This window comes from Centroberyx affinis, unplaced genomic scaffold (genome assembly GCF_046629955.1).
Source record: "Centroberyx affinis isolate AG114_WGS23_722 - 3 ecotype Tasmania unplaced genomic scaffold, CSIRO-AGI_Caff_v1 ptg006730l_1, whole genome shotgun sequence".
Taxonomy (NCBI): domain Eukaryota; kingdom Metazoa; phylum Chordata; class Actinopteri; order Beryciformes; family Berycidae; genus Centroberyx; species Centroberyx affinis.
Genome location: NW_027283414.1, coordinates 1 through 70,000, shown reverse-complemented (window position 1 = coordinate 70,000; position 70,000 = coordinate 1). Strand labels below are relative to the sequence as shown.

At 41.7% G+C, this 70,000-nt stretch overlaps 4 protein-coding genes across 4 annotated transcripts in view; 2 read left to right on the top strand and 2 right to left on the bottom strand.

Moving 5' to 3' along the window:
• Nucleotides 1-2,381, top strand: part of phyh (phytanoyl-CoA 2-hydroxylase) — an 11,520-nt gene extending 9,139 nt beyond the window's left edge. Inside the window, exons 8-9 of the mRNA XM_071513052.1 lie at nucleotides 626-760; nucleotides 2,015-2,381. Coding sequence (XP_071369153.1) covers nucleotides 626-760; nucleotides 2,015-2,068 — 189 coding nt within the window. The 3' untranslated portion in view covers nucleotides 2,069-2,381. The remainder of the gene's footprint in view (nucleotides 1-625; nucleotides 761-2,014) is intronic.
• A 16,860-nt stretch (nucleotides 2,382-19,241) lies between these two features.
• On the top strand, nucleotides 19,242-27,420 carry ucmaa (upper zone of growth plate and cartilage matrix associated a). Its single transcript, XM_071513049.1, has 5 exons — nucleotides 19,242-19,364; nucleotides 20,524-20,595; nucleotides 20,697-20,792; nucleotides 26,395-26,493; nucleotides 26,766-27,420. The coding sequence occupies exons 1-5, from the start codon at nucleotides 19,307-19,309 to the stop codon at nucleotides 26,852-26,854; spliced, it is 414 nt and encodes a 137-aa protein (XP_071369150.1). The 5' UTR covers nucleotides 19,242-19,306; the 3' UTR covers nucleotides 26,855-27,420.
• Nucleotides 27,421-30,134: 2,714 nt separating this feature from the next.
• Nucleotides 30,135-51,154, bottom strand: mcm10 (minichromosome maintenance 10 replication initiation factor). The gene is made up of 17 exons (XM_071513050.1): nucleotides 51,148-51,154; nucleotides 50,751-51,065; nucleotides 49,645-49,866; nucleotides 48,672-48,821; nucleotides 47,479-47,683; nucleotides 47,215-47,380; nucleotides 45,601-45,768; nucleotides 42,006-42,122; nucleotides 41,060-41,259; nucleotides 39,387-39,481; nucleotides 36,966-37,079; nucleotides 35,848-36,366; nucleotides 34,594-34,724; nucleotides 32,112-32,225; nucleotides 31,668-31,813; nucleotides 30,450-30,492; nucleotides 30,135-30,306 (listed from the first exon to the last, which is right to left on the bottom strand). The coding sequence occupies exons 1-17, from the start codon at nucleotides 51,152-51,154 to the stop codon at nucleotides 30,223-30,225; spliced, it is 2,796 nt and encodes a 931-aa protein (XP_071369151.1). The 3' UTR covers nucleotides 30,135-30,222.
• A 2,410-nt stretch (nucleotides 51,155-53,564) lies between these two features.
• optn (optineurin) lies at nucleotides 53,565-69,814 on the bottom strand (the record flags this gene model as incomplete). The annotated part of the gene is given in 11 exon segments (XM_071513048.1): nucleotides 53,565-54,724; nucleotides 56,552-56,634; nucleotides 57,201-57,343; nucleotides 58,859-59,017; nucleotides 59,815-59,899; nucleotides 60,016-60,165; nucleotides 62,138-62,253; nucleotides 63,183-63,285; nucleotides 67,882-68,005; nucleotides 68,008-68,071; nucleotides 69,644-69,814. Coding segments are annotated over 11 exon segments (1,314 nt in total), but the record flags the coding sequence as incomplete, so codon positions are not given.
• Nucleotides 69,815-70,000: the final 186 nt, after the last annotated feature.

The following is a 70,000-nucleotide window of genomic DNA, read 5'->3' as shown; positions in this document are numbered from 1 at the left end:
ACATTATGCTGCTATTAATGCTTTTATTTATTTGTTTTATTTTAACTACACCGAGAGAAGCCACGCGAAATTTCATTGTACCTGAGTATAATGACAACAAAGATCATTCTTCTTCTAATAATAATAATAATAATACTAATAAACAACTTTATTTATACAGCACTTTTCAAAATAAAAGTTACAAAGTGCTTTGCAGTGGAAAGAAAAGAAAATAAATAAATAAAACACAAGTTACAAAACATAGAGTAACATCAGAATCATATATACAAGAAAACAGAGACGATAAAAACAGGCTGCATACCAAGAAATGTATAAATGTAAATATATATGTAAATATATATATATTGAAATATTCTTAGTCCAATTAAGTCTTTACTCCTGCCTTACTGTGGTAATCAAAAATTCCTGTTTACCTGGTCGTGTCTTATTCTCTTACAAGGATTAAAGGTGTGTGTGTAAACAAAGTCATTGATAACATCCTATCAAATCCTACTCTGTTTATCTCTCTTTCTGTGTGTGTGTGTGTGTGTGTGTGTGTGTGTGTGTATGTGTGTGTGTGTGTGTGTGTGTGTGTGTGTGTTGTGTGTGTGTGTGTGTGTGTGTGTGTGTGTGTGTGTGTGTGCAGGCCATCTCCTGCCACTACGCCAGCTCTGACTGTTATTACATCGATGTGAAGGGAACCTCACAGGAAAACATCGAGCAGGAGGTGAAGGAGATCGCCGCCAAGAAGTACGGACTGGACGACTCCATCACCTTCAAGGTCAGTTCAGCTTTACGTTTATATTCATATTCATATTTCTAATAATGCAGCATTATAACTGCCATCGTTATGTAGCGGGCTGGGGGAGCTCAACCCAAAAACTAAAGATGAATGAGGTGCAGAAGGCTTGAAAACTGCAATACAGGTTTCTCCAGGCCGATACCAACAGATATTTTAGGATAAAATAAGCTGCTGATAGCTGATATTCAATATTTTTAAATTTGACCATTTTCATGGAAAATAATTCCAAAAAAATTCAAAGTTTTCAGTGTTTTCCCCTCAGAATGTTCTTCTCACCAAGGTGGAAAAGCCTCTGAAATATTTAGAGCAGTGGTTCTCAACGTGGGGTCCGGGGACCACCAGGGGGTCCTTGAGGGGGTTCCAGGGGGTCCCCAGCAAACTGATGAATTGTTAAACTTCAGAATTATTTCAATTACAAGAAGTTAGAGAATGTAGAAGAAAGACTGTTCTGATCATAGTTTCTCTGTTATCTCTCTACCTACAATACAGATAGTCATGGAGTTCTGGACAAAATCAGATCTGACAATAAAAATATTCTCAGATTTGGGTCTGAGAGACAAAATCTCATCAAATGGGGGTCAATTTCCCTAATGTTTATTAAATTAGAGGTCCTTGATATGAAAAAGGTTGAGAATCACTGATTTAGAGCATCGTGGGACACTAAAACTCTCAAAATGTGGATTCCCATAGACAACCACTGTAGTATTGATCAGTTCTACGATAAATATGTAATCAATCAGACTGCATCATATCAGCGCTGGACGACACTGGCTGGACCACATCTGACTTTTAAATAAAAGGCCAATATCAGTACATATATATACTGTATATATTCTGTGGCAATCAACACCACAGAAGAAGAAGAAGAAGAAGAAGCTGGCTAACTGCTGCTACTCTGTTAACCTGTACACACACACACACACACACACACACACACACATTTACGCACACAAAAACACATGCTCACAAATGCACAAAGCATGGAAACACACAGATAGACACACACACACACACACACAAGGCCAATATCGGCCCCATGTATCGCAGACTGAGATATCAGTTTAACTCTACTTGTTTCCCAAATGATTGGTTCTGGGGAAAAATGAGGTTCGATGTAGTGAATGAAGTGTGTGTGGAGGAAAAATGACTTTGACTACTGCAGAATAAAACTTCACTTCATTGATTTTGAGTTTGTTTTTGGTGAACTGACCCTTTAACTGTGTTCTGCTGCAGGACACCTGGGCTGTGAGAGGACGCCTGGTGCAGGGAGAGAGAACCTCACTGTGAAGGAAACACCTCACTACCAACACACACACACACACACACACACACACACACACACACACACACACACTTACCTCAGCACCTGCCAATGAGCTGTGAACAGATCGACATAGTGACAGGATGAGATGCAGCAGGTTCACACTACTCCACTTTTACTTTTAGCAAAAAGCCACTTCCTTGAAAGGTTATTATCGTTAACGAAAACTAACGAAATAACGAAAACTAGGTGTGAAAAAACATTTTCGTTAACTGAAATAAAAATAAAAACGAGGCTTTACAAAAAGACTAACTAAAACTGTATTGTGTGTTTACAAAACTAACTAAAATAAACTAAAATTATAGAGAAAATGTCTTTAGTTTTCGTCTTTGTCAATTTATTTCATACATAAGCCTAGTATTTTGAATTTTTGAATCTCGCCCCTGACAAATACCCCATATTACAAAAAAAGACTAAAACTAACACTGACACTAATAAAAACTAAACTAAATCTAAGCATTTTCAAAAAATACAAACTAAACTGAACTAGCAAACCCGCTTTAAAAACTAATTAAAACTAAACTGAAATTGAAAACAAAAAGTCAAAACGAAATAAAAAATAAAAACTGATGAAAAATGCAAAACTATAATAACCTTGCTTCCTTGTTTACGTTAGAGTCTAGTCTTGTTTATTTATATCGCTCACACAGCATCATATACAGGACATATACATACATACACACTACATATACACATCTATGTCATATAGGCTATACTCTTTATATACATCATTAACTACATCACACTACACAAACACACATTTAGAGACTTCAGTCCACTGAGCTGCATGTGTCTGGACTGTGGAGAGGCTAAGATAAGAGATAAGATAAGATAAAAGATAAGATAAGATAAGATAAAAGATAAGATAAGATAAGATAAGATAAGACAAGATAAGATAAGATAAAATAAAATAAAATAAGATAGCACTTTATTGATCCCTTTGGGGAAATTCAGGTGTCACAGCAGATAATAAAAGAAATAGGTACTAAATAAAATAAAAGTAACGTAAAAGTAATATACAACAATAGAGTCAGTGGAAATAAATGTAAATAATAAATGCAAATAAATTCAGATTCGGTACGTAATATCTGTGTTTTTGGACGGAGTCGTTTTTAAAGTTGAAATGAAAAATTACTTTTATTACCTCGTCAGCTGATTCTGCATATCCTAACACAGTGGTTCTCAACGTGGGGTCCGGGGACCACCAGGGGTCCTTGAGGGGGATCCAGGGGGTCCCAAGCAAATTGATGAAATCTTCATCTTCAGCATTATTTCATTTACAAGAAGTTAACACAGTTAGAGAATGTAGAGGAATGACTGTTCTGATCATAGTTTCTCTGTTATATTCTCAGATTTGGGTTTGAGAGACAAAATCTCATCAAATGGGGGTCCGTGGCCCTAATGTGGACTGAATTTGGGGTCCTTGATATGAAAAAGGTTGAGAATCACTGTCCTAACATACACCTATTTTAACAATGAATGGCAAAAAATTTATACAATTTTTATCTTGTATTTTTATATCAAAATGCCCTTTTCCTTCCTGGAGGAGGGTGAGTTTTGTATTCTGAGGTCGGGGGGGGCGGAGAGATTTACCTTCAGCTCCGACGACCCGGGTTCACCTTCCAACTCATGACAACAAGTTTTCTACTGGGAGGGAATTTTTCATATTCAGAGGAAGGTTTCCTCATTTAACTTGTTCAATTCGTGTTACGGTCACATAATCAGAACGTAATCTTTAATTTCATGTAGTTTTGTGAGACTGTTGAGATGAAACTGTGATGCAGCAAGTGAAACATCAGAGGGAAGAGGATGGGAAAGACTGGCTGTGGATTTAGAGGCAAGTGGTGTTTTTGGAAAAGAAATCTAGGGAGAGAAGGATCTGAACGCTCCAGAAGCAGAGGTGGGGAGTCGAGTCACATGACTTGGACTCGAGTCACAGTTTGAATTGCTTGAGACTTGACTCTGACTTGGGTTCTGGTGACTTGGGACTTGACTCTGACTTGTACTCTGATGACTTGAAAAGGTTTCTAAAGTCTTGACTTGAGATCTTGTGTTTGTGTAAATGACTTAGATTGAAAGTGATGAGATTTGTTCCAGCAGACGACTGAATTTAAATTCTGTTTTCTGAATTTGTATGGAATGATTGAATTTATTGAAGTTGAAACTGATTATAGAAATCAAACTCATGATGCTCTTACCAAGTTTTTATCCTATTAAAACCATATTGCATTGAAAAGTCCTAGATATTTAGTTTTCTTTAAGATATTAAATTGATACTGGACTCTTGATTTGTTCTGACTTGACTTGCTGTTCTACATTTAGACTTGAGACTTGACATTAATGACTTGAGACTTGACTTGGTGATCTACATTTAGACTTGGGACTTGACATTAATGACTTGAGACTCGACTTGCTGTTCTACATTTAGACTTGAGACTTGACTTTAATAACATGGACTTGACTTGATAATCTACATTTAGACTTGGGACTTGACTTGAGACTTGTGCCTCAAGACTTGAGACTGACTCGGGACTCGAGCAAAGCTGACTTGACTCACACCTCTGTCAGTAGGTAATGAACTGACAATCTCATCTCTAACAGTCAGTTCTGTGAATGAAGTCTGTCAGAAAGTTAGCGGTGAATGTAGAGCTGAGTACAGGGTTTGTTTTTTTGTTTTTGTTTTGAGTAATTTTTGCTACCATGTTGATTATGAACTTATGGTTATCTCTGTTAGCGTTAATTAACTCTGAGACATAGAAGGCCGCACATTTGTAATTCTTTAATGTGGAATTAATGTGTTAATGTTATTTTTTTAGTGCTAAAATTTAACAAATGCCTTGACTGCTGAAGCATCTGAATTGCCTTACTATAAATGTATCTACATGTAAATGAGTTGTTTTTGTTTTAATGGTTCTGTGATTAGCAGATTTGTTGTTTTTGTTGTTTTCAATGATCTTTCTATGATGAATCTGATGTAATACGATTAATAATAAACTCAGAACTGACTACTATGATAACAAGGAGCCTTTCTTTTGATTACTTCCCAAGTTTCTATTGTTAAAACACACACACACACAGGTCACCAAAACTCTGTCCAATAAACAAGATGCTTGTGAGTCATGTGACAAACAAACAAAGTCAACTTTTCCACTCTGGTTCAGACCAAAGAAAATGAACAGTCAGTGTGATCGCAGCCTAAGAATGACTCGAGTCACATGACTTGGACTCAAGTCACAATTTTAAATAGCTTGAGACTTGACCTGATGCATGAAGAGAAGACTTGAGACTTGACTTGACTTGGGTTCTGGTGACTTGGGACTTGACTCTGACTTGTACTCTGATGACTTGAAAAGGTTTCTAAAGTCTTGACTTGAGATCTTGTGTTTGTGTAAATGACTTAGATTGAAAGTGATGAGATTTGTTCCAGCAGACGACTGAATTTAAATTCTGTTTTCTGAATTTGTATGGAATGATTGAATTTATTGAAGTTGAAACTGATTATAGAAATCAAACTCATGATGCTCTTACCAAGTTTTTATCCTATTAAAACCATATTGCATTGAAAAGTCCTAGATATTTAGTTTTCTTTAAGATATTAAATTGATACTGGACTCTTGATTTGTTCTGACTTGACTTGCTGTTCTACATTTAGACTTGAGACTTGACATTAATGACATGGACTTGACATGGACTTGATTTGGTAATCTACATTTAGACTTGAGACTTGACAGAAATGTTGACTCGGCTTTCTCCCTGACCAGACGCTCTCTGCTTTGCTCCTTGCCAGCTTATCTATTTTCAGCCATATTTTCCTGTTTTTTCCTGTTTTTCACCGCTGACCAACTATTTTTAAGTATTTTTCTTTCTGTTGCTGTTCTTTTTTATCTTTTATTTATTTATTTTTTATTGTTACTGTGGGAAAATGCCGACGGTTAAAGTCAGTGACTCTTCCTCCTGCTCTGACTGTGCCGGCTGCCTTCGGTTATCACAGCAAATTACTGAACTGGAAGGAAGGATTCTTACTCTTTACCAAATCAGCCAGGATGAGCAGCTCATTGACACGCTGTTTGAGTCTTCAGCCCGCATTCCTCATGTAAAAACATCTGGTAAAAGTACAGACTCCAACAATACGACCCATACTACGGACCTAGCTGACACTCTCCCCTGGGTTGACCCAACTGCAAATGAACACGCTGCAAATGGACCAGCCGTGGAGGCATCCCCTCCGCCACTCGCTACAGACACCATCTCCGAGCCGCAAGGTGGACTGGCCCCGGAGGCATCCCCACAGCTACTCGCCACAGATATGGGCTATTGGCACAGCAAGGGTGCTAGACCAAAAGTCTCTACTCCTGGTGAGCTGTGGTCGGACGTTGTCCGCTGTAGGGGCAGCGGAGGAAACAACAACAAAAACAAGAGGAAACCCCAATACTCTCCCCAATACACTCCCCGGCCAGGACTGCAACTGGAGAACAGGTACAAAATACTCAGTGAGCCGGATCCAGTGACTGCTAATGCTAATGACGGCACTTCCATGATGCAGCCCAGTACTAGCCGCAGAGCTAATGCTAATGCTAATGCCAGCACTGGTCCCAGTGCTAACAGTAATGCTACCCCCAGGCACTCAACACCACCGGCTACCTCCAGGCGGAAAATGCGGCCTGCTAATCAACATGCTAGGCCGAGGGCCAGAAGAAATGTTGCTAATTCCTCAGCTGATAAGTCAGACACTATTCTGATTGGGGACTCTATAACCAAGCATGTAAGAATGGCAAAGACTGAAAATCTAACTATGGATGACACATCTGTCAGAGAGCTAACAGGGCTGTTGCCAGTCATCCTCTCTACACATCCAAGTAACATGAGGATTATTATTCACACTGGATCTTTTGACATTCTGCGAGGGAAAACTGGCTCTGAGATCCTGAAAAAAGACTTTTGCCTGCTACTGGAGAAGCTGAGTGACTGTCAATCGCAACATGTATTCATTTCAGGCCCCATTCCAACCCTGAGGAAAGGAATCGAATCCTTCAGCAGACTCCTTGCCCTGAATACATGGCTGACATCGGCGTGCCTCACCCATGGGATAAAGTTTATTGACAATTTCAATATCTTTTGGAACTGTAAAGACCGCTTTATGCCTGATGGGATTCATCCGAACAGCACCGGTTCCAGATTACTCGGCGCCAATCTACGTCATGCTCTTGGGATGCTACACCAAAACAAGAATGCACAGATAACCACGAAGGACAAGGACTGCACACACAGGCAGACAGCCTGTACCTCTCCCCCCTCACCTGACCCTCGGCTTCACATCACCCAAGGCATTCAGAGGAGGTCTCTGTCCCAATCAGGGATCCAACGCCCCCCCTCCCCCCGTCCACCACACTCACCAATCAAGGAGTTAGTCAAAGCTGCCACGCTGAAGCTCAGCCAAATTGACTCTCCAGCATCCACTCCCTCCCCTGTCTCTCCTCTTAGGTTCACAAGCCAGATGGAGGACTTGGTGAAGTCTGGGATCAAAATGATCCCACTCACCCCCAGCTTGGCCAGGTCACGGGTATTGCCATCACCTATATGCCGCCCACCAACGCCCCCCCGGCGCATCTGTCCCCCCCCCAACGCCCCCCCCGGCGCACCGCTATCAGTGTCGGCAGCAACTAGGACACACTGGGCCTCTGCTGTTCAAGAACTGTTATTCATAAATTATCTGATAGCAAGCTGAGGTCCTGGGAGAGAACAACCTTCCCAAATACAATAGCCACAGTGTCAAGACAAAGATTACATAAGCGGGTCACAGTAAAATCTTCCAATCCTACAAATTTGATTCACATTCCCTGTAAGCCAAGTATCTCAGGCCCTGCTCCAACAAACCTAAAATTAGCCCTATTTAAAGGGTAACTTCGGTATTTTTCAACCTGGACCCTATTTTCCCAACTGCGGGTGTCTAAGAAACTAATGGGGACAACAATTTTTGAAATTGGTCCAGTATTGAGCGAGATCGCTTCAGCCGGCAGCCGCGAAACGGGCTGCAGTGTAATCCGACGGGGCAAATGCGCACCGTCAATGTACGTCCACTAAAAGAGCTTGTTTTTGCCACTGACTGGCTCAGATTGTTATTATAAGAGTCTGACACAATATGGAAAGGACCCTATACAGAAATGAAACGTACTTCCTTACCTTTAGCTTGATCCCGTCTGTGTGTAACCAAGTCTCGCCCAAGTCCCGCGAGAGCTTAGTTGTTGCAGGAAGTCACCTGTGGAAACGTGAGTGAGAGTTGGAGAGAGGACTGCCACCGGGAGGAGTTTGTTGTGTTGGAGTACAGAGATCGTAGCTCAGTGTTATCTTAAAGATTTTCTAAGTCATGGCTGAATATTTACCTGATTTCGACAACCTGGAAGAGGCCTTTGAATTCGATGGCGGCCCGTATTTATTTGAGCCAGAGTATACGGATGAAGAGCTCCTACTCATTGAAGAGCTACTATCATCATTCATTGCCAGTAAGTATCTCTATGATAGCCTATCTGCTAATGTATAGGATATACAAATGTAGGCATAAAAGTGGTCTTATAGGTCGTATAATAGATAAGCATAAATATGAAATTTTTACACCACGCACACACACTTTGGCAACAATATTACACAGATCATTTCAGCTTGTTGATATCACTTATTGTATTATTATGAATGTCAACTGCTGAAAAGGGGAAATTAATCTATATACATATTTTATAATCAATCATGACTCAGTTGATATTTTACACATACTACTGGCTAGCTCCGCCAAGGAGGTTATGTTATCGGTGCCGTTTGTTTGTTTGTCTGTCAGCAGGATTACGGAAAAAATACTGGCCCGATTTTCATGAAACTTGGTGGAAGGGTGTAGCATGGGCCAAGGAAGAACCCATTAAATTTTGGAGCGGATCTGGATCCGACTCACGAACAAACAATAATAGCATGAACCTTGGCGGAGGTCTGCGCTCTCCGAGTGCCTTTCTAGTTTAGTGATTGTTTTTGCCGTGTGTACTGATGCCAGGACAACACAATAACTTTAGCTAATAACATTACCTCCACTCTGTCTGCAGCAGGTCTCTCCACTCTCGGGACAGCATTTTTCTTTAGGAAAAAGTGCTTTGGGATAGGATTTCGTCTCCTCTTTGGCTGGCTGTAGTCATCCCGGTCAAAATGGTCACTGCAGACCCGATGGTCTGCAAGGCGCAGCGTATGGACAGGAGTGTTGGCATCCATTTGTAGCACAACTAGCCACAACTTCAGCGGGTCACTATCCAACAAAGGCAGTCTGTGAAAGCTGCGCGAAGTGTTGCGCGACATTTTGTTGGCACAATTCGGAAATGCGCAAACACGAACCATTGTTTTTTTGTTTTTTTTTTGTTTTTTAGATCTTTTAGATAACGCCAAGCTACGATCTCTGTACTCCAACACAACAAACTCCTCCCGGTGGCACTCCTCTCTCCAACTCTCACTCACGTTTCCACAGGTGACTTCCTGCAACAACTAAGCTCTCGCGGGACTTGGGCGAGACTTGGTTACACACAGACGGGATCAAGCTAAAGGTAAGGAAGTATGTTGCATTTCTGTATAGGGTCCTTTCCATACTGTGTCAGACACTTATAATAACAATCTGAGCCAGTCAGTGGCAAAAACAAGCACTTTTAGTGGACGTACATTGACGGTGCGCATTTGCCCCGTCGGATTACCTTGCAGCCCGTTTCGCGGCTGCCGGCTGAAGCGATCTCGCTCAATACTGGACCAATTTCAAAAATTGTTGTCCCCATTAGTTTCTTAGACACCCGCAGTTGGGAAAATAGGGTCCAGGTTGAAAAATACCGAAGTTACCCTTTAATATCAGGTCCCTGTGTAACAAGTCACTTTTAATCAATGATTTTATAACCTCTTACAAGCTTGATTTTATGTTTTTAACAGAGATCTGGCTGGACACCAAGAATGGGAATGCTATCCTTATTGAATCCACCCCACCAAATTTCATATTTGAGTTTGAAGCACGACAGAACAAAAAAGGAGGGGGTGTTTGTGCCTTTTTTAGGGATAGGTTCCTTTGTAAGAAGTTATCATTTGGAGAATTCTCATCCTTTGAATATGTGTCGTTTAAAATGGAAATGAAATTCTCTCCATGTATTCTATATTTAGTTATATATAGGCCACCAAAATACTCCCCACATTTCCTTGATGATTTTACTGAGATGCTTTCAATTATCTGCACTGAATTTGACTGTGTAGTCATTACGGGTGATTTTAATGTACACATAGATAATGTCAGTGACAAAAATGCCAAAGAACTTTCAGCCATACTTGACACGTTTGATCTGTCTCAACATGTGAAAGGGCCGACCCATACTAGAGGACACACTCTAGATCTGGTTATTACTAAGGGTGTTAACATTTCAAATGTCACTGTGCTTGATGTTGCTCTATCAGATAATTTCTGTGTATCCTTTGATCTGTCTATTACACCAAAAATCAACATTAGATCTGAAACTGTTAAAAAAAGGTACATTAATGAGAATACCACAACACTTTTTATGGAAGCCTTCAAATCTGAAACTGCCCCAGCTTCAAATCATGTTGATGATCTACTGAATGCCTTCAATTCTAAAATTTCAAATGTAATTGATGCAATTGCTCCTGCTAAGGTTAAAATGATTGCTAATAAGCAAAAGGCACCATGGAGAAACACTCCTTCTATAAGGGCACAGAAAAGGGAGTGCCGGAAAGCAGAGCGAAAATGGCGTAAATCAAGCCTCCAGATTCACTTTGAAATCTATAAAGAAAAATTACATATTTACAGTCTGAACTTGAAAAGTGCTAGGCAATCATTTTTCGCTGAGATCATCAACAAGAACTGTAACAATTCACACATCTTATTTGCTACCGTTGACAGGTTAACTAACCCTCCAGTTCCAATATCCCCAGAACTAGTTTCTACCAGCAAATGAAGTGAGTTTGCATCCTTTTTTAATGACAAGATTCAAGGCATCAGACATGCGATTAACTCCTCAATGCCAAACAAAAAAGCATCATCACTGCAGTCTCCCAGATGTAACATGGTAGGTATGACACAATTTAATCCCATTGACGATAAAACACTTGAAGAAACTGTGTCAAATCTCAAATCATCCACCTGTTGCCTTGATGTTTTACCCACTAGCTTCCTTAAAACAGTTTTGAGCAGCCTGGCAAAAGAACTAATACTTGTAGTTAACAATTCTCTCCAATCTGCCATTTTTCCAAAGGCTTTGAAAACTGCAGTTGGCACGGCAACGGCACTTGCTGCTAAATGTGTTTTAGGTAAAGTTATTGAAAAAGTTGTTCACCAACAACTTAGTAACTTTTTAATGCTGAACAATTGCTTCGATAACTTTCAATCAGGATTTCGGCCCCATCACAGCACTGAGACTGCACTCATAAAGGTACTAAATGACATTCGCCTGAACAATGACTCAGGTAAAGTCTCTGTTTTAGTACTGTTGGATCTTAGTGCTGCCTTTGACACTGTGGACCATACAATTCTATTACAAAGATTAGAAAACTGGGTGGGACTCTCTGGAACTGTCCTGAAGTGGTTCAAGTCATATCTTCATGACAGAAAGTACTTTGTCTCCATTGGAAACCGTGTGTCCGAGCAGATGGCCATGACCTGCGGGGTTCCACAGGGGTCCATTTTGGGACCTCTCCTGTTCAATCTCTATATGCTTCCGTTAGGCCAAATCCTACAAAATAATAAAGTAGCCTACCATAATTATGCAGATGACACGCAAATCTACATATCACTTTCACCAGGTGACTATGGACCTGTTGAAACTCTGTGTCACTGCGTCGAACAAATCAATGACTGGATGCGGCAAAATGTTCTCCAACTAAACGGAGATAAGACCGAGATAATTGTCTTTGGAGCACAGAAAGAAAGACAGAATGTCTGCTCTCACCTTGACTCCCTGTCCCTCATAACTAAGAGTCAAGCCAGAAATCTTGGCGTTATCCTGGACTCAGATTTAAATTTCAATAGCCACATCAAATCGGTAACTTCGTCAGCTTACTACCATCTAAAAAATATTGCAAGAGTCAGAGGACTAATGTCCAAACAAGACTTAGAAAGGCTTACCCACGCCTTTATTTCCAGTAGATTGGATTACTGCAATGGTCTGTTCACAGGGCTTTCAAAAAAAGCTCTTCGGCAACTCCAACTTATTCAGAACGCCGCTGCCAGGGTCCTGACCAAAACTAAGAAATACGACCACATTACACCAGTTCTAAAATCCTTACACTGGCTACCAGTCACTCAGAGAATTGATTTCAAAATCTTGCTGCTTGTCTACAAATCACTCTGTGGCTCTGGGCCCAAATACATCTCTGACATGCTTGTGCCATATGAACCTTCTAGGAACCTTAGGACATCTGGGGCTGGCCTACTGGCTGTCCCAAGAGTTAGAACAAAACACGGTGAAGCAGCGTTTTGTTATCATGCAACACAGACCTGGAATAACCTCCCAGATGATATTAGACAGGCCCCGACTCTGACCGCTTTTAAGTCAAAGCTAAAAACTTTCTTATTTTACATTGCCTACTCTACCCTGTAATGGCTAAAAACGTATCTTTTCAGCTCAGCTTTTAAATAACCTTAATTTTAACTCTTTCTGTTCAGGATCCCAACAGAGCTGACACGGGCAAGTACGAATTTTCATTCGTCTTGTCCAGGTAAAGCTTACTGCACAGTGAACACTATATGTGGGGGGGACAGAGCTTTACTCTGTATGATTCTCATCCATCTGTGGATGGTGAGGTTTTTGACCAAGAGGAGAATCTATGATTCTCGTCTGCCTTAGGCAGTGAGATCTGACGTAAATATCAGATCAAGAGTAGAATCAGGAAGGACAGGGGAAAAGAAAATTACAGAAAAACATATGGGTTCACTCACAATGTGCATCTAAAAGTGGAAGTATTTGCTGTATTTGTTGTGTTCTTTCATCTTTCTATCTCATTTGATTTGAACTGCACTAGTTTACTTTTAAGTCTTTTATCTTTTGTATCTCTTGTCTGTATTTTTGCACTTTTTACCTTTACTGTATTTTTATCACCCTGTAAAGCACTTTGAATTGCCCCAGTGTATGAAATGTGCTATACAAATAAAGCTGCCTTGCCTTGCCTTGCCTTGACTTGAGACTTGTGCCTCGAGACTTGAGACTGACTTGGGACTCGAGCAAAGTTGACTTGGTCCAGTTGGATCCTAGAGTAACTTTGTTAAACTCTCTCCAGACTGACTGACAGTCTGACAGATTCAGAGTCAGATTGAGTTTCTCTGAGAGTTTTTGTCTGTTTCCTGGCTGAAGCTCCTCGCTCCACGCTGGAACCCCCAAAAAAACACCTGATCCAGCAGAGCCCTGTGTGTGTGTGTGTGTGTGTGTGTGTGTGTGTGTGTGGGTGTGTGTGTGTGTGTGTGAACGGCGTCTTTGTTCAAACCCGTGGGGAGCCTCTCTGCTCTCAGCTCAGTGCAGGAACACAGGAAATCCGTCCACATGCAGTGAAAACACACAGTGGAGTTGGAATACAGAGACTCGTGGCAATCGACACCACAGAAGAAGAAGAAGGAGAAGCTGGTTAACTACTCTGCTAACCTGTATACACACACATTTACGCACACAAAAACACATGCTCACAAATGCAAACGCATGGAAACACACAAATAGACACACTAATGTACACTTATCACACATAAAGACACACACACCACACACACACAGGCACAAGCACTCACACACTCACACACACAAACATACACACAAATGCCCAAACAAAAAACACACAAACACACATACACAAGCACAGCCACATAAACACATAAATAAGCAGACATGCACAAACACACACATATTCAGTGGTGGAAAGTAACTAAGTACATTTACTCAAGTACTGTACTTAAGCACAATTTTGAGATACTTGTACTTTACTTGAGTATTTCCATTTGATGCTACTTTATACTTCCACTCCACTACATTTCAGAGGGAAATATTGTACTTTCTACTCCACTACATTTATTTGACAGCTTTAGTTACTTTTCAGATGGAGATTTGACACAATGGATAATATAACAAGCTTTTAAAATACAACACATTGTTAAAGATGAAACCAGTGGTTTCCAACCTTTTTGGCTTTTGACGTCTTACAAAAAGCAGTGTGTAGTCGGGTCACATTTCAGATGTCTATGAGTTGTTAACAGCTCCACCAAATAGTGATTTTTCCCTCTAAACCTCACATGGTTTCATTTCAATAAATGTTCAAATGATCCAATATTTCAGCAAAAATCAAAGATTAGAGAAAAAGTCCAAAAACTGAAAACAGATTTGTGTATCAGAACTTTGTTTTTTCTTCTTTCCTCTCCCATTAATCATCTCAGGACCCCTCAGATTTATCCGGTGACCCTTTGGAGGGGCCCGACCCCTAGGTTGGGAACCACTGGACTAAACTTGCTAACTGTATATAAAGTAGTTCAAACTAGCTCCACCTCCAGCAGCTACAACAGTAACATGCTGCTTACACACTGATGCTTCAGTATTAATAATCTAATGATGTCATATATAATAAAGTATCAGTCAGAGGGACCAAACCACTACTTTTACTTTAATACTTTAAATACTTTATACATTTTGCTGCTAATACTTATGTACTTTTACTTAAGTAGGATTTTTCATGGGACACAGGACTTTTACTTGTAATGTTGGAGTATTTTTACATTGCTGTATTGGTACTTTTACTTAAGTAAAGGATCAGAGTACTTCTTCCACCACTGCACATATGCACATATTTACTCATGCACACACACACAGACACACACACACACACACACACACACACACACACACACACACGCTCTCCCAGGTCTAACTGCAGGCACTTGCTGCTAAATGTTTCCCAGACTGCAGATCTCAGCTGCCAGTCGTCACTCTGCCCAGTTTCCTTCAGAGGAAACTGGATTCTCTTCCACAGCAGAAACTCTCAACATTTCTACTATACTGTCACACTGGATCACATGCTTTGAAGGAGAGAGACCAATTTCTCCACCCACAGGAGCAGGAGAGAGACCAGACGGCACTGCAGCAGAGAGACAGGTTTTCAGCAGGATCTTCTAAATCTAAAACGTTTCTGATAACCGATTGGCCGGTGGGAGAGACGTGTCCTCGTTCAGCTTCATGACCTCACATCCCTCATTATCCATCTGTGCATGTTTACAGTCTGAGGCAGGCCTGTGTGTGTGTGTGTGTGTGTGATTTTAACTAAATTTCGGTGAATGATGTCATCGCTCCGTTCCGGTATTTTCAAAATTATGCCCACTTGCCTCAGGGGGGTGCTGCAATGTTTGTTTACTTGTTTACTGATTGGACCACAGGGTGCCTGCACCATTCGTGGGGGACGACTTGTTTATGTATTTATTTATTATTTTTCTTTGTGCTGTGAGCTTTTAAATTGCGTTGTTTCTTTTTACTTTTATTCCATTGTTATTGTTTTATTTCTCATTTGTTTTGTTCCTGTAAAGCACTTTGTACCTTGTGTTAAGAGAGTGCTCTATCAATATTAAGTTTATTATTTATTATTTCTCTTTCTCTCCTTCAGTCCCTTCTTCTCTCTTTAATGAAGTTTTTTTTATGCTCGGTCGTCTCTGCCTGCTGGTGTGTTTATGTCTTTTTAAATGTGTTGCAGTAATGAGCGGCAGACAGACCGGCCTCTCTGTGTCTGCAGGTTACAGTATGTTCCACACCGCCTCTCTCGCCCTCCCTCTCTCTCTCTCTCTCTCCCTCTCCCTCCCTCTCTCTCTCTCTCTCTCTCCCTCCCTCCCTCCCTCTCTCTCTCTCTCTGTCTCTCTCTGAATCAGAAACAGGTCAGGAAGTCTTCATTAGGTTGACGAAGCTACTTGCCCAAAGCTGCCAAAGCCGCTTTCACCAGTTGCATGAAGCACGAGTTGCACTAATTCACCTCCATTTTTCACACATTCATCAAGTTTTCACCCTTATATCATGTTTTTTATGCGTATAATAATCCCTTAATAAATCTTTATTTTCATCCGCATCTCTACAACAGTGGCCAAAAAAATCATTTTGCTTAATAGGAAAGACCGAACAAAATTATCAATAAAACACTGGTACAACTTACTAACTGAACACTCAAATTTGGAGAAACTTACATTTACCATGAAAGATAATATCAACTATTACAACAACATCTGGTCCCCATTCTTGCAATTTATCCAGAGCTGATCCCTCCATAATTTTTTTATTTTTTATTTATTTATCTATTTTCTTTTCTTTCCCCTCAACAAATTCAATATCCTTCAACATGCCTGCTCAATACCCCTTATTACAATGACACCCCCTGTCCGTTGTCCTGTCTTGTCTTGTCTTAGGTTGTTTGCTTTGTAACTGCCCCTTATTGCATACAGTTCTGTAATTGTCAAACTACCATGTCCCATACTGTCCTGTACTTGTTTAATGTTTGTTTAATGTGTGCATAAATAAAAAAAATAAAAAAATTAAAAAATTAAAAAAAGGGAAAAAAAAATAAAAAAATCTTTATTTATATTTACTCTAATACAATTTACTCTTCTTGCAAAATACAAGAAATATCTGCTCGTCCCGTCCCCCATCCCGTTCTTCTACTTCTTTCAAAATCTTAGGTCTGTGTTCCGTTACCTTGGCAACTATGGAAGATTCATAGTGTATATATATAAGTGTGACTCTGACAAACGGCTTTGTGTTTGTTCATACTTTACTTTGGCGTTTGTCTCCGCTAACCTCAGGCAAATTCATGGTTCTTTGTCTTTGCAAAGACAATCTGTCGGTTAAGGAGGTGATTTCAACAAATCTATTCTGCTGAAGTCCCGCCCACAAAGGCTCCGATTGGCTCGATTGTTTCTCCGAGCGAGAACAAGCCGTTGACGAGGGAAACACCAGACTCTCTGTTACCCTTTTTCCACCAACATGGGACGGGTTCCGTTCTGGTTCGCGCACCTAATTTTGAACCGTTCGGAGCATTTCGACCAAAAATAAATTGGTTCGGAACCCGAAAAGTCGGTTCCCAGCTGGAACCAAAAAATAGCAGGTTTTCAAGTGCGAACCGTGACGACATCAGTGGGCGTAACAAAAGCTTGCAGGTAATCAATGCGTTCCGCCATCTTGCTACTACTGTTTACTTCTGGTGTGCATTGTGTAACGCCCTCTGTTGATGACACATCCTTGATTACAATGGTTCCGCTCAAAACTGGTGGAAACGCGGGCCGGTTCGCTAGATAGCACCAAGGTTCCAAGAATCCTGAACGGAACCGGTTCAAGAACCAGAGCTAATTTGGTGGAAAAGGGGTGAATGAGGAGTCTGGAACCAGGCTAGGTTCCTACGGTCAAAGCATCTCAAAGAACTGAGTGCGCGTTCTGTCACCATAGCAACAATCAGTCTCAGATGTTTGTTGCACCTTTCTAGCTAATTTCCTAAAAGTAGGAAAAATAAAACCTTAAGTGAAATCCTTTTGAATGTTTTGTGCCGTCGTCCACTAGATGTTGAAGCTGCACCAGGCAAGATTTTTCCGTCACAATACACTTATCAGCCAAAGAGAAGAGCGTCCCATCCCTACTGATTGAGACTCCCTGTTTAAATTCTAGTGCCAATATGAACACTGGTGGGGAATTCTCTCCACACGAGAAGTGATGAATCCAAACTTCAGAGATAGAAAACTGTCCAGACTGTCTCCTGAACAGCAGCAGAGAAAGCCGGACTCACCAGTGTTCAATCTCTGAACCCATCGTCTATCGGTCTGATGATGATTAGACTCTGGGGACTCTTAGATCTTCTCCTCTCTTGTCTCTTTGGTTTCCTTTGGTATAAAGCAGCGGTTCCCAAACTTTTTAGGCGACGCACCCCCTTCTACATCCTGACCGGGTTAATGCACCCCCGATCCCCCACACCTGCAAAAAAACAACAAAAACAAAACGCAACATATCCTATTTATAGCCACATTAAAGGCATCAAATTTAATCATGCACAAATAATCAGAACACACGGAACAAAATGTTCAAGAGATCTCAACAATTTGCTCTCACATTCAAATGAAACTGAAACTGCAACAAAGTTTCAATAAATTGCAACAAAGTTACGCACAAGCGTCACTTTTAAAGAGCGAAGAGGACGAGGACACACACAGGCTCAGAGGCAGAGAGGCCCATCATGAGAGAAGATTGGGGAAAATGCTGCCATATTTTCAGCCGCATTAAAGAAAAATTGCATCAAGTTTAAATTACAATTAACCACACATAACATAGCGGTTACGGAAATTAGAAGACCAGTAATTTGAATCAAATTGCAGTAAAGTTACGCACGATCCACCAAGTATGGAACAAAGAGAATGACACATGCATAGGCTCAGAAACAGATAACATGGACAAAAAGAGGATCCCACAAAGAAAATCCCACTTGAAAAAATTACAGTGTAATGGTGTAATTATTACACCATTACACCACCATTACATTTTTCCTCTCGCGCCCCCTAGAGGCAGCTCGAGCACTCTGGTATAAAGCATCACAGACAGTTTACTGACCTCACTGCACAGGATTTCTGGGTAGTGAAGTCCTCCAACTTCAAACAGTTACCTTCTGCTGCCATGTGGGGCCGCCATCGTGCGAAGTCACCTGATGCAGCTTTAAATACAGAAAATTGTCTGTTGTGTGGCTCTCTTCACTTGATATAGTGTGTTTGGACTTGGAAGCTCTTGATTGGAAAACCTCGGGAAGTCTCTGATAGGAAGATATTTAGTGGAAATGCATCTCATCTTCAATCTCATTTTGTTTCCAGAGTAAACAGAAATGTCTTTTTTTGACCTGATTTATTTTGTTTTTCAAAGTTGTGGTCTCTGTTTCTCTCTCTTCTTCTTCTTCTTCTTTTCTTTCACCTCACCCCTATCACTCCTCCTCCTCCTCCTTCTTCTTCTTCTCCCTTGGGCGATTGAAATTCCAGCTGGCCTCCCCCTCCTCCCTGAGAGACTCTCTTCCTCTCTCTCTCCTCCCATTCCCTCCCTCCCTCCCTCCCTCCCTCCCTCCCTCATCTCTCTCGCCTCTCTCGGTTCAGTTCAGTTCAGTTCATTTAGTGCAGTGCAGTGAAATCCAGCAGGGTTCTTGTTTTGCTCTCCAAGATGTCCTGGACCCGAGTCTTCGTCCTCGCTCTGCTCGCCACCCTCCTCATCCTCACCAGTGAGTACCTGAGCTGGGCTGGAGACTAGCATGGGGGTGTGATGGGTGGGTGGGGGTGGGGGGTTAAAGAAGGATGGGGTATCGGGTTATAAAGCCTCAGGTAATAAGGAGGAGGGCAGATTTGTGGTCATACAGCCTCAAGATGTGCCATTCTCCTTTTATATGGAAGATAATATCATGTCAGACATTGATAATATGGAAGTTTAAAGTTTTCTTGCTTATTGGCAAACATGACCTAAGACCTTTTCTGAAATTGGATCCACTGGTAAATTCAGCATTTATCTGACCAATCAAGCAGAATTAATTTCAGTATTTGAAAAAAACTGAAAATGTAAACTTGTATAACTGGTTGACCTGTTATTCCTTCAATCCTCTTCCACCAAAAGACACCATGGGGGTGGGGGGGCAGCAGATTGAAGAAGTTGATATATTAATTAAATAAATGCTGCTTGGTGGATCACATGTATGCCGAATTTACCAGTGGAACCTCATGACTGTGTAATGGTTTGAAGTTTTGTTTTCTGAGGTTTGTACGTTTGCAGATGAGCGAAGAAACATTTAACAGAGCTATTCTCTCCCATACAAAGAGAGAAACAGAAGCTGTATTCGCATGTGGCTAACGTTACCTGGGGGACATCCAGTGATTTGTAAAAATTGTGGAGATTGCAGTGATTTTAATCCTGTGCCAATCGGCCACAGCAGTAATTTGTAAAGTTAGAAATTCCAGCCCAGATATTGGCTTGCGAATTATTTTTCTTCTTCTGCCATGACAGCTGCAGGCAGCGGTGGAATCTATAGACGAAGGTTTTGGTTGCGTTTTTTGGCACAAACTTCAAATGCCATGAGAAATGTCTTGATTAAAGTCTTGTCCGGAAACGTCGCTAGGCAATAAAACACAGAGCAGAGGTGAATTTTGTATGGGTGATTTGATGGGGATCTGGATCCTTGTGGTGTGCATGGTCCATTTTGATGATTTGATCGCATTCTTGGGACAAACCTCAAGTTTTGCTTTGCTAAATCAAGAAGTAATGGACTGTAAAAGGTTTCGCGAAAGGCAGAAATTGTTGGGTAACTCATTAATACTATTTCTGTGCGAATACGGCTAAAGATAGAACGGCATGTACTGAGACAGCCAATCATCTCTCCTTTCCCACTTTAGTCTCCAGTGGGGCGGAGAGCGCTGCGGTCCGGGACGACGCCGACACCGACGCCAAAGCAGACGAGCCAAAAGGTGAGAGACTTGCCCGACGCCGTCTTAACGTTTCCTTCCCGAGACTTTTGCTCCGCATGTCCTCCTTATGTCTCCTTCACCCTCTGACCTCTGACCTCTAGGGGCGGCGCGGCGGGTCTTCATGCCCGAGTCGGACGCCTCCAACTTCTTCAAACGGCGCAGTCGTCGCTCGGTCCGATACCAGGCGGAGATCCAAGGTGGGTTTTGTTGGTCATCCTTGTGTCCGATTGGTCGTTTAACACTCGAGAGGCCGAGCCGAGGTCAGACTGTGCACGTTTTCACCCGTCTGCTTGTAGTAACGGATGGATTTAGCTGAAATTTGAGGAACTACGATGCTTCGTTCAAGTGCTGGCGGGAAAGTCCGACATCTGGGACTTCCAAGTCAGCTGCTGCATTCATGTGCTATCGTGTTAGAAAGCCAAACTTGGAAGACAAACGATAAACAAACATAAACCTTTACGGAGGCTGCAGGTTTGCAAGTTGGGGATTTGCATTGGGAGAGGTTTGAGCTCCTGGTTTTTATATTTTAGAATCTGAATATCTCAGCGTTCAAAATGTCGCTCCATGGTCTTTTCTTGGACCTTACTTTCTGGACAAACCGGCGCTCTTAGATTTTCAAAATAATGCAAGGAAAGAGTCTTTGTGATTTATGATTCGCTCCCTTCAACTGACGGCTTGTTGGCCTTCTCTTAGACCTCTAAAATACACAACAACAGTGAGGACACGTTCACGCGGTGTCTCTTCTAAAACAGACACAACATTTGCGGCATTTTTGGCCTCAGTGCAAAAACGATTTGTCCGTCTTAGAAGAAATACTGGGAGATCCAAGGAAGTGCTGTCTATCATCTCTGTGGCTACAGAGAGGTGTGTGTGTGTGTGTGTATGGTGGGGGGGGGGGGTGTTTTAAAGTGGTTGGTTTGGAGGTTGGAGGAGGATTGGAGGGTTATTTATGTTTATTTATGTTTGGTGTTATGTGCTGGCCGATGTGCCGTGCCTGTGTGGTTGATGTGGCCACAATGTGGAGAGTTTGAAATACAGCAGGGTTTGGCCTCCTGGAGAGGACTGGGGGTGCTGGAGTAAGTGTGTGAGTGTGTGTGTGTGTGGGAGTGTTGGTTTATTGGTTTGTAGTTGGATGATGAGGGCGATATGATTAGCTTGTGACTGAAAACTGTGAAAGTTCAGGAGAGGGAGAGAGAGAGAGAGAGAGAGCAGACTGGAAACTCAACCAGGTGTCCTACTATACAGGAGCAGCTCTTAAATCTAACTCCGACACACACACACACTCACACACACACACACACACACTCGAGCTGGAGGCTGCAGAAGGAGTCACAGGGTAGTATGGAGCAGGTTCTCCCTCTCTCTCTCAATTCAATTCAAGAAGTTTTCTCGGTACAATAAGCTCATTCTTCCACTGCCAAAGCATCAGCACCGGACGCAACTCCAACGCATCTCAAACCAAACGACCGAGCACATGGATGCAGGCGATCCTGCAAACACATGGCAGCATATCGAAAACTTTGTATCTCCAAAACTTTTCAGGAACTAAGAAAAACGGTTTTTTAGCTTGGCGAAAAGGCTTTTTTCATATTATCCAATGGGGTTTTGAAAGGGTTTCATAAGCCTAAGAGGTCAGATAATTTCCTTAACCCATAGAGCAACATCTGATCCTTCAGTTTATGTCAAGACATGAAAATCACCAAAATTGGAGTTATAACAACAGCGACATATTAGGTTGAAGATCTGCTTGGATCGGGTCAAGATGTATGCAAACAGGTGATCATTTTAGGACGGGTCTATCAATAAATTATATTACAATTAAAGGAGACACAGGTGAATTATTTTTCTTTTCAGAAGTGTGTGTGCATGGATTGCCAAGTCAAAAAAAAGCCAAGGCACTGAGTCTGCAGGTGTAAAAATTTAGGTAGGAAGGTAAAAAGGCATCAACCTGATCTAGTTTTCATTAGGGGAATTTTTTCACCTGCAACTATTTCCACTCATAACAGCATTTGTTGTCAAATTGTCTGTTTTCCAATGGAAAACAGGGGGGGGAAAAAGTCCCTCTGTCCCCTCCAGAGACGGGCTGTGGTTGGCTCCACCTCGCCCGCCCGTCACAGCACCAAACTGGGCCACGGCTCTGAACAAACAGGCCCACATTCCTGAAAAAAAAAAAAAAACTTCACTTAGAAAAAGGCTGTTTATGTCGCTTGCCAGCTCAGTCCGTGAGAACCTGAGGGGCAGCCGGGTGTGTGTGTGTGTGTGTGTGTGTGTGTGTGTGTGTGTTAGGGACTTTGAAGTTGTGACCCTGCCAGAGAAGTGATGCGCAGGTTGCAGGAAAATCCCTGCAGGAGCTGAGGCAGGAATGCAAGGACCAATTTACTCTTAAAGGAATATACTGAGTTTTGGGGAAATTATCCTGTTGCTCAACTTGCTTGTTAAATAAAGAGAACACAGACACCGAAATCATCCTCGTGTCCCCGGTAGATCGTTGGCTCTGATGCTTCATGCTAACACTAAAAGGTCATTCTTCTTACTTTGGATAATGCTAGTGGCCTACTATCACTCAACATAGTGTATGCTAAAGCGTTAGCATGGAGCTACTATCACTCAACATAGTTTATGCTAAAGCGTTAGCATGGAGCTACTATCACTCAACATAGTGTATGCTAAAGCGTTAGCATGGAGCATCTAGCAACAATCCATCAGGGAAACATAGATGATTTTGGTGTCTATGTTCTCATCATTTACTCTGTAAGTTGACCAACGGGACAATCTCCAACAACACTGCCGTATTCTTTTTAGAGATTAAGAAAAACACATGAGCGCTGTTTGGATCTGGTCAAAATAAAGACAAACAGGTGATGATTGGAGGTCGATCAATAAGCTAAATGACATGGATCGCCAATACAAAAAAGCCAAGGAACTCCGTCTCCAGGTACAGAAATAACCCTGATGAAGACCAGATCTGGTCAGCTATGTAGCTGCACTTTGCACTCCGGCGGCCCCAAGTGGCAGCGAGGATAACTGGTTGAATTTTGGAAAGTTTGAAAGCCTTCATTACCCAGAAACCATGTAAGATGATGTCAAGAAACCAGAATGTCATTAGGGCAAATAGGGTGACTCTGTCTAAATTAGCGGTGATGGAGACGCTCTTCTCTGTTGCAGCCCCCAGTTTGTGATTTAGACTGATAAGACAGGTGTATTTTTACATTAAAGTCTTAAAGCTTTAACTATGGAGCCACAGTTATAATGACTTTCTAGTTTTTGTACCTGCAGACAGAGGGCCTTGGCTTTTACAAGTGGGGATCCATGTAGACAGAACTGTCTCCACCTGTAATCTCATTTAAGAAAACCAAGACAGATGGCACAGAAGGGCAATACAAGGGCCTCTTTTATAGGCAACTACAGTTTTACATGTGAGGTGTGTGTGAATGTGTGTGAGGGAATGAGAGTTTCTCTGTGAGCCAAACCTGTTTCCCCACAGCTAAGCCCCAAATCACCGGCCTCTTTGGTAGGAAAATAAGTTTGCGGAGCGTCGGACGCGTGTGTCTGCCTTTACTCAACTTCTTGTGATGTAATCCCAGTTCTGATTCAGTACTTTACACCAGGGAACGAAAAGAAAAACACGGACAAGCTGGTAATGTCTAATGTACACAGTGGCTGGCCTGTACCTGCATGGGTGGGGGTGTTTGTTTTTGCACCCGGGAGGGGGGCAGGAGGGAGGCGGGAGGGGGCAGTTTGGATGGAGGAGCTGGGGAATCAGGGATGTAGTGAAGAGCAAACACACTTTACCCATGTTTATATTTGCAGGAGTTGTTTATCCAACTTTATCAAACTGCTGTTAAGTTATGATGAGGTCATAGTTTACCGGCCTCTTGTCTTACTATGGATCGGCCCCGGTCCGTCCGTCTGTCCACAATATCTCGGACGCTACTGATCAGATTTTGACAAAACTTTGGGGAATGATTCGTGTCATTGCTCCGTTACGCCGTTGTCAAAATCACACTGATTGACCACAGGGGGGCGCTACAATATCACACACAATACGCCGCTGATCGTATTTACACGAAACATAAAGGTCCCATATCATGTAGAACAGGATTCCCCTCTCCTCTGTGATGATAAAGGAGTTGGATGGTCTATCTAAACATGGTGAAAGTATCAAAACACACAGGCCCTCATTTACGAAACGAACGTACGACAGAAAACTGGGCGTACGGTCATTTCCACGCAAAGCTCGGCATTTATCAATTTGGACGTGAGCGGAGCTACGATCAAATCTCACGTCAAGTCTCAACTCGTGTAGCAAGTTCTCGAGTCAGCGTGGACTTGCGGTGCAGCAGAGTAAATCTGCTGAGTTGGAGAATTGTTATCAGACCATATATTCTGACTGGCATCGAAACATATTCATCACTTAAAAATATGTAGCCTATGGCAAAATATTCTATTTTGTAAAGTTCTACATCGACTATGTGTCATACAGCCTATCCCTAACATAAATAGGTATTTTCAAATTGTTTGCAATTAACGGGGTTATGGTGTAAGATTAATTTCTCTTTCATTTTGAGATGCTGCATTTTTCTTCCTTTGATGCCAATTTTCAGGCTGCCAAATAGAACTAATTGGTTCAGTTGGACTTCGGACGTTAGAGTTTCTATTTCAAGGTCGGAGAAGTTTCTCTTCTTGGACGTATTACGCATCTCCATGTCGTAAACTCTGGGGGCGAGGCCTCTAAACCCAGAATATTTAGGGGCGTGATATTTAAATGACGATTGTTTTCAGCCTCCACATTTATCAACGCCCGATCATTCTTACGCTGTGACTGGCGAGATACGAATGTTTCATGAATCGCTCATTATCATTTTTGTAAGAAATAATAGACTAACAAAGTGTTTTTTTCAAAGCGGTTGAGCGGTTGTCATTGTTTATTACCGGAGAGTTTTCCCTACCTGTAGCCGCCGGGCCGCGGAGTCTCACGTTTCACTCTGGAAACGGTTAGCCGATCGGAACGGAGGGGTCGTTAATATTAATGAGCCTTAAAGACACGGCGACAGAAACGGCCTGTTCTTGGTAAGGCTCAGAGAGATGCTGGAAAATGAACGTGGAGAAATGGATTGAGAGTGTTTTTGGTTCATGACACCACACACACAGCTTTGAATGGACAGAAAGACACTAAATAAAACTCTGGACAGTGAGAATATGGAGCTTTAAGGGAATGAAGCGTCTCATTGCTCCATTATGGAAAATTGCATCGATTGGCCTAAAGGGGGGCCGCTGCAAATGTTTGTTTACTTGTTGGATTTTGCCCAAACTTTGGGGAATGATGCATCTCACCACTCTGTTGTGATATTTTCCAAATTACACCGATCAACCCAAGGGGGGAGCCGTGTCATTTTGACAAAATTTGGGGAAATCATCTCACCGCTGCATTCCAGTGTTCAGAAAGACTCTGATCGGCTCAAGAGGGAACAACAGTTACAGCTCAAAACATGTTTACTGCCTTAGAGTTCATCCAACTTTAACATCTGACATCTTTAACACCTAAATTCATAACGTACATTATTATAACTGGTATTAAACTGCTGTTAAGTTATTTTATCTCTTCACACATCAAGTCTCAAGTAATTCAAATTGTGACTCGAGTCTCCACCTCTGCCCATTCCTTCTGTCCATCGGGTGGTTTGAATATCATGAGAGTGTGTATGAAGACCAGACACCCCTGAGGTCCTGAAAACACTCCTCTCTCTCTCTCTCTCTCTTCTCCTCTCTCTCCCTCTCTCTCTCTCTCTCTCTCCACAGCGGAGCAGAGGGTGAGGCTGTCAGCGGACGAGCGGAGGAGGGAGTACAACGAGGAGCAGAGGGACGAGTTCGAGAACTACGTGGAGGAGGAGCGTGACGGTAAGGCTCGCCGCCCCACGAGCCGCCGGGCCGCCTCGAGTCAAGGTGGCCATTTGCGGCCGACCACCGAGCCGACAATCTTCCCCGCGGTCGGCCGCTCGGCGTGACATAACTGCCGTTAACGACAGTTTCTAAACTAAGCGCTGAAACCAAAACCATACGACTGGGTTTTATATCTCGGATTCGCAGCTTTTCGGGGGGGTCAGAGAGCTGATACAGGATTATAAAAAAAAAAAACCCAAAAAACCTAATCTCTGTTTCTTCACCCGCAGAGCAAAACGAGCGGACGAGGGAGAAGAACGAGCAGTGGAGAGAGTTCCACTACGACGGCCAGTACCCTCGCTACTACTGGCACCACTGAGCATGCTCCGGAGCGTGGAGGGCGGGGCTACAGCGCCGGGCAGCCTATGATTGACAGCCCCACATCCACATCGTCAGCTTTCCTTCACGGCAAAAAAAAAAAAAAAAAAAAAAAAGATTCTTGGCGCTTTCAATAAACTCACCAACTATTTTTCCCCCCCTAGTTTATTCCTCAAGATAAAGCTTTTTGTATAAAATCGAAATAGTGCAATATATATTTCTCTCTGTCAAACTGTATTTAAAGTGCAGTTTTTCTAATGTATGCTGAGCTTTTTTTGCCTTTTCACATTAAAAGGAGGCTGTCTGTGTGTTAAGCTATATGCATGCTGCTTGCTCTTGCTGCCTTTAATCTGTACATACAAGCTCTGCAGTAATGTTCTCTTTATGGCCGGCCGGGGTACACCTGACACTATGAGACATGAGCAGCGATAGATCAACCTGTTATGTTAAGAATACACGTCCAGAGGGGGGGGTTAGCGCTGTCGCCTTTGTAAGAAAACTGACTCGATGTCACTTCTGTAACTCAAAACTACAAATAAAGACGAGTTTCCCCGTGCTGTGTCGTAACTCACTGCCTGGTATTTGGAGTATTTAGAGGAAGGGGAGAAAAGAGAAGACGAGGTGCGCTGGAGAAATCATCAGTCTGGAGGCTTTCCACATTCCAGAGTGGAAATATTAGACAAGAACTGGGCAGAGGAGAGATGGAGGAGGAGGAGGAGGAGGAGGAGAGGAGGAGAGGAGAGGAGAGGGGAAAAAGTGCAACAACAGGATAATGAGCAGAGAGAAAAACCCTCAAACGATGTGGCATGGCAGCCCGCGCTCGCTAATCACACAGCTTCTTTTTTTTCTCTCTCTGTCTTCATTCCTGCTGTTAAATAAGAAGTCCAAGGCCGTGTGGATTGGCTCAGAGGGAGAAGCCGCCACATCCAGAGTCTCCAGTGCAGCCGCCATCAGGCCGACACATGGAGCGTGTCAGAGTGAGTCCTGATGTGGCCGAGGGCTTCCACGGCCGGATTCACCAGTGTGTTCTCAAGATAGATCTTAAGAAGTGACATGTATAAGAGGAAATTTTAGGAAGTTCCTAAGAAGGCTCTTAAGTGCAATTCCTCAATATTTTCTTAGTAACAGTCCCATTTCTTACGAATTTCTTTCATTTTCCTACTTAAGAACTTCTCAAAATAGGGCCTGAATTAATTCTGGTTAATAAACTTTAGGCTTACTGCCATTGAGGCTAGGAGACAAGGCTAGGAGGCTAGGAGACAAGGCTAGGAGGCAACCCAAAGTGCTTCCATCTACAAAACAATTGGGGAAAAACCTATTTAGAGCAACTAGAGCAAAGATTTAAACATTGGTTGCTGTTGGTAACTGTAAAATTTGCAGCTTATTTCCAACAGACATGAGACAGAGGCCTACCTGGCCCTACACCAAATAAAGCTTTACAATAAATGTTCATCTTAATGTTAGGTGTAGGGGAACCTATGAAGACTTTGAACTATAACCTACTTGTCTAAAATGTGTTTAAATATATGATATTAGAGGCTTACCTTTTCACTGTAGGAGTTTTAAGACAGGTGAAGGGCCGTCTTAAAGTTAAGAAAAAAATCAAGAACAAATTTGAGAACTTTCATTTCAAGAATACCATTTATTCCTAAGTTTTTTCTTAGGAAGAAACATAAGAAGAAAGTTAAGAAAATATATAAGAACTGAAAATATCAATTATTCCTATTTTCTTTCTTAAGACTAAGGTTAAGAAATAAATGGCACTTTTTCTTAAGGTTTTGTCAATCCGGCCCCAGATCTCTTACTGTGACACAAATACAAAATGTCACAACTTCCCTTTGACACAATAAACTGTTAAAGCAAAACAAATCCCCTCAGATCCTTTTACACTGTTAGATCTCATCAGTCTGTGATGTTCAGCTCATTCCAGCAGTGATTAGTGATGAAGTGTCGTTTAGTGTGCAACAACAGACGTAAACATCAGATCAAGAGTAGAATCAGGAAAAGAAAATTAAAGAAAAACATATGGCTTCACTCACAATGTGCATCTAAATGTGGAGTATTTGTTGTGTTCTTTTATCTTTCTATTTTACTTGATTTGATTCTTTTAATGCATTTTGCTTGTTCTTTTATATGAATTTTATCTTTTTATCTGTCTTTTATTGATGTAAAGCACTTTGAGCTGCACGTTGTGTATGAAAGGTGCTATACAAATAAAGGTTATTATTATTATTATTATTATTTACTTTTTTTGCTTGAACCCACTTTCCCTCAACCCGCCTCGTCTTCTGGTTTAGTTTCTCACTGTTCATCTGTCATCATATACAGTATGTGTATATTATGTCAGAGTTCTATATACATCTGTACAGCTGTACATATGGTACCATGTATCTTGCACCCTGGCGCGTAGACAGTATCTTATGTCGATAGTTAGTATATTTATGTTTATATTTAGTTTACTCAGTTGTGTACATGCATAGTTGTCTACATACTGCATATCTCACAGGCACTTTTCCAGTCTCTGCCAGGACTGGTCCTTATCTCTGTTTATTCCTATTTGTTTTAGTCTCTTACCTTGTTTTTTATTTTAATTTTTTTATGACTATATTGTATCGTATTGGCCTTTCCTGTAACTTACACGCTGGAAGCTACTGTACACCAGAATTTCCTCCTGGATCAATAATCTATCTATCTATCTATCTATCTATCTATCCATCTATCTTGATTTGATTCTTTTAATGCAATATATGAATTTTATCTTTTTCACTTTGTCTCGATGCTTTTAATGTTTTATTTAAAGCACTCTGAATTGCCTTATGTGCTATATAAATAAACTTGCCTTGCCTATCTATCCATCTATCTACTTCAGTTAATGGTTTCCTACATTTCCCAGAACGCATTTCAACAAATCCAAGAGAAGCGACGTGAACAGCTGTGGGTGTCATGTGACCAGAGAAAGTTCGCCTGACATTAGAGGAAGGACCTGCTGCACATTTCTACTTCCACACACATTCAGACCTGGAAATTATGGAAATCATTTTCCATACTTTCCAGACCTACATGAAAACCCTGTAGGTGTAGGTTTGAATCACTAGAGTTATATCAACAGGCGACAGAGTAGCAATATTTATAGTAGTAGGACATTTATTTACATGAAATCTTTCGCTCATTTCCAGCAGATGACAACAGAGTTCCATTAAAATCACAGACTTTAAAAGCTCCATAATCAATAAAATCTAAAATCTAAAATCTAAAAAATCAAAAATTAAAATCATCGTTCAGCCAAACGTGGGAGTTCAATTACAAACTTAAAGAAAAAAAAAAATGTTGTTTGTGGAGGATGATGAAGATGAAGATGAAGATGTGGCGTCACTTCATGCTGTTGAGGAACTTGGGCTGCTCCTCTCCTCTCGGCTGCAGAAGCTCTCCGGCGATCTTCGGTCCCTTCTTCTCCTGAGATGAAAAAAAGTCAGAGAGGAGAGTCAGGGATGATGTCATCGAAAAAATGTGACATGTTTAATTTTTTTTTTTTTTTTTTTAAACGGGATGAAAACTGTGAGGCAGAATCCAGGAGGCAGAGAGAGAGAGAGATTTACCTTCAGCATCCCGTCACGCTCCCATTTGAACAGACCACAGTTACTGGAAGGGTAGAACGACATTAGTTAATTAATTATTATTATTAATGCAGGATTGAGAGAGAGAGAGAGAGAGAGAGAGAGAGAGAGAGAGAGAGAGAGAGGGAGAGGGAGAGGGAGAGGGAGAGGGAGAGAGAGAGATAGATAGATAGATAGATAGATAGATAGATAGATAGATAGATAGATAGATAGATAGATAGATAGATAGATAGGTGTAAAATTCCATGACAATTTCCATGACTTTCCATAACCGATTCGGAGTGCTTCCATGACCTAAAACCATTTTTTACTGGTTTGCTAATGTCACCTTTTTTATAATATACTTTATTGTGTCATTGTTCCACATTCAATTCACTTACATTTCTGTCTATGGACACATATATTTTGCATAAGTACACAAAAGGGGAAAAATGCATTACATTTAATTAATTACAAATGTAAAATAAGGAAAATAAACGAGAGAAGAAAAAAAGAAGACAAAAAAAAGTAATTGAAAACAAATATTCATGGGGTTCCTTTACAACAGAGACAGACAGACAGAGAGAGAGAGACATAGAGAGACAGAGAGAAAGAGAGAGAGAGAGGGAGAGACAGAGAGAGAGAGACATAGAGAGAGAAAGAGAGACAGCGAGACAGGGATAGAGAGAGACAGACAGAGAGAGAGACACAGAGAGAGACAGAGAGAGAGACAGAGGGAGAGAGAGAGAGAATGAGAGAGAAAGAGACACAAAGAGAGACAAACAGACACAGAGCAGAGAAAGAGAGAAAGAGACAGAGAGAAAGGGAGAGACAGAGAGACATTGAGAGAGAGAGACAGAGAGAGAGAGAGAGACAGAGAGATATAGACAGAGAGAGAGAGAGACAGAGAGAGAGAGAAAGAGTCAGAGAGTCAGAGAGTCATAGAGAGACATAGAGAGAGAGAGAGAGAGAGTCAGAGTGAGAGTCAGAGAGAGAGAGAGAGAGAGAGAGAAAGAGAGAGTCAGAGAGTCAGAGAGACATAGAGAGACATAGAGAGAGAGAGAGAGAGAGAGAGAGAGTCAGAGTGAGAGTCAGAGAGAGAGAGTCAGAGAGAGAGAGAGAGAGAGAGAGAGAGAGAGAGAGAGAGAGAGAGAGAGAGAGAGACAGGGAGGGAGAGAGAGAGAGAGAGAGAGAGTCAGAGGTAGAGAGAGAGAGTCTGACCTGCAGTGTTTGTTGGGCAGTCTGTCCAGGGCGATGGCTCTCTGTCCACACGGACACTTGAAGAAGCGTTTCAGAGCGTCGTGCCACCTCAGGGCGTGGCTCTCCTCCACGCACCGGTCCGCCGGCTTGAAGTACGTGTAACTACACTGGAAGCAGAGGATCATGGGAAATGACGGCCTTAAAATCTGCTGGATCGCTTTACGGCACAAAACAGGAAGAGGTTCTGTTCTTCAGAGCAAACGGAGCTAAAGCTGAAAGAGTTTCTGGCAGCAGATGGTGGAAGGAGGGAAAGGAAGATGGAGAAATCACTTCCAACATGTTGATCCTCTTCAGGGAGGGGGAGGGGGGGGCAGGAGGCAACGGGGCTGATGGGAAATGTAGTCTTAATGTGGAGAAACACTAGAGCACTAACTATACTACTGGAGTGAGATAGGAGGTTCTTACCTTCTTGCAGGTGACGGCTCGACACTTCATCTCCCTGATGCCCTTCATCTTCTCCTCCATCTGCTCCTTCTTCACCAGAGGGTCGAAGTAACGCTCCTGCAGCTGGTACTCCGCCTGGAGGAGGAGAGGAGAGGAGGAGAGGAGGGAGAGAGGAGAGGAGAGAGGAGAGAGGAGAGGGAGGAGAGAAGAGAAGAGAGGAGAGAGGAGAGGAGAGAGGAGAGGGGAGAGAGAGGATGGGGGAGGAGGGGGAAGGAGAGGAGAGGAGAGGAGAGGAGGAGAGAGGAGAGAAGAGATGAGCTTTGACTGCTTTACTGCTTTTCTTTAATGTCCTATTTTTTAATCCCTGTTTCCTTATATTTTAATTTATTTTATCTTAATATTCATGTCTGGTTTCATTTGTCTTTCATGTCTTATTTTTTAATCCTGGTTTGTAACCCTGTCTGTCTCCTTATACTCTTATTTTACTTTATTTTATTTTATCTTTACTGTCTGGTTTCATTTTTAATCTCTTGTTTTCTGTTCTATGTACTCAATTAGTGTATTTATTTATCTTAACTGTCTTGGAAAGCACTTTGTAACAGTTGTTCTAAAAAGTGCTGTATAAATAAAGTTCATTATTATTATAAAGTAAATAAAGTGTATTATTTACAAAGTGGGAATGCAGAAAAGAAATTCCCTAAATGAGAGATTCTGCAGTTTTCCGGCTCCTTCCAGATTCCCTCACTCCATGTGTTTAACCCCTCGCACCCCGAGTTTCCCCTTAAATTTCCTCTTAAGTAGCTTCAAAATTAGACAAATCATATTTTCCATACTGTACTTCAGTGTCTCATCGATATCTGCTGCTCCAACGCTTCACTGAAGCTCCAGCTGCCGAAACTGAGAGAAATATTCAAATGTCTTCTGTGTCGTTTTCTACACATTTCCCTGTAATTCAGCCTGACATGTTCTGAGGCTTTTGGAAAACCTCGGGATCTGGACTAGAATTTAAAATAAAGCTCTGTGGGTTTGAACCAGGCTTGGCTGCAAAACATGTGTTTGTAATGACAGTCCTGTATGAGGGACCGGTGGGTAGAAGTGGCTTAACATGTGAAAATCCTGCAGGGTTTCTGGGAAGGAAAGAATCATATTTACATCTTATCTACATACAGTGGCTGTAAATCTAAAGAGGCTGAGAAAATGAATAATTATGGGTTAATTAGATGCATTGAGGTGCGTTAACAGAGCAGTGCAGCATATCGGTCTTTACAGTTCTAGTGCCGATTGAATCTGTGTATCATTCGTTCTTTTCATATTCAATTGAGAATCCAAAATCGGAAAATGAAAAAACGATTTGTTATTTCGTTATTCGTTTAAGAATCTGATACCAAAAAACAAATAACGGTTTGTTTTTCGTACTTTCAATTTTATGCTCAGATCAAAAATAAGAAATGAAAAAACGGGCCACGGTCCAAACTTGATTTTGATATTTAATTTAGTTATTGACTTGTGTGTGTTGCACTTGATGCAATTTTACAGAATGAATATGACGTATTTTTAGACCAAACTACAATACCTGGAAGATCGCGCCGATTTTTTTGGTTGTCATGTCGTCTTTCTTGACTGTGTTTAGTTTCTCTGAACAAGATGAAACTCTCCATGATTGATCGTCAAGGCTAGCAAAATTGAATCAAGCTAACGAGACAGAAACTTCCGGGTCACACAAATCTGACAAATTAAATATCAAAATCAGGTTCGGCCCGAATCCGTGTATCATTCGTTCTTTTCATTTTCAATTGAGAATCTAAAATCGGAAAATGAAAAAACGATTCGTTATTTCGTTATTCGTTTATGAATCTGATACCAAAAAACAAATAACGGTTTGTTTTTTCGTACAAAAATAGGAAATGAAAAAACGGGCCACAGGCCGAACTTGATTTTGATATTTCGTTTGTTCGATTTGTGTGACCTGGAAGTTATTGACTTCTTCATGTGTTGCACTTGATAAGCTGAGGGAAGGGGTTCACCACAAAGTTATAGTGTAGTTATAAAATAACGTACGTCTGTGCAATTTTACAGAATAAATATGACGTATTTTTAGATGAAACTACAATACTTGGAAGATCCTGCCGATGTTTTTGGTTGTCATGTCGTCTTCCTCGTCAGTTAAGTGTTTAGTTTCTCTGAACAAGATGAAACTCTCCATGATCGATCGTCAAGGCTAGCAAAACTGAATCAAGCTAACGAGACAGAAACTTCCGGGTCACACAAATCGGACAAATTAAATATAAAAATCAAGTTCAGCCCGTGGCCTGTTTTTTCATTTCCTATTTTTGACTCGAGCATAAAATCGAAAAAAGTACAAAAAACAAACCGTTATTTGTTTTTTGGTACTAGATTCATAAAGGAATAACGAAATAACAAATAGTTTTTTTTTCATTTTCCGATTTTGGATTCTCAGTTGAATATGAAAAGAGTGAATGACACACGGACTCTGGTGTCTTACCGCCTGCAGCTCGGCTCCGTGGCGAGACTTGGCGTTCAGGATCTTCTGGAACTCCTCTGACTGGATGTAGTCGAGTCGCTCTCTCCTCTTCTTCTGGGCCGGCTCCTCATCCTCCACTCCGCCGGATTCACCTGCAGGAGGGTCAAAGGTCGGGTGATGATAAGTAATAATAAGCTAATTTTATTATATAGCGCTTAACTAAAAGCAGAGTTTAGAAAATGACATAAAAGAAGAATAGGAAAATATATGGAAAAGGGGATAAAAATTGGGAATCACGTTGAATAGAAAAAGTGGTTTAAAAACCCATAAAAACAAAAAAACAAGATGGGGAACTAAAAGGTCTGCAATGCTAGTGACAGACCCAGCTGTGCTTTACTTAAATGTGATCAGTAAAATCTTTAAATCAATCCTCAATCTGATCAGTAACCAGTTTAGTGTTAATGAAATTGGGGATATTTGGTTTCATTAACACTAAACTGGTTACTGATCAGATTGAGGATTGATTTAAAGATTTTACTGATCACATTTAAGTAAAGCACAGCTGGGTCTGTCACTAGCATTGCAGACCTTTTAGTTCCCCATCTTGTTTTTTTGTTTTTAATGGGGGTTTTTAAACCACTTTTTCTATTCAACGTGAGTTCAAAGGTACTCAAGACCTGCCTTTTTAGTCTAGCTTTTACATCTTAATCAGAACACTTTAGGTTTTTATTTATTTTAATTTTTTATTTATTTAGTTATTTTTTTAATGTTTTTACCTGTATCTTGTTATTATCTTGTTTTATTTGCTTTAATCTTGTCTCTGGTGTTTCCTTAGTTTTACTGTGTCCTACCAAGTTCTCATCTGTGAAGTTTCATTAGTTTTATTGTGTTTTATCAAGTTTTAGTCTGTGAAGCATTTTGTGTTACATTTGTTATATACAAATAAAGTTTGATTGATTGATTGATCAGAGTGAGTTCAGACTGAGGCGGGAACAGACAGCGACAGACCTCCAGAGGAGAGGAGATGAAAGTCTGGAGGAGTTTCTCTGAATCTGCGGAGAATAAAAACAACTTGATGTTTTGTTTCCCAGCTGCAGGAAGCTGCAGGGATGCTGTGAACCTCGGTCCAGTCCAGCTCCCTGCTCTCTGAAGTCCAGTCCAGAACCTCTGAGGTCTCCTGTCAGGACGCCGCAAACACTCCAGCTGTGTGTGTGTGTGTGTGTGTGTGTGTGTGTGTGTGTGTGTGTGTGTGTGTGTGTGCGTGTGTGTGTTTACCGTCGGGCGAGGTCAGGCTCTTCTCCACCCGGGCGTTGATCTCGCTGCTGTTACTCCTCTTCCTCTTCACGGCGTTGGGGTCTTCCTTTTCAAGCCCCGCCCCTTTGGCCCGCAGCTTCCTCAGAGCGGCCAGCTTGGCGGCCGATTGGCCGGGAGCGGCGGACGGCGGGCTGTGGTCGAAGAACAGGATGTCTTCCCCCTCGGAGAAGCCCCGCCCCAGGGTGGGGGCGGCGGGGCTCCGGGTGGCCTCGGGAACCTCGGAGGCGGCTTTAGGGGACAGGAGGCCCCCCCGGCCCGGGAGGGAGGGGGCCCCCGCCCCGGGTCCGGGTCCGGCCCCCGCCCCGGGTCTGGCCCCCGGTCCGGGTCTGGCCCCGCCCCCGTTCTGCAGCGCCCTCCTCTGGATCTCCTCGGCCCGGCGGCGGCGGCTCTGCAGGAGCTCCTGCTGCTTCTGTTTCTGCTGCTTCAGCAGATCTGAGGCCGAGATGGACTGAACCGCAGCACCGGTCGCACCCTGGGAACCTGGGGAGGGGGGGGGGGGATAGTCTACTTTAGTATAATGTATAGGTGATTAGATTAGATTAGATTTTATTTCGAACATGTTAAAAAAGCAAAAAATATAAGTGAGAAAAACAAAACAAAAAAAACAGATAAAATTAACAGCAAACTCTCAATAAACAACATAAATAAATATTTAATGTCCGAAAAGGAGTAGGAAGAAGTGAATACTTATCAAGTCCTACCCCCTGTTTTTATATTTTATCTATAAACTTAATGTTAGACATAAATATTCCAACTTTCCGCCCCGGTGTTCACGATACACAACTCCATGTGTATCATGAAATTCACCTATGACTGAATGAATGGCAGTGAAATGGGAAGTGGCTTGTTGCATTATGGTTATGCTTTCCATATTTAGCCTCATTAAAGCCACTAGCTGAAGCTTTTGATTGTTATCTTGTTATTTTTTAGGCTGTAAGAATAACCTTTATGTTTTTCTGCAGAAACTCTGGATCCACGACTCTTCAATGGGAGACTTTAGACCTTCAGCCTGAGTCCTGAGCTGGGAAGTGAAGGTGTGGGAGGAGGAAGAGGAAGAGGAAGAGGAAGAGGAAGGTCACCTGTGTGTTTGGTGTGTGTCAGGTGCTTCTTCAGCTGCATCGCTCCGGGGGTCGGCAGAGACATCAGACCCTTGAAGTCGTCCGAACAGCCGGAAACCTCACCGGACTGCATGGCTGAACACACACACACACACACACACACACACACACACACACACACATCAGAATAAACTCAAGTAAAGAAAACCTGTTTCTACTTTCCATCTCTTCAGTCAGTGTTCTCTCCCTGAATCGTTTTCCAACAACAGATGCACAGAGATCTTGGCCTGGTTAAATGGAGTTGACACATTAGAAGAATTACAAAATGCAGGAATGACACACAGTTCAAAGGAAAATCCACCCGAAAAACACTTTAACATGTTCTTGCATTCTTGAGTCCATCTATTTGTTTGGCGGTGTATTTTGTTGTTTTTTTATTCCCGTGGAGTTTGATATGAGAAAATGTTTCAGGATGTAAAACATCAGCGAGAGCGAGGGCTTCTTTCTAGAGCCGCCATTTTGCACCGAGAGACGTTCAACAATCACACAGGGAGAGATCCATCAGAGAAGAGGAGAGAGACCAGAATTAGGGCTGGAACGATTTTGAAAAAAATATCTAATTGCGATTATTTTGACTGATATTGCAATTGCGATATGATTTGCGATATTAGAGGGAATGATCATTTTTACATCATTATTCTCATTTTCATTGAAAAACGTATTAAAATGATTATGGTGTGATTTTTGCGGGGATCTGTACCAAACAAAGATGTTTTCTTAAGTCTGTAGAATATGATGTGTAGGCCAGGACATCTCTGCAGCACCACAATATTTACTTTAAAATGATATTTTGACACATTTCACCTTTAACAAATATTGCGCCTCCTGTGATTTGAAAGTTGCAGTAGGCCATATTGAGATTTCGATAAAATTCCGATTGTTCAGCCCTAACCAGAATGCACTGCAGCAGAGACAGGTTGGGGGGTTTGAGTGAGGGGCAACTCTCACTTTTTCCTCGACTGGAAAAACTCTCGCTCCGTCATCGCTATTGCACAGGCATTCTGGGAAATGTAGTAAATCACTAACTGCAGTAGAAGCAGACGAGGCAGATTGAGGGAAAGTGGGTTCACCAGAAAAGTAAATTACGAAACTTCATCACAAAAATAACCGAGCTGAACATCCCAGATTGATGATATTTAACAGTGTAAGAGAATGTGAGGTGGATTTTCCTTCTCCTTTAAAGCAATATTCCACTTAGTTTTAACATGGGGTTATTTGGCACTTGATTTTTATTGATAGAAAAGAACGTAGCGGAGACATGTATCCCTCCGCTGTGTTCTCTTCTATCGATAAAAATGCTATTCAGAGTCATTCTGTTCTGAACAGTCAGCTGGAAATCACAGCAGCAGGATCTGATGTTGAATCTGTTCACCAACCTGTTCGATGTCAGTTTCCATCAAATGAATGGGAAGTAAAAATCTGAACTCTGCAAACTCATCCGGCTGCATCTGATCTTGGTGAGAAGTTTATATTCTGGTTTTCAAATAAATAACTCCCATGTTTAAACTAAGTGGAATATTGCTTTAAGTGCAACTAGGTTAATAAATAGCAAAATATGCTTATATGACAGATGTGTAAAGTAAACTGGGCTGATAAAAAGCCTGGACAGCTTATATTCGTGTCCATATACACATTAGCAGGGTTCAGTCAGTGTTGGGCAGTGTGTGTGTGTGTGTGTGTGTGTGTGTGTGTGTTAGGGTTGCAAAATTCCGGGAATTTTCAAAGTTGGAAACTTTCCATGGGAATTAACGTGAATTTATGGGAATTAACGTGAATTTATGGGAATAAACGGGAATAAACCAGGAATTTACTAAATTGAAGGTATGCTCTTAATAGGGAACTTAAATATAGTTGGGGAAAATATATTTTAGCATAATCCTGACTAAAACAACCAGATATCATGCAAGTACAGTTGAATATCTATGCTATTCCTCAGTCACATGCACACATAGCACACTGCTTACTGCAGGGCTGTTGAGGCCACGCCCCCTACATGCAACTCAACATTCATGTTTTTGTTCTTCAATGAAAGAATTGATTGTTCAATAAAATATTTAACACTTGATAAAGTTCTACTTACAAATAAATCTGTTTTAATTGTATTATTTTGGATGGATGTCTGCTTATAACAAAACAAATATTTATGCTTGGATATGATACCTTTCCATTAAATTACCCTCAATTCCCAGTTAATTCCCAGTTAATTCCCATAAATTCCCATTAATTCCCATAAATTCCCATAATTCCCATGGAAAGTTTCCAATTTGGAATATTTCCAAAATTCCCCAGCTTAACTTCCCATGGAAATTTACCGGAAACTTTCCGGAAATTTTCCACCCCTTTGCAACCCCAGTGTGTGTGTGTCATTCTCTCCTCCCTCACCCAGTCTCTTGGCCTGGTCGGCGATCTGAGCCGATCCTTTCACAAACAGCGAGTCCAGAGTCCGCTGGCCGGGTGTCTTGGGTTTGGAGGCCGAGCTGAAACAGAGCGACTCGTTAACAATAATCGTTAAGACACGAAACGAGCTCAGATTCTGTCCAATCCCGCGCCGCGTCTGTGGCTTTGTAAGCTCAAAACGACCTCAACTGACATCGTAAAAAGTGCAAATATAATTTCACCCATAATCCACTTCAGACAGGGTGTGAAGCTGGATTAAAAAAAAAAAACTAAGCATTTTTCCTCAGATGTTGGCATGAGTTATATAGTCAAATATAGAGTAGAAGGGGTGGGGGATAGGGTTGGGGGTAGAGGGATAGTTGGACAATAAACAATCAAAAAGTATTCGGCAACCTGTTGTATTGTCAGTAACTTATCGATATTGCAATAAAAAATAAATGATAAAAAAAAATATAGAGTAGAAGAAGTAGTTCTTTCTTGAAATGAGTAACAGGATTTATGGGAGTTGTATGAAATTTTGCAACTAAAAAGTGAAGATTCATAGTTAAAGTTACAATTTTCTTTAACTTCCTTTTATTAATTTATACTGCTGACTAAACAACAGACATGATCTGAAGAAAATGATTTTCTCAAGTAAACCGTGATGAAGTTTGATAACACACACACACATAATGTTGGAGCCATTTTAGTTTTCTTAGGAGTAATGTAAATACTTTATCTATTATGGAGATTTGTTTTTTCTGCTATTCTGAATTGTTTACATATATTTATGTTACATGTGTATGCTTCAGTCTGGAGTATTCAGGTGCCCCACCTTGATTTATCTCTTTGATCCTTTTTTCAGTTTTTCCTGAAAATTACAAAGCTAGAAAAGCTGATTTACATTATATTGGACTGCCCTTCTTATTTTTGGAAGTATTCAATAAATACAGATTATTTTTGTCAACATAACTGGACTCATTGGATTCTTTTTGGACTAGAATTTATACCCTCCTCCTCTCCTTGTCTCCTCCTCTCCTGTCCTCTCTCCTCCTCTCCTTGTCTCCGCTCCTCCCTCCTCTCCTTGTCTCCTCCTCTCCTCTCTCCTCTCCTCTCCCCTCTCCTCCTCTCCTCTCCTTGTCTCCTCCTCTCCTCTCCCCTCCTTGTCTCCTCCTCTCATCTCCTCTCTCCTCTCCCCTCCTCTCCTTGTCTCCTCCTCTCCTCTCTCCTCTCCTCTCCCCTCTCCTCCTCTCCTCTCCTTGTCTCCTCCTCTCCTCTCCCCTCCTTGTCTCCTCCTCTCATCTCCTCTCTCCTCTCCCCTCCTCTCCTTGTCTCCTCTCCCCTCCTTGTCTCCTCCCCTCCCCTCCTTGTCTCCTCTCCTTGTCTCCTCTCCTCTCCTCCTCTCCCTGCCTTGTCTCCTCTCCTCCTCTCCCCTCCTTGTCTCCTCTCCTCCTCTCCCCTCCTTGTCTCCTCTCCTCTATGGTGGGACACACAAACCGCTCTCCAATTCTAGTAGTGGGATGTGTGTATCAAGGTTCTACCGAGTCCCACCAATGATGGAAAACAAAACAGAATGGAAAACAAAAAAGCGAACACACATATGAAGGAGTGAAGTGAGCTGAGGCCCTCGACACCACGGGGAATAAAAAAAACCCCCCAAAACTCTGTCCGTCACTCACAGAGAGGAGACGCAGGAGGCGGAGGAGACGCCGCCGTAGTAGAACCCGTCCTGGCAGAGCCGCTCCTTCAGGCCGCCGCCCCCCCGCCCCTTGGCCCGGCCCGGGACCTTCCCCGAGAACGACGACTGCAGCTCCGCCCGCTTGGCGCTCATCTTCTTGTACTGGGCCTTCACGTGATACTGGCAGAACTGACACTCGTACTGAGCGGAGGGACAGAGAGGTACAGAGTGAGAGACTGATGATGAACATGACATCTTATACAATTATCACACACAAAACATAAATACAAAACATCCATACAAAACAAAACCCAACATTACTAGACTTACATCAGAACATACAATGCAACCTATTGGCTCAGTCCTACATATCTATCCCAAATCATACCACCTATTCATTTTAACACCTCAGCTATCCAATACCTTTTCACACAGCCTCTTTTGCAAATTAGCAGATTATCTGTTCATTTTTATCACCTATTTTATGAAATCCACCTGATTAATAGTCTTTATTTCTTCTATAACTTTCATCTCTTAATCTGCACACCTGTAACTATGAGTGCCCCTTAGCTACTGCCTTCATTATTCCATCCCATATAGCGTCAAATTGTGCTATTTTGTTATTTTCTATGTAAAAAATCACATGAAAAAAAAAATAAACTAAAGAATTCAGGTAAACGTGCGCCAAATAATTCAAAAGATCAGGCAAAAACCTGCTGTGTTCATGAGGTTTCTCATAATGCGATAATGGACTTTATCTGATTTAGGAAATCACACTCTGCTGTTTAGATGAATACTGAATAATCAGGGAATCGTGGTCTAGTCGGTGGTGGGAAGCGAAACCAATCTGTGGATACGCTTCACCTGATACTGGTAATCTATTCTGTACCCTCGATTTAATAAGCTGTTTCCAGTCCCCCCCCCCCCCCCCCCCCCCCCCCACACACCATGTTAACGATCTGAGAGCAGGGGTCTCCGTTCTTCTTCATGGCCTTGCAGGTGCCGTAGTCCTGAGCTTCACCCATCAGCAGAACCTTCTGAGGATGATCCACCGACAGGCTGACCTGCAGATCAATACAAGACTGTCTGTTAACCTGCAGATCAATACAAGACTGTCTGTTAACCTGCAGATCAATACAACACTGTCTGTTAACCTGAGGCAGTTTAATACTATGTTAGTTTTGTTTAGTCGCCTACAGAGGGTGTAAATGTGCTGATTGGAATAGTTAAGAAGAAGAAGAAGAAGAAGAAATAGTAGAGGAAGAAGAAGAAGAAGAAGAAGAAGAAGAAGAAGAAGAAGAAGAAGAAGAAGAAGAAGAAGAAGAAGAAGAAGAAATAGTAGAGGAAGAAGAAGAAGAAGAAAAAGAAGAAGAAGAAGAAGAAGAAAAAGAAGAAGAAGAAGAAGAAGAAGAAGAAATAGTAGAGGAAGATGAAGAAGAAGAGGAAGAAGAAGAAATAGTAGAGGAAGAAGCAGAAGAGGAAGAAGAAGAAATAGTAGAGGAAAAAGAAGAAGAAGAATTAGAAGAAGAAGAAGAAATAGTAGAGGAAGAAGAAGAAGAAGAAGAAGAAGAAGAAGGAGGGTCGGACTAGCGAGAGCAAACATCAGAATTTTCATTTCAGCAGCATCAAACAGTCCAGCAGGTCCTGAACCGGATCCCAGTTCTCCTGAACCGGATCCCAGTTCACCTGAACCGGCTGACAAACTGGATTCAGGAGACAAATATGGAAGAATTTCATTCACCAAGACGAACATTCAGCTGACATCCAAACCTCTGTGGAAACACTGCTACAAACTGTCCGGTGTACCAAGACATGATGTTTGCCATCACATCGTAGTCGTATTGAATTTTTAGATATTGAACTTAAATGTTGGATCAGATGTTATGACCAGACAGACTTAATGAACAAAAAAGGTTCATCAGTGGAAAATACAAAGTTCTTGCACAGATATAAGATGCTGTGAGTGGAACCTGAGCGATCTGGCTGCAGTGAGGATGAACTGGTTCTTCTGTCTGAGCCTGTAAGACGGTGAGCAGGGCAGCAGCAGGCAGCGGAGTTTGCTTCCCTCAGCACATTCCTCTCTTAACATTTCGGTTTGCTCCTGCCAGACTGACACCAGCAACCTTCTGACCGGATATTTTTCTCTCTATTTTCACCGAGCTCCCAGACCGGTTTTTACTGCCGAGGCTTCAGCTGCCAGACCGGATCTTAAAACGGATTCAATAAAACTCAGATAAAACAAGGTCAACTTTTACCAGTCAAGTTAAGAGTTCATTTCCCATAGGAACACAGCAACAGTAACATCTCACTGTCTACGAATGATGCATGATGACAAATATTTTAACTACGTTTACCTGTAATTACAGCGCCCCCTTTTGGGCCAATCAGTTTAATTTTTGAAAACGTAGAAGTGAGTTGCATCATTCCACAGAGTTTCATCAAAAATCCAATCAGCGGTGGAATCGCGTACAAGGAACGAATGACCGAACAAAATTTCTCTGCCTTTCATTCCAGTGGGTTTGGGAACAGGTTGTAACCCCCTAAACTAAAAAAACACAAAGCCTCTTCTAGTTGTTCCTGGATCCAAATTCATCTCAAGAGCAGATAGAAGTAAAAAGTCTTGGGTTCAAATCCGGCCCAGGACCTTTGTGGCACCTCGTCCACATCTCTCTACTCCTGTCTGTCTTCACTTTTAACTGTCTAATAAAGCCAAAAAAAAAAGGCACAAAAACAAAACAAAGAACCACTCTAGCACAAAATTACTTAATGAATTTTAGGGAAGACAGCAGTCCTCTGAAAATGTTAATCCTGTATGAATCAGACTCTCAGTAATTTAAGATGTAATTTGTTTTTGGCATGAAACAGCTTTTTCTTCTTCTTCTTCTCCTCCTAGACGCACAATTTCTATGTTCCTCCTGTCCTTAAAAGTGGAGGCAGTCATGGAATCTAGTTTTATGTTTTATGTTACTAAATCAGGAAGTGACAAATTGTTAAATCTTAACCTTGTACAATTTTGTCTTGGGCTTTGGTCTTATTTGGGATTTTACATTTCATTGTCTCAGATAATAATTCACTGGCGCTGCCATCTTGGACCAAGTCCCTTGATCCATGATTGGCTCACATGTTAATACATGACTTCTGATTGGAGGCTCTTGACTCACATTCCCAAAACGCCACCGATGCTGAGGGAACAAACTCCAGTAAATAGCTGCAGCAACATGAAAACTGGCCTCAGACTGACACACAGCATCTGGCCAGCTGCATAAAGATAGACCTAGTCTTAGACTTAAATGTGACCTTAAGTCAAACTAGGACCTTAAGACCTTAAGTCCTAGTACTTGTTGATTGTTGTGGATCTCTAATGGGTTGTTTCTGTCTCTAAAGACTCTCTCTCTTCTAGGGTTGGGTGATATGTTAAAATTTTCCAACCGGCCACCGTCAGCCCATCAACCACCGATTGCCGATATATTCACGCAGGTGTGTGTGTGGCGTGCGCAGGGGGCGGGGCAGTCCCACACTCCCCACACGCCATCTTCAGCAAACAATCGTGGAAGAGCTCGTTGCCAAAAAGAAAACAAAATCCCCTATTTGGGATTATTTTGGTTTTAAACCGGACGAAACCGGCAAGCCGAAGGACCTAAATAAAGTAATTTGCCGTCTTTGCAAACGAGTCCAGACAGACTGAACAGCTCCGACACGATCTGAAAAAGAGTCTGATGGCGTCAGATGAAGGAGCGTCCCTCCGCCTGCAGCCTCCACATGAACAAACAGGTGGGATAACATATTATGCTGTTAAATGATCAGTGTGCACAACTGCACATACAGCTTTTGGTCTAGTTCTCAAATATGATTTATGAATTGACGATGCTTTTCGGCACCGATCGATCGGACAGCGACCGCTAAAGAGGCTTCACTGTCATTCAGTCGCTCACTGCCCTGTTTTGTGACTCGTCGGCAATCAGTGCAACAAGAACGTGCAAAATATGTCCCGACTCCAACTGCCAGTTCCTATTCGCACACGCTTTGAATCGCGCTTTACAGGTTAATTATTTAACATTAAATTAGACCATTAGATTAGCAAAATAAAATGACAAAAATCGCCCAAAAAACGGCAATGGACTCAGCCAATCGCCGATAGCCGATATATTCGTCCTATCGCCCAACCCTACTCTCTTCTTCAGGTTCTTTCCAAAAACCAAAGATTTGCCATCTTTTAGGAAACAGCTTCAGTATTTAAACTTCCCACTGTTAGGCCGACTTGTTGCCATAAAACAAAATTCTTACCTCAAGATTAGTCAGGGGGAAGGTGGCTAATTTAGTAAGTAACAGACAGTCTTGATTAGACTAGTCCAACCTGAGAATCTTAGACCAGTCTGAGGCTTAGACTAGTCTTAAACTAGCTTTATACAACTGTCTCATGTCCGTCAGTCCCCCCGGCCCAGACCCCCCGGCCCAGACCCCCCGAGCCCAGTCCCCCGGCCCAGACCCCCCTGGCCCAGACCCCCCCGGCCCAGACCCCCCCGGCCCAGACCCCCCGCTCACCCCGTCGTATCCGTCCTTCTGCTTCATGGGGTTTGGGTTGAGGAGGCCGAGGACGCTGCCCGGCTCCGTCTTCCACAGCTCTTTGTGGACGTCTCCGAACAGCAGCAGAGACACGAACACCTCCAGGTTGTGAAGGTCGTTCAGCTTCCAGACGCTGAAGGTCTTTCCCTGCAGAGAGGAGGAGGCGAAACAGGGTCAGAGCAGAGTTTCCCTCACAGGAGTAACGACTGGCCGGACTGTCCAGGTAAACTTACCACCCGCCAAGTAAATGTTTGTTTTGGATTCATTTCAATGCCGTGATGCAAGAAGCTGACGATTCTCACTGCTTTCAAACAATGAAGATTTAATGCTGCCAGGCGCCGAAAGCACTTTAGTGAACTACAATGACCATAATTCATTGCACCTATAGTTACTGTGTCTGTGCAGACACAAACTGAATAGAGACAGTCTGAAACAAAGCCTCGATAATCAGATGAAGTATAATAGTCTGTTAATGTTTCCATTTCTGTTTTAGGTTATTTTACTGGGAACTGCGCAATACTTTGTTTAGTAAGATAAAAAACGATAGATATTGATTTTGTAAATATGGATGATGCACAAAGATTGAGTTGGCTGTTCGCTTATGAAACATTTAGATTAGCTAGTTACCTGGAGAAAGCCTGGGAGATGAGAAAAAAAAGCTCTTTATCAAGATAAACTGGATGTTTGTAGCAGTTCTTTTCAGTGTATTGTTCATTTGAAACCTATCATTTCAAATATGTTATTTGAAAGAATATAGTAGTACTTTAGAATGTGGTAATTTATTTTATTTTATTTTTTTTGCTCTTATATGTATCACCGGAAGATGTATGTTTTGTAAAATGTTGGTGTCCTGTAATAATGTGGGATGGGCCAGATGTTTGGCATGACACAGAAATAAAAATTAACTAACTAACTAATTATAGTAAATTGAGGGATTTAAGTGCCTGAAAAAAGTTACTGAGCTCACAAATAAAAGTCGTCAACTTTGGTTTTAAACCAGATGACAAACAAGTAGAGATTCTGTGCAAAGTTTGCCTTAGACTTTTATCTGCGCCACAAAGTAATAAAGTAGTAATTATTTATTTGAATTTTGTAATTAAATTAATTTAACAATTAGAGTAAGACAGTAAGAGTAAAAACTCTCTAGCTGCTGCTACTTTAAGAAATACTGCATTGAAAAAATATATGTTAAGGTGCAATACTGCAATAAAATTATTTTGTTTCCTGAAACAGAGACAAATAATTGATTAATGATCGTAATCACAATGTTTAGCAAAATGATTTTTAGCCTTAATCCTGCAGCACTAACCAGGGACGAGGTTTTAATCTTGGACCTGCTGCTCTGCAAGGACAGATTCAGTTTGCTGCAAAGTAATAAAGTACATTTTATGTATTTTAATTTTGTAATTAAGGACCACAAAAAAATTAAGTCAGCAGGAGTGAAAACAAGACTCTCCAGCTGCTGCTGCTTTGAGAACTCCTGCAGTGAAAAAAGTGAAAATAAGTACCATAAGATAATGGTTTCCTGAAACAGAGACAAATAAAAGTTAATTAATAATCACGATCACAGTGTTTATTGATCCGGGGACCTACGCTGCTGCTGCTCTGCGGCGTGGCCTTGCTGACCAGCACAGCGAAGGTCACCCAGTCGCTCTCCTCCAGCTTCTCCCGCGCCACCAGCTCCGGCAGCTGGGACAGACGGATCAGCCGCCGGTCGGCCATCTTGCGGTCCATCTCAGTGGAGGAAACCCGCGGCTTCCTGGAACACAAGAGTCCGGATTCAAAGAGTGTGTCAGAGAGAGAGAGTGTGTGTGTCTTAGAGATCAGTGCATCATCACTTTCAGGTTCTGTCCTGACCTGAGCCGCAGTCCGGAGTATTTCTCCACAGCCACGTCTTTTGGGAGAGCAGGAAGAGGAAGAGGAGGAGGAAGAGGAGGAGGAAGCTTGGTCTGTCTGGTCTGGGAGGCCGGAGGCGAGCGAAGCGGGTTGGCGACCTTGCTGGTGCTTTCTATTGGCTGGAACGAGCTGCCAATCTTTATCTCCACCAATGGGCCTCTGTCTTCTGAGGAGAAAACCAGTAAAGCAAATACAGTCAGTTTTAACATCAATACACAGAATCAGTGTTAAATTAACTGACAGCTTGGTGTGATTGTTCTCCTCTGTCTCACTCCAGTAGTATTGTTAGTTCTAGTGTTTCTCCACATTAAGACTACATTTCCCATCAGCCCCGCTGCTTCTTGCCCCCCCCCTCCCCCTCCCTGAAGAGGATCAACATGTTGGAAGTGATTTCTCCATCTTCCTTTCCCTCCTTCCACCATCTGCTGCCAGAAACTCTTTCAGCTTTAGCTCCGTTTGCTCTGGAAGAACAGAACCTCTTCCTGTTTTGTGCCGTAAAGCGATCCAGCAGATTTCCCTCCAGATCCACCAGGTGGAGAAACAAGGGAGGATGCAGAGTAGAGGCTGGTAGAGGCGGACAGGCTGACCACTGATGGACTGGTTTGTTTACAGTAATTATACTGACTAGAATTTATAACCTCCTCCTCTCCTCTCCTTTCCTCTTCCTCTCCTCTCCTCCTCTCCATGTCTCCTCTCCTCTCCTTTCCTCTCTTCCTCTTGTCTCCTCTCCTCTCTCCTCCTCTCTTCTACTTGTCTCCTCTCCTTTCCTCTCCTCCTCTCCTTGTTTCCTCTCCTCTCTCCTCTCCTTGTCTCCTCTCCTTTCCTCTCTTCCTCTCCTCTCCTCTCCTCCTCTCCATGTCTCCTCTCCTCTCCTTTCCTCTCTTCCTCTTGTCTCCTCTCCTCTCTCCTCCTCTCCTCCATGGTGGGACACGCAAACACACAAACCGCTCTCCAATTACAGTAGTGGGATGTCTCTAACTGAATGTGTTAATGATTTATTGATGTTAAAATGCTTGATGCAGCACCTTGAAGCCTCATTCCCCTGCCTGTAACAGTGGTTATGAATGTGTAATGATGTGAGTTCCATTGACAAACACTTAGTGAGTAATCCTGGTTCATGTTAACTGCTGGTGTAACAGTGACAGTGGTTTTACCTGGTGAGGTGCTGGGTTTGGCTTGGTGAGCCACCCTGGGTTTACGTTTGAAAGAGTCAGCGTTGTTCAGCTGGGAGGAAAAGTCTGACGACTCCTGGAGCTTCAGGGTTTCTTCAGGTTTTCCTCTAACTGGAGTGGATGAAGACTTTACTGCTGCCAGCATGAGACACAGAAAACACAAGGTCAGTCCACTCTGCTGGATTCTGGGATGTTCCAGCCACTGTGGCCTGGGGAGGACATGAGCCTCTGTCTGGTTCGTTGTTGTTCAGCAAAGTGTTTATTATTACATACTAGGACCGGGCGATAATTCAATATTATCGTTTATCGTCTTTCAGTGGAATCATATCATGATGATTTGATGATTTTTGGGATATCATGACACACAATTCAGCTGTCTAAACTGATGATAACAAGCTAATTTTATTTAAAAACTGACAAAATGAGGTATGAAACGCTTTTGAAGGAATATTTGAAAATTTCAGTTTTGTTTGACACCTAACATTACCATTCGGGTTAAATGGGATGGACATTAAGTTGATTATTTAATGTGATTTTGCATCCTGAGACATATCATGATATATACTGATATTGGAAAAAAAAAATTTGATTATTGTGATATTGATTTCAACTGTATCGCCCCGGCCCTATTACATACATACAGCATATCTGTGGAGAACAGAGATAGAACTAGACAAAGGTGGAAACAAGGGTGGTGATAGAATGTGAGGATAAGATGGAAGGAACATAGAATACCTAGTTTGTGTGTGTGTGTGTGTGTGTGTGTGCGTGTGTGTGTGTGCGTGTGTATGTGTGTGTGTAGCTTTTGGGATTGAGCAGACATGGGAACAGCAGAATGTTGAAGGTTACACTCCTTATAGTACTGAAGAAGAACTTATAGGAGTGGAAAATTAGTGAGAGAAACTAAGATTAGTATGAACTTAAGCTCATTTTGATAGACTGTGGCAGACTGTACCTGCCGGTGGTTTGGTCTTCTGTGTGGGAGCGGCCGGCTTGCTGTGGGTGGGCCTGGGCGGAGCCTGTCGGGGGGGCGGAGCCTGTCGGGGGGGCGTGGCTCTAGCGCCGGCCGGGGGCCCCGCCGTCCTGACGGGGGTGGAGGGAGAGGCGGAAACCCTCTGACTCGCCTCCAGCTGCTGCTGCAGACGCTGCATCTTCTCCTGCATCCGCCGCAGCTCCTCTGACAGGACAACACAACACAAAGCTCATTCAGTATTAAAGACTTAACAGGGCAATAAGTCAGGTTTCTACTGCCCTAGAGCACAAAATAACCATAATACATCTGCAGGGGGTTGATGGAGTTGTTGCTTATACCTCATGACTCAATAATTACTTCACCAACTGATGAGATTTCTGGCTTTCAAAACTCACTTTCTGGCCCGAACTCTGTTTTGGAACAAAAAGTCCTCACCCACTGGAGTTTCAAGACACTTCTGCTCCACCAAGCACTTAATTGAACTAAAAAAATCTACTTTTATACCTGGTTTGCTTGTTATTACTTAGTCTTCTTCCACCAGAAGACACTGGGGAGGACAGCAGCCAGCAGGAAGAATGAATAGTTTGGAATGAATCAAAATAAATGAATTAAAAGCTGATGTTTTATCGAAATGCTGGTGGAAGTGCTGCTTGGTGGATCATATTTGTGCCAAATTTACCAGTGGACCCTCACAATTCAGATCATTTTAAAAAATGTCTTAAGACTTGTTTGTGTTCCCTCGCTTTCAACGGCCCTTGAAGCTGCTATTTTTGCTGTTATGTTAAAATTGTGTCTGGTATTCTGTTTTTGTCTATGTGATATGTGATCTTTTTAATTCTAGCTTTTATTGTGAAGCAGTTTGTAATCTTGGTTTTAAAAGGTGTGATATAAATAAAGTAAGGTAAAAGGCCTTAAGGCATCTTTAAGGATTCGTCAATAAGGTATTTGTGTTTTCTGATAAGCAAGGCAAGAATAAAAAAGTCCAGATTTAAGCCTGGAAATGGACATGAAGTTCAGGGAGAAAGCTGAGTGTCAAGGCTGGCTGTAGTTGGGCTAAAAGCCACTAAAGCAAATCTGAGGAGACAAACCTTGTAAATCCTCCTGGCTCTTGTTCAGACTCTGACAGGCGGCTCCTTCAGCTGGTTTTCCTCCAACATCTCTCTCTTCTTCTTCGATGTCTTCCACATCTCCAAACAGATCAGACACTCCGTCCTCCTTGTCCTCCTTCTCCACCTCTCCCCCTCCCTCCTCCTCCTCCACTCCCTCTCTGTACTCTTCCTCCTCCTCATCATCGTTGTCAAACAGGCCGTCCAAGTCGTCCTCCTCGTCTCGCACCCCCCGCTCCTCTGTCACACCCTCAGACTCCGCCAGCAGCGCCGTCAAAATGTCCAGATCATCCTCACCTGGACGGATAAAACTCTGAGTTATGTCTTTAACTTTAAATAAAACCTTTCTCTTGTGTCCTTTATGTTGCGTGATACTTACTCTCCATTTTCAAAACGCTGAAGATCTCAGATCAGCTGCTGAAGAAAAGGAAGGAACATTAACAACATTAACATGAGGGAGCCTGCAGGTTTCAGCAAGTTAAATTTAAGACTATTTATTAAAACATTTTAATGCCAGTTAGAATAAAATACAAGATTTTTTTTCTTGACATTCCACAACTTTGAATTGGATTAAGAATGTACAGTATGCATCCTCAAAATAGAATTTATCCCTCAAACCAAATGGTGGGTCTAAAGTGTTATTTTACTTGAATTTGCCTTTTTTTTTTATATAGTAACTGAACATGATTAAGATGATTTTCCAGATTTTGAGTCACTGCCTCTTGCCAAATGGATTGCCTCCTGTGCCATTGCTTATTACTTGTATGTGTTGTACTTGTTCAGTTGTTTAATGAGAAATCAACAAATATATTAAATAAAAATAATTAAATACATCTGATACTAAATTTAAAATGAAAAAATAACTGCTGACCTGTCAGAATACAGAAAACACAAAACACGAAGAAACCACATAAGAGCTCTGGAAATTAATTCAATTAATTCAAGACTTAAAACGCGACATTAAACTGTAATCAAGGCCTTTAAACCCCAAGCAGGACACCCATGTAAACCTGACCTGCACTAAACAAGTACAATCTGTGAGTACTGCAGATTTAATATTGAGAATTTCACTATTCTTAATAAATTGGTACATAAAAGGAAAGGAGACACTTTGTGTACTAATACACTAAAGGGAGAAGAACATGTTAGCCTGAAATGTGGGCATTACACTGACTTTACGATACGATTAAATCCATTTTAAGACCTTTCCAGGACCTGTAGAAACCCTTATTTTTCTGAACTACAGCAGCATTAATACAGGAAATAATATATCTCTATTTTTATATACAGAAACAGTTAAAGTCCTTAAGCTAACAGCAGTGACACCAGTGTCAATATGAGGAGAAAGACTGTGACTTACCCCGGGTCTTTCAGCTTTGTGTCTCCCGTTAGCTTTAATTAAATATCGGCTGATTTTACCGCCTCGTCCAGATTGTTAACAGACTGTTTATCAGCTGTTTAACAACAATTAACACCACATGTACGTACAAATAATATATATTTACCGTTTATAAGCCTGGTATCTATCGTAGCCTGCTGCTCTGAGAGGGAGAAATCTAAAACTGGCGCTAAACGAAGGACCCCGCTGTGTTGTCATTCTTACCGCCAGGTGCCTTACGATTTGCCTGATTACAAACAAAACGGTTTCGGCTTCGTCGTAGCCCTGTTTCCCGACCCACAAACAATAACTTCTAAAAAGTAAATATTGATGTGAGAAAAAGCAACGAAAAAAATTAAAACTGTGTAATTAGTGTACACATCATTTTAGCTGTAATGTTTGGGTACAGGCGAGTCTGAAGCGGACTCGGCGGTATTCGCATGTACTGTACTGCATGTTGTAGTGTATTTTATGACTGAAAGCTAAAAATACTGTATTTTAACAGTGATGTCGTAGTAAATAAAAAGCGAGTAAGCTGACTTGCAGTCGGTCATTACAAAGCATCATAACAACAAACATGCCTCAACAAAAATCTATTGTATTTTCAGAAAAAAATATTATTTTTGCCTTTAACCCTCAAAAGCCCACATCTTAATATAACTCACATCAGTTTGATATCACTTACTGTGAAGAATACTGTGAATTTATGTTACACAGATTCATGTCAAGCCTACTAGCCTGTAGTAAACTACCGTATTTCGTGAATAAAAACGTAAAAAATAAATAAAACACTCGAGTCACAATTTTAATAGTTTGGGACTTGAATTGCTGCATGAAGAGAAGACTTGAGACTTGACTTGACTTGGGTTCTGGTGACTTGGGACTTGACTCTGACTTGTACTCTGATGACTTGAAAAGGTTTCTAAAGTCTTGACTTGAGATCTTGTGTTTGTGTAAATGACTTAGATTGAAAGTGATGAGATTTGTTCCAGCAGACGACTGAATTTAAATTCTGTTTTCTGAATTTGTATGGAATGATTGAATTTATTGAAGTTGAAACTGATTCTAGAAATCAAACTCATGATGCTCTTACCAAGTTTTTATCCTATTAAAACCATATTGCATTGAAAAGTCCTAGATATTTCGTTTTCTTTAAGATATTAAATTGATATTGGACTCTTGATTTGTTCTGACTTGACTTGCTGTTCTACATTTAGACTTGAGACTTGCCTTGAGCCTCGAGACTGACTTGGGACTCAAGCAAAGTTGACTTGGTCACACCTCTATTTATATACATTCCCGTTAGTAAGAAAAAAATCTTCAAGTTGTCATTCGCACTGTGTCAAATGTGCAGTTTAAAAACACATGACCTCATGGATATAAATGTGTTGTAATGTTGTCAAAAGCAGACAGAAACAGAGACTTGTCATAAACAACTTTATTTAATTTTACTCAGATTAAAGCATGGACTCAGAAGGCCTGTTTAACCTACAGAGGACTAGTAGACTCTGTAAGTGGCTGCTGCTTACTGTTGATTAATAAACTGATTATCTGGTCTAATACATAATGTTCATATTAACATCCACATTATTCATACCACCAGGAACCATCTGCAGAGCCAAAAAAAATAAAAAATATATTACTTCTCAACATTAAAGTGCCTATGTGGTGCATGCGCCCCGTTTCCACTGACACCAACAACCTGAATAACAGCTAAAATAGAATCCTTTCAACGCACAAAATAGAAGGAATTTTAATTTTGATTTGATAGAGAAGACTCCCAAAAATAATAAGAACTCGATAACCCATCAAGCGGTAAACAAATTTTCGACTTGTAAAGGCTGAACTTTGGTTTATTTATTTTTTATCTAAACGTGACGAGGATAGAAGACACCAAATTTAAATTAGGGTTCCTACACAGTTTCATTATCATAATCCCCAAATTTTCAACAATTTTTCCAGACCTTGATTTATACAAATTGTCATCTTTCCCCTACTAATTTCCATATGTAGATGAAGATTATTCTTCACAGCAACAAATATCAGAATACGTCAGATAGCAGAAAATGTGTAGTCCTATGTATGTAAAGTCTGCATTTTTCCACACTTTTCCAAACTTTTCTGCAATTTCCAAATTTCCGACAATCTAGAAATTACCAAATTCTTTCCCCATACATTTCCAGACCTGTGCAGGAACCCTGAATACAGTTATTAAATCCTTCTGCATCACTTCTGCTGCTTCTCTCTGTCTGCCAGCAGAGCCTTTCCCACCCTAGACTGTGTTTTACTGTTGGACTGAGAACTGAGAGAAGAACGGACAGATTCCTCCGTCCTCATCTGGGGGATTGTGGAGCGTTTTGGTACATTTGGAAGCAGAGGAAGACTTAGATTAAGGTGCTACTGTAAGTGTTGTTGTTGTTGTTGTTGTTGTTGTTGTGGAGGATGCTTATAATGACAGAGGTTCAGATGATGCAGTCCATGATGTGGATCTGCAGGGAGTCCAGGTCCGGCAGGATCTCGTTACACTTGGGACAGGCGTGTTCGGGTATGTTCCCCTGCTGCTGCCAGCTGTCCCCGCCTGGAAGAGACAGAGAACTGATCACAACCTGAAGCTGCTGGTTCAAAATCTCCTGTCAGTCACATCTGTCTCCATCATGGAGGAACACTGGAGGACTGTGTGTTAGTGAATAAAGTGTAAATCTGCAGCAAGCAGCTGTCAGCAGAGAGCAGCTGAGTCAGCTTGTTGTGGTGTGGCTGTAGATCCATTCAGTAACGTTCTCAGTAAAAGTGAATAGTGTGATAAGGTGGATTTGTTTCCAAATGTAGGTTACTGTGAGCAGTGTTGGGGGTAACATTACTGTAATCACATTGCATTTGTCTGTACCGCAGTAATGTAACGCGTTACGGTTCCTAAATTCAGTAATCACATTACTAATCAAACAATTATGTTGTTACTTGCGTTACATAAGTTCTTCAATTATCTGCAGGATCTGGAATCTGCAGGATTATCTGAGCGGATAGAAAAAAATCATCAAACGTGCCTTTTCATGCACGCTTGCGCAACAACCTCTGACCTCTGACCTCTGACGTCTCGTGTGACTTTGGCTAGAGATAGTTTGTGCGGGAGATAGGACAAAAATGGCAGAGCGGTCTACAACTTTTGAGGGGTGGAGATATGCAAATTACTTAGAATTTGTTGCGCGAAAGGACAAGAATGTGACGGTAAAGTCGTAAAGTAAGTAAGTCGGTAAAGTTGTATTAAAGAGCATAAAAGAAAGACATTGTGTATGTCCTCCTTATTAGGACAGGGATTTGTGCTGATGTGGGCATATGTGAGGTTTAATGTTATATTGTTAACTGGCAACTACGTGACAATGCATCTCAGGCGATGTTGCGGAGTAACGCAAAAGTAATGTAACGAGTAGTGTAACGAATTACTTTCTACAGGGAGTAAATAAGTTAAGTAATGCATTACTTTTTTTTTAAAAGTAACGAGTAATGTGTAATACAATATTTTTTTTGAGTAACAACCCCAACACTGACTGTGACACAGTAAACTGTCTTGTCTTTAGCCCTAGTCTCTACTCCAAAACATGAAGAGTTGTAGCTTGAGAAGAGTCAGCTCAGTTAACCTGAACAAACTGTTAGCTAGCTAACTAGCCAGCAAACACACTGACGTTAATGTCAACATGCTAACGCTAGCTGCTACTAGCTACGTTAGCTAGTGTGCTAATCAGATGTGTTAACAACAAGACAGTGATGGTTAGCTGACCAGATACTATGGTTAGCTAGTAGGGTTGAACAATTAATCAAAATTTTATCGAAATCGCAATATGGCCTACTGCAATTTTCAAATCGCAGGAGGCGCAATATTTGTTAAAGGTGAAATGTGTCAAAATACCATTTTAAAGTAAATATTGTGGTGCTGCAGAGATGTCCTGGCCTACACATCATATTCTACAGACTTAAGAAAACATCTTTGTTTGGTACAGATCCCCACAAAAATCACACCACAATCATTTTAATACGTTTTTCAATGAAAATGAGAATAATGATGTAAAAATTATCATTCCCTCTAATATCGCAAATCATATCGCAATTGCAATATCAGTCAAAATAATCTAAATTAGGGGGGGGGGGGGGGGGGGTATGTCACATGAAAGCCCCTCTATTGGCCTGGCAGTGAACATGCAAGACATTTTAAAATCCCCAAGCTGGCAAAAAAAATCTGGGAGGGGAAAGTGACTGAGAAACAGTCTTCCCTAACCCGAACCCAGACCCAGACCCGAACCCAGACTGTGGTTGTACTGGGCAGCTCCCAGTGTCAATGGGATTACCTGTCTGAATGTGAAACACAGACACATAAATAAATGTTAAAACATTTTGACATTAAAGGGCGGAGTACCTCTTCCCCCCGGAGCAGCGGCGCCCCCGTGTGGATTGCTTCCCCGTGACACGTGTCTCCTCTGCATCTCGTTCAGAGACTGCCTGAGGAAGAGAAGGGACAACATGGCCATGTTAAGAGAGGATCGATGAAGAGGGAAAGTCTTTGACCGGTCCTGGAATATCTGGAATATCCTGGAATATAGAGAGGTCTAGGAATAGTCAGGGGAATATCAGGGAATTTTACAAACGTGGGAATACAGCAGAATGTATTTTCCAGCTTGTTTCACACCCAACCGGAGTGGAAACCAGACAGTTTCAGGTCATGGAAATGCTCTGACTTAGTTTTGGGAAAGTCAGGGAATTTTACATAATCAATTTTACTCTTATCGGATCAAGAGTAGAATCAGGGAGGACAGGGGAAAAGAAAATTAAAGCAAAACACTCACAATGTGCATCTAAAAGTGGGAGTATTTGTTGTGTTCGTTTATCTTTCTATTTTACTTGATTTGATTCTTTTAATGCATTTTGCTTGTTCTTTTATATGAATTTTATCTTTTTATCTCTCTTTCATCTGCCTTCTATTGATGTAAAGCACTTTGAGCTGCATGTTGTGTATTAAAGGTGCTATACAAATAAAGGTTATTATTATTTTACATTTCCTTCCCTACCTGCCCAGTGAGTCCATCTCCTCCTGCAGCTGGTTGTTCTGCTTCTTCACGAACTCCAGCTGAGCGGCCAGGCGCTCCTTCTCTTCGTGGATTTTCTCCCTCGCCGCTCGCTCCGCGTAGAAATCCGAGGAGTAAACCTCCGCCTGCACAGAGGAGACGACGGAAACACGAACACACCGTCAGACTGCAGCCAGATACTTGTTCTTAAGACATTTACTAAGCCTTTAAAGGATAAGTCAGGTGATTTTGGACCTATATTTCATTCCGCTCTTCATCCCTGTAGCTCTTGGACCCACAGACAGTATAATGTCTCCAGTCAGCTGTCAGTTGAAGCAGCGAGCTCCCAATCAGAATAAAAATGCCTCATATAAACGCCTCAATCAGAATAAACTGCCCGATCTGAATGAAATTTCATTCCGTTAGAGAGGGCTGTTTAACCCTTTCATGATCCTGATCTTTTCGGCACACACTTTTATGAAAAAGTTTGATCTGTTTTAAATTGTATCTCTGTTGGTCTTTTTTTTATTTTTTTTTATTTTAGTTGTACCTGTCTACATCATATTTTACTTTTTATGCCTATTTTCTTTTATTGCTGCTGTTGGATTTTACTGTATGTAAAGCACTTTGTAACCATTGTTTTTAGAAAAGTGCTATACAAATAAAGTTATTATTATTATTATTATTATTATGATCCGGTCGATGGATAATATTTGGTCATGTAAACACTCATTCTGATCACTTTCTTTATCTCGCCTCTTTCTGCACACGCTCGCACATTTAACGTAAGCAACGTCAATTTACGTTTCCCTTTTTTTTTCCGGGAGGATTCGAATGGATGTGCTTGTTATGAACCCCGGGGCGCTCAGGCTTGATGTGGGCGGTGCAGCCCGTTTTTATATCAAGCCCTGACTCCGCCTCTCCGGGCCAGTTTGGGTTTACAGCGGTGAAAATTACAAATGGAGCCAATCATTGCGGGGGAAAAACAAAACAAAACATCTTTTTCTGACACTTATGGAGTCGTATGTTGTGATAAAACTGTTGCTTCCTCAGAAAGAACAGCAGTAAAGAAATAACCGACACAGCTCCATCTTTTAAAAACGTAAGCCCGTGTTAGAGTGCTGATTCAGTGTTTTTTGCGCATCTCAGAAACTTTTATTCTGATCACATTCTGTGGAGCATGGAAACACACATCTTAATGCGATCGTTATATTTAGCGCTCATGTAAACACTTGCATGGTAATCTTCCTGAAAGAATGATTTCATTCAGAATGAAAAAAAAATGTCTCATGTAACCACAGCTAGTGAGTCCAAACTGTTTGTCAGAATATCTCCAGAAAAGCCGTTTGTCAGCTGACTCTGGAGACAACACTGTCCAAGAACTACAAGTGTGGAAGAGACTAATTGGATCCAAAATGAATTGTGAGGACTTTCTATTGGCTGACACGAATTACCTGATTTCTTAACCAAACCTTTCTCCTCATTTAGTGTAACTTCATTTTAAATTATATTATCACTACATATTATTAAATTACTAAAATCAGACTAAATTTAAAGGTTATTTTCAAAAGACTACGTGTATGACTAAATTTTAAAATGCTATGAAAATGAACACTGACACACACACACACACACACACACACACACAAACACACACACACCTGGGCCTGGAAGACAGATATGGTCTCCAGCTCCTTCTCCTTCTGGTAGATCTCCTGCTTCATGATGTCGATCTGTTCCTGTTTGGTAGCCAGAGCCTGTTCAGCGGCGACCAGCCGGCCCTGCAGCTCCTCCACCACCTCCCTCTGCACCAGCTGGGCCTGCGGGGCCAGAGGGCAAAGGTCAGACACGTCCAGACTCTGATTTATGATTGTTTATCGCTCTAAAATGTTTGGTGGGAATCGTAGTTTATGGTCACAGGATTTGTTTTTGCTATCAGAGCTGAATTAGGTGAGAGTGTCGTCATTATATTCAGCTGTGGTGAGTTTAAACCTGTTACACTGCAGGTCTGATACTAGACTACTGCCTACTGAAGCACTGATGTGGAACATTTTACTCTTACAGTCTCTTTCATTTGACTTTTATGTGACTGTATGTTGCTTTTGCACACTGTATGTTTTGTGCAACTTTTATATTTGCCTTCATGGTGTTTTCTTGGCCAAGTCTCCCGTAAAAAAGGAGATTCTTAGGCTGCGATCACACCTACAGTTTATTTTTTCTTTGGTCTGAACCAGAGTGGAAAAGTTGACTTTGTTGTATTTTTGTATTTGGTTCATTTAGGTTCTAAACTGACCAATTACAAGCCAACCAGAGCTTGTAAACAAAAGTCACATGACTCACAAGCAGCTTGTTTATTTTGGAGTTGTTAACCCTAACCCTAGTTTTGGAGTGTTGGTAGTTTTCGGTGCCAACAGAGTTCAGATGGCTTTGATCTCACCTGGACAAACGACCTGAACTAAAGGAAGAAAACTCTACTAACCTGGGATAAAGGTTAATATATAAAGGCAATAAAGGTTAATGGCTCTCAACACCATCAGAAAGAGTAATTTCAGCAGGGAAATTTGGAGATCTTAAGTGTTGAATGTTGTATGTTGCTGTGGACAAAACCAAGAGTCACCTCTCTCTTCTTCTTGTCCTCTTTGAGCTCATTGTAGTCTTCAAACAGCTTGGTGTAGGCGTCCTTCAGCTGGGCCAGGTTGTTCCTGCAGGGAGGAGGGAGATTACTGGTGGCTCAGTGTGTGTGTGTGTGTGTGTGTGTGTGTGTGTGTGTGTGTGTGTGTGTGTGTGTGTGTGTGTGTGTGTGTGTGTGCCCTCTGACCTCTCCTCCCCGGCCTTCCTCTGCTCCAGCTGGCTCTGGGCCTGCATGCTGTCCAGCTGGAGTTTCAGCCGGTCGTTCTCCGTCTGAACCGCCTGCTTCTCCACCAGCTGAGCGCGGAGGGTCGCCACGTCCTGCTCCACCTCCCGACATCTACACACACACACACACACACACACACGACAGAAACATTACATAAGAAGAGGAAACACTTCCACATGTTTTGGGGATGTCCGGTCTCTCTAGAGATCCGTGGATGCATTTTATTTATTAGTTTATTTGTCAGGGACAATGCAAAACAAACATTGTAACAGGTTACAATAACATGATACAGATGTGTTACATATGGGATTTCTAGCCAAGGCTAATTTGCGACCCCTGTCCCTGGTTAGGCTTTTCTACTTAAAAAAGGTCATAATATATCACCATTACCAAAAGTAGTGACATTCTCATACGTGTGACATGATCATACAAAAATTACAATATTTACATCACATTACAATCATTTTACATGTGTTGCGTAAGTGTATGTGTGCACGTGTGTATGTTTCCTAATTCATGGCAATATATATGTATGTGCATAATGTTTATAGGCGTGTGTGTCCGTGTGCATGCATGCACGTAGTCTTTATCAGTATGTATGTATGTTTGTCTATGTGTGTGTGTTCCTCTATCTGTGTGTACATGTCCATGTGCATGTGTGCATGATCAATGATCAATGATCACAGGTTTGGTTTTGTTTCAGCCAGTCTTTCACCTTTTCATTAAACATTTTCAGATCAGTTTGTGTTTTTATTTCTGTTGGTAGGGCATTCCAAAAATGTTTCCCTTTTACTGAAAAAGATGACTGACCGAAAGTAGTTTTGCGCTGTGCCATCCTGCAGTTGCCATTTGCTGATCCCTAGTGGTGATTCTATTGGTGTTTGTTTTTGTGACATATGGACAAAGTACAGCTGGGGCGAGATTGTTCATACATTTAAAAATCAATTTGATAAAAGGAAACTTGATAAAGCTGCCATAACTGAGCAACTTGTACTTTTTCAGAATTATACAGTGGTGCCATTTCATTTGTTTTTGATCCAATATTTTCAGTGCTTGTTTGTATAGTGATGTAACAGGTGCATGCAAAACTTTAGCAAGATTTCTTTTAAATTTGATATATTATTGTATTGTATTATTGTATTATTGTATAGGGAGCAAGCAGGGGGGAGTCAACCCTCTGGCTGACTCCCCCCTCTGTCAGTGTATGGGAGGTCACTTCACATCAGTTCCTCATGAGGATGAACTCAGACTTTACTGAAGTCCAAACTGCATCTGAACAGGTGGAAACCGTCACCTAGGTTGTAGTTCTTCATCGGTACAAAGTTTTTTTCTGGAAGTTTCTACATTTAAAATAACAGAAACGTGAAAATCGTCTAAAGTCTTATGCTGCATAGTGAGAGAGGAGAATCTCAACTCCAGTCGTTGCTTTGTTTAGTTGCAGAAGACAGACCAGACTGCTTTGTGGTCAACAGAAAATTGCATTAGCAACTTAGCCGCTAGTTATAATCCACTGTGCAGTGGAGCAGTGTGTGATGAGCATAAAGCAACTGTATATGTGTTAATCTGATTTTATTTTACTCTTTACTCTTCTTTACTCTGTCTAAAAAAAAAAAAAGAAAATATATCACATGTTTTTAGGACAGCTACTATGGCATTGTTATCGATATCATGTTTTCCAATAAAAATACTTACGGAAAAAAAAAAACGTAGCTGCTAGTCAACTACAGGAAGGCTTCAATCTGGACTTCTGCTTCAGCTCACTGTGTTCCCACTTGTTAGGTTAGGGTTTAGAAAAGTGGATCACTCAACACAGTGTCTGCTGAAGTGTTAGCATGAAGCAACAGTGAACGATCTACCGGGGACACATGGATGATTTGGTCTCTATATTCTCATCAATTAAAGGGTAATTTGATCCAAAAAGCTTGGTGTATTCCTTTAATAGGAGAAACATATTTAAATAGTTTGTGTGTCTTTCTCTCTGTATGTGTGTGGTTCATCATGAGCCTGAATGTGTGTGTGTGTGTGTGTGGGTGTGTGTGTGTGGGTGTGTGTGTGTGTGTGTGTGTGTGTGGGTGTGTCAGACCTGTCCTGCAGGTTCTTCTTCATGCCCTCGGCCTCGTCCAGCTTGCTCTGGGCCTGCTGCAGCTCTTTGAACAGCGTCATCATCTGAGACTTCAGGTTCTCCACCTCAGACTCCGCCTGGACGTTTAGTCACACAACATTTTAGTCACAGAACATTTTAGTCACAGAACATTCCACATCACAACGTTATGAACGTGAAGATTCATAACTTCAGAAAACACAACGGGAATCATATCAAGTATAGCTTGCTTACTACTACTGCTACTACTACTACTACTACTACTACTACCGCTGCTGCTACTAGTTCTATTTCTGCTACTACTATTAGTACTGCTACTACTACTGCTGCTACTACTAGTTCTATTACTACTACTACTATTAGTAGTAGTACTACTACTACTGCTACTACTACTACTACTAGTTCTATTACTACTACTACTGCTATTAGTACTACTACTACTACTGCTATTAGTACTACTACTACTACTACTACAACTACTACTACAACTACTATTACTACTACTACTACTACTACTACTGCTATTAGTACTACTACTACTACTGCTATTAGTACTACTATTACTGCTATTAGTAGTACTGCTACTACTACTGCTATTAGTACTACTACTACTACTACGACTGCTATTAGTACTACTACTGCTATTAGTACTACTACTACTACTACTACTGCTATTAGTACTACTACTACTACTACTACTGCTATTAGTAGTACAACTGCTATTACTACTAATGCTATTACTACTACTACTTCTACTATACTGTTATTAGTACTACTACTACTACTGCTATTAGTACTACTACTACTGCTATTAGTACTACTACTACTATTGCTATTAGTAGTACTAGGCAAGGCAAGGCAAGTTTATTTATATAGCACATTTCAGCAACAGGGCAATTCAAAGTGCTTCACATAAAACATTAAAAGCATCGAGACAAAATGAAAAGGATAAAGTAGTACTACTACTACTACTACTCCTGCTATTAGTACTACTACTACTGCTTCTACTACTACTGTCATTAAATACCTTGTCCTCCTTCCCAGAATCCTCCTTGGTCTCTGTGCTCTCTGGCTGGGAGGTTTGTGTTGATTTCTCTGTGCTGCTCCTCTTCTCCTCCAGCTCTGTAATCCTGTGGTAGATCATATGTTAGACAGTGTTACTCCCTCTTACATTAGGCCAACACACACACACACACACACACACACACACACACACACACACAGAGCAGAGGTAAAATACACACACACAATACACAATGATAAAAATAGGAGTAAAGTGATTAAAAAACACAGAAGAATAAAAAAAAAAATACAAATTTGAGCAGGTGAGATAAAAAAGTTCAAAGGCTTTATGAAAACGTCTCACTTCAAAACAAACAGAAAAGAAAGAAATGAACAAAAAACATCCCAAAGAGATCAAGATGAGAAGCAAAGACAGAATGTAAACAACAACAGAAACAACATGGAGGAAAACAGGAAGACGCAAGAAAGGGAAACGCACTGAAATAGCTCCGATAGAGGAAGTGAAGTCACAGGGGAAATGAGAGGTAGTGATGATGATAAGAGGCATTTATGTGTGTGTGTGTGTGTGTGTGAGAGAGTGAGTGTGAAGAGGCAGAAAGACAGAAGGAGGTGGAGAGAGAGAGAGAGAGAGAGAGAGAGAGAGAGCGGATTTGTGTTTTGAGTTATTGAGGAAGAATTTACTTCATTAGACAAGTTTCAAAGGATCAGTTCACCTCAAAATTACAAATCCATCTGGTTGGTAGCTCCAAAAAGGAAATAAATTAACAGGTAATGACCAGTGTTGCCAACTTGGCGACTTTGTCACTAGATTTAGTGACTTTTCTGAACCCCCTGGCGACTTTTTTTTTCTCAAAAGCGACTAGCGACAAATTTTGGAGACTTTTTCTGACCATGGGGAACAATGTTAAAGTGTTGAATCCCAAAGCATTTGTCAGTAAATTGGTTTGGCTGATGCCGGTTTGCTCTACTTGAGAGGTCTGATGACACAGCGTAGCCCCCCCTCCCTCCACTGCGAGCAGAGACTGTAGGTTATATATTGATATGCAAATTAGGGCTGTCGACTAATATTCTAAATTTGATTATATAATCGTATTGTAAAAAACAACAACAGACATTTGGTTGTGAAAATTGATATTGGATTGTGTCAGTTCTGGCCTGGGCCGCTGCACTGGACGCCCTGCATGACGGACAGGAGCCACACAACGACACTTTCACTGATTGAAAATGAAATGTGGGTCAAGCTGAAACAAGTGAATAATTCAACAACAACCGTGTGGTAATGATGGCAGAGAGGTCACAACCCAACCCAAGAGAGAGTGATTTGCACTGTGAGCGATCTAAAAAGCCCCGTTTGGAAACACTTTGGATTTTGGTCAGTAGACGGTAAAACTGTGGAACCTGGAGATAAAGTGGTATGTAAGCTATGTGAGCTACAGTTAGCCTCCTGTTCCACCACTAGCAACCTGTATAGAAATTAGGCTATCCAATAACATATCAGTTATGAATCATTCATTTGATCTCGCTCCGAGAGACAGCGCATCCTCAGTTCTCACTCTAGCACCAACCACGGCACAGAGAGAGAGAGAGAGAGAGAGAGACAGAGAGAGAGAGGGAGAGAGAGAGAGAGAGAGACAGGCAAAGAAATCAAGTTCCTCATGTATGCAGATGACCTGGTCATACTATCCCCAACAGAACATGGCTTACAGCAGAACCTCTCACTGCTGGAGACCTTCTGTCAAAACTGGGCGTTGGACATCAACCTCGACAAAACTAAGATCATGGTATTTCAAAAAAAGGCCAGATCACAGGAATCCAAACACAGTTTCACTGTGAGAGGGACCACACTTCAGCATACAATGGAATACAATTATCTGGGCATAATCATCAGTGCATCTGGCAGCTTTGACAAAGCAATAAATTCCCTGACAGATAAGGCACGCAGGGCCTACTATAGCATTAGAAGTTCACTAAATAAATTCAATCCTCCTATTAAAATTTGGCTAAAATTATTCAGCAGTGTAATTCAGCCCATTCTTATGTATGGAAGTGAAGTGTGGGGCCCTCTAATAAACCAGAGGCACACCTCATGGGACACAACACCCACAGAAAAATTTCAGCTTCAATTCTCCAAGGAAATCCTCAAGGTCCACAGAAACTGTCCAAACCATGCATGTAGAGCAGAGCTGGGAAACTTCCCTCTCTCTCTCCACATGATAAAAAGATCAATTAGATTCCAGGTTCACTTGGCACAAGCTGATCCTGATTCATATCATCACAGAGCCTTTATAAGTAACAGCCTCTGCCCAGAGACAGACCCTCTGAGAAACATTAGAGAAACCTGCCACCTCAAAATCCAAGACCTCCATCATCTCTCCAAAACTCATCTGAAAACAATAGACAAGGAAAACAAATGTATTTATATTGACAATTGGAAAAATGAAACAAAATCCATCAACAAATTAGAATGCTATCGTTTATTGAATAGAGAATATTCTCTAGCACAATACCTGGTAAGCATAAAAAACCCCAAACAGAGACGCACATTAACAATGTACAGACTCAGCGACCATCAGCTAGAGATTGAAAAAGGTCGTCATAAGAAGGAATGGAAGCCCAGAGAACTGAGAGTCTGTCAACACTGTTCATCAGGGGAAATAGAAACTGAGCTGCATTTTCTCCTCTTCTGCCCCCTGAACCAGACTGTCAGAGAGGCCTTCCTGCAGAAGGTTAAAGCAGCAGACTCGTCATATCAGGGAAAAACATGTGATGAACTGATGAAACTTTGTTTAGGAGAAGAACCACAATTTACACACTTAGCTGCACAATATGTAACACTCTGCCATGATATTAGAGAAAAAACGACTGTTATTTAGAACTTCTTGAATATTGTAACACTATGTAGTTACATTTCACATTTATGACCATTGTTAGTAGAATCTGATTATTTACTCTGTAATTTGTAATTTTATTTTATTTATTTATTTATTTATTTATTTTATTGTATTTTTTATATTATCATATCTCTCTGGTTAATACAAGACATTTAATTGCTTTGAATCTAATTGCCTAATTGTACCCTCTTTTACAAATGTAACATATTTTATGTATGTGTATGTATGTATGTATGTATATACGTGTATGTATGCGTATATGTATGTATATACTATATATATAATTGTGTATTGTTCTGCTTTGGCAATAACGGTTGATTACCATTCATGCCAATAAAGCTTATTTGAATTTGAATTTGACAGAGAGAGAGAGAGACAGAGAGAGAGAGAGAGAGAGGAGAGAGAGAGAGAGAGAGAGAGAGAGAGAGGGAGAGAGACAGAGAGAGAGAGGGAGAGAGAGAGAGAGAGAGACAGAGAGAGAGAGAGACAGAGAGAGAGAGAGAGAGAGAGAGAGAGAGAGAGAGAGAGAGACAGAGAGAGAGAGAGAGAGGGAGAGGAGAGAGAGAGAGAGAGACAGAGACAGACAGATAGAGAGAGAGAGGGAGAGAGAGAGAGACAGAGACAGACAGAGAGAGAGAGAGGGAGAGAGAGAGAGGAGACAGAGACAGACAGATAGAGAAACAGAGAGAGACAGAGACAGACAGAGAGAGAGAGGGAGAGACAGAGAGAGAGAGAGAGACAGAGACAGACAGAGAGAGAGAGAGAGAGAGGACAGAGACAGACAGATAGAGAGACCGAGAGAGACAGAGACAGACAGAGAGAGAGAGAGAGAGACAGAGACAGACAGAGAGAGAGAGAGAGAGAGAGAGAGAGACAGAGACAGACAGACAGAGAGAGAGAGAGAGAGAGACAGAGACAGACAGATAGAGAGAGAGAGAGAGAGAGACAGAGACAGACAGACAGAGAGAGAGAGAGAGAGAGAGACAGAGACAGACAGACAGAGAGACAGAGAGAGAGAGAGACAGAGAGAGAGAGAGAGAGAGAGAGAGAGAGAGAGAGAGAGATAAGATAGAGATCGATCTACGGTCTTTAAATGAAGTTTTACGGTATAGGACATTATTTTATTTGTTTATTTTGTAATGTGTAGGTATGTAGATCTTTTAATCTTTGTTTATGTTGAAATAAAAATACCTATACAAGTAGTCATGTCTCTCGTTGTACTGGTTTGCCCTGTTATGGACATAATGTGCAAAACAGATCGAATAAATCAAATGGTTCGAACCTATGTGGTTTTTTTAGAAGGAATAATCGAATGTCATTTTTGGCCAATTTTGACAGCCCTAATGCAAATTAGCATAATGACATCATCCGCCAACTTCTAGCGACTTTTTGAGCAGCCTTTCCTTGGAAACAAGTTGGCAACATTGGTAATGACAGCGTTTTCATTTTGGGGTGAACTGTTCCTTTCAGGCTGCGTTCAACACCCAGCATGTTCTGATCGGTTTCTCTGAGCTCTGCAGTGTCTCCTCCTTCAGGTCAGCTGGTTTGTCCAGGTGAGAACGATGACCTTTGACCTCTGGTGGCACCAAATAACGACCAGCGAGAGTCTCAGTCCTCTAACAAGAGAACTAAAGGAAACCGCCCCGAAATGCAAGGGATTATGGGTAGAAGGAGACGGAAAGCCTAGCAGAACAAAATGAAGTCTGGACTGATGCTCATATTCAGCTGTTTCTTCTTCACGTGTTCTTAACCGGTATGAACACCACAGAAGAAGAGACAAGAACAACACAGAGGGGGGGGGTCCTGTCCTACCTGGCGGCGGCGGCGTACAGCTCGGCCTGCAGCCGCTCGGCCTTCTGGGACTCGTTCCTCAGAGACTGCAGCAGCTGGCTGACCGTCAGCTCCTCGCTCTCCAGGCGGGACGCCGTCATGCTGGGTCCAGACGCCCGCCCCGCTCCCCCCCGCACACCTCCTTCACCCCCTCCACCTCCACCGCCCCGTCCTGAACACAGAGAGAGGGAGAGAGAGAGAGAGAGAGAGAGAGAGAGCAGGTTACCCATGAGGCCGAGCGTTTCATCTGGTCCAGTCAGTGTTGTTCACCTCTGATATGATGCAGTTTGATTCATTCCAGGTTCACTGGAGAATTTGCAGTATGTAGTTTGGAGGAATATGTTTTATTATTATTACTAGAATTTATAACCTCCTCCTCTCCTCTCCTTTCCTCTCTTCCTCCTCTCCTTGTCTCCTCTCCTCCTCTCCTCTCCTTGTCTCATCTCCTCTCCTCACTCGTCCTCTCCTCTCCTCTCGTTTCCTCTCCTCCTCTCCTTGTTTCCTCTCCTCTCCTCTCCTTGTCTCCTCTCCTCTCTTCTCCTTGTCTCCTTCTCTCCTCTCCTCTCTCCTCCTCTCCTCTCCTTGTCTCGTCTCCTCCTCTGCTCTCTTCTCCTCCTCTCCTTGTCTCCTCTCCTTCTCTCCTCTCCCCTCTCCTCTCCTTCTCTCCTCTCCCTCTCCTTGTCTCCTCTCCTCTCCTTGTCTCCTCTCCTCCTCTCATCTCCCCTCCTCTCCCTCTCCTTGTCTCCTCTCCTCTCCTTGTCTCCTCTCCTCATCTCCTCTCCCCTCTCCTCTCCTCCTCTCCCCTCTCCTCTCCTTGTCTCCTCTCCTCCTGTCCTTGTCTCCTCTCCTCCTCTCCTCTCCTCTCCTCCTCCATGGTGGGACACACAAACACACAAACCACTCTCCAGTTATAGCAGTGGGATTCTCCTGGTTTCAGTGGAGAGTTTTAGTGTCCCGTGATGCTCTGAATGTTTCAGAGGCTTTTCCACCCTGATGAGAAGAAAACTCTGAGGGGAAACACTGAATATTTATTTTTTTGGCATGAAAATGTAGATATTACTATTACTAAGATATTGAATAGCGGCACAAAATATCACCTATCAGCAGCTTCAATCCACTTTACAATTTACAATTTCCCATTTGTCAGACGCTTTTATCCAAAGCGATGTACACATGAGATTTTAATACAACAATCCAAAAAAGAAATCAGTTCTGGCCTTCAAAACCAAATTCAATCAAACCCTAATAGCAACGCAGAGTTAAAAAAGTGTGTGTGTGTGTGTGTGTGTGTGTGTTCTATTTTGTTTGTTCTGTTATATGAATCTCATCTTTTTATCTGTCTTTTATCTGCCTTTTATTGATGTAAAGCACTTTGAGCTGCATGTTGTGTATGAAAGGTGTTATACAAATAAAGGTTATTATTATTATTATTATTATTATTATTATTAAGGATAGAAAGATCAGGAAAATGTTGCTTCTCGCCTCTAATTAGGATTAAGATTAGGTTTAGGATTAGGTTTAGGTTAGGCGTGTAGTGGTGAGGTTTAAGGTTCAGGGATTAAGGTTTAAGTGATTAGAGAATGATTATAGTCAATGGAAAGTTCTTATGAGTACAGTAAGACTACCGTGTGTGTGTGTGTGAGTGTGTGTGTGTGTGTGTGTGTGTGTGTGTGTGTGTGTGTGTGTGAGTGTGTGTGTGTGAGTGAGTGTGTGTGTGTGTGTGTGTGTGTGTGTGCCTCCTCACCGTCACCCTGATGATCTGGATGAAGGAGTCGTCCGGTGACCCCTGACCCGTCTTCAGCTGCAGCTCAGAGTTCATGGCCACCAGGTCGTTCTTCTCCGCCTGCAGGCGAGCCAGCTGGGCCCGCAGCCCGTCCAGCTCCGCCCTCTGATTGGCTGCCGCCGCCACCGCCGCCTGGAGATGACATCCAAACCAATGAATAAACGATATCATAACATATCCAAAAAATCACGTTTAATTACCAGATTGATGTTCATTGCATTGAACTGCTTGGTAATACAAAAAGTCTGCAATTATCAATAATATTCGCTAATTTGTTTCTTGTTTTTTTTATCATTACTTTAACAACAGAATTGTGTA

Excerpts from the sequence above, each read along its gene's own strand:
- ucmaa (XM_071513049.1), top strand. The coding sequence starts at position 19,307 with ATGTCCTGGACCCGAGTCTTCGTCCTCGCTCTGCTCGCCACCCTCCTC. Across the intron at positions 20,596-20,696 it reads CAAAGCAGACGAGCCAAAAG|GGGCGGCGCGGCGGGTCTTC; the intron begins GTGAGAGACTTG and ends TCTGACCTCTAG. Across the intron at positions 20,793-26,394 it reads ATACCAGGCGGAGATCCAAG|CGGAGCAGAGGGTGAGGCTG; the intron begins GTGGGTTTTGTT and ends CTCTCTCCACAG.
- mcm10 (XM_071513050.1), bottom strand. Across the intron at positions 42,123-45,600 it reads AGAAGGACGGATACGACGGG|GTCAGCCTGTCGGTGGATCA; the intron begins GTGAGCGGGGGG and ends ATTGATCTGCAG. Across the intron at positions 30,307-30,449 it reads AGCGTGACGGGATGCTGAAG|GAGAAGAAGGGACCGAAGAT; the intron begins GTAAATCTCTCT and ends TTTTCATCTCAG.